Source organism: Nyctereutes procyonoides, unplaced genomic scaffold (genome assembly GCF_905146905.1).
Source record: "Nyctereutes procyonoides isolate TBG_1078 unplaced genomic scaffold, NYPRO_anot_genome, whole genome shotgun sequence".
Classification (NCBI taxonomy): Eukaryota; Metazoa; Chordata; class Mammalia; order Carnivora; family Canidae; genus Nyctereutes; species Nyctereutes procyonoides.
Window position 1 is genome coordinate 12876412 of NW_026575121.1, and position 72089 is coordinate 12948500.

Here is a 72089-nt window from a genome sequence, read left to right on the forward strand (position 1 = left end):
AGATGTGACCCAAGCATTCTATTCTTCTTATGTGGGTAACCATGGGCAAGTTACAAGTTACTTAACATTTATGTGTCTCTGTTTCTCAGTCTATTTTTGTGAAGATTAAATAGAAAGTCTTTAGAATAGTGGCACATCCAAAATGTCTTTCATCTCCCAGCTATTGCTATTCTTATTAATAATCTCATTATAATTTAAAAGACTGTATCCTATAGTAGAAGTTCCAAACTGGGTCCTATAAGCCAGATATAGGTTAGATAGATTTTGTGTAGTCTATCAGCCCCACATAATGCTATAAAATCCATATTCACCTTTTTAAAAATATTTTATTTATTTATTCATGAGAGACAGAGAGGCAGAGACATAGGCAGAGGGAGAAGCAGGCTCCATGCAGGGAGCCTGACATGGGACTTGATCCTGGGTCTCCAGAATCACACCCTGGGCCAAAGTCAGTGCTAAACCACTGAGCCCGCTAAACTAGGCTGCCCTAAAATCCATACTTAGTGCCACTGTTGAAATTGAGATATTTCACATAAAACCCATAGGTATATTGTTGAAAATTTGGATTATGTATCAATTCTATGTTTATATTTTTGTTGGGTGATGTAGCAGTCTAGTTTAAAGTAAAAGCTGCTCCCTGTCTATATAGATCTAATCATTCATTATTACCAATCTACTTAGAGACTGATTACTATCACTTCTACAGACTACTCTGTTATCAAGATTATATTAACTTTCTGGTTCCTGCTGAATTGCAAAATTGAGGCCTGCTGCCCTGGAGCAAACATTTCATTTATAAGACCCATCCTTAAGAAATTACATATTATTTATGATGCTCCTTCCCATTTTTTAGACTTTTGCTCTCTATTGTTTACAGTTTTGCATGTTGAGAACTGTTTTGTTTGAATATTTGTTCCACAGTAGGGGCTACTAGGAAACAAGTTCACAATTCTATTTCTGAGCAGCTCACAATATGTTTTTTTTTTTCCTACCATTTTAGGGGGAAATCTACTTGTTGATTAGCTTTCCTATATATTTCTTGGAAGAGAAATATTTTTGTTTTTGTCATTGCGGCCTCTGCACTCTGGATTTATGTACAGATAATTGGTGTAGTCAATTACATCAAACTTCTTCTGGTACTATCTGCCTGTTAATCATATGGCATGCGATGAGTAATCAAGACCATATTCTAAATTCAATCTTGTCTATCATTCATTGAGTGGAAAATTTCTCCAGGTTATAGCAAACATTCGGTGCTGTTGCCAGACTTTGATTTTTCTGTATTCTCAAGGATATTTTAAAGGGAAATGGAAAAAGTTTTGTTTGGAACAGAAAAAATTGCCATGATGTTATTATCAGCAGAAATTATTTACTTTTCCATCTATGCTACTCTTCCCTGAACCCTTTGAGATCTTGCCTTTTAATCCCTAAAGTCTAGAATGGTTACTGACATACAACAGCCATTCAGTAAATATTAACTGAATGGACCTTCCCTCTGAGGACTGCATCTTCTCCGAATTGACTTTATGTCTATTTCCACAAGGCTTGTGTTAGTCTATGAAAGTGGTATACATCTCAGATTTTTCCAGATCAGTATCCCTAGGGTAGTGCTTGATTTTACTTTATAAACATAAGTAGAAGTTAACGGGTATATAAGAAAATAAGAAAACTTAGAAAGGAAGGAATAATCAATGATTCCTTTCACATAGAGGAGTTGGTGTTTCCTTGTCAACGTGTTAACTGGGTTGAAGCTACCAAGTTCCTTTACTGTGGAACATTCCACTGATGTAACTGTCATTGTTTTAATAAAGCAATATGGTCCCTGAATCATATTGAAATATTACATTTAACACATTTCGGACAACTAGAAATGAAATTATTTCTGAAAGAAATTAAACTAACATAGATCTCTTGGTACTTTCCAAGACTAAAGAAATATGTTAATAAAAAATGTGTTTAATACTTCCTGAAGAATTGAGGATAACTTGGATATTTAACTAGAAGATGAAAGTGGGAAATTCAAAATCTGGAAAGGATGCTGAATATACATAACATACTGCATTTATAACACAATTTAGCCTGCTGCTTAAAAAAATAAAAACTACCATGAAATAGTAATGATGCACTTTTAACAGAATGTTTTTGAAAACTCTCCAGCAACAATTATTATTTTGGGAATGCCATTATGAAAATCTCTGAGTAGTTAGGCTTAATGTTTGAGAAACAATTTCCTGGGGAAAATGTCAGATTAAATCAAATAAGTGTTTTGATCCAAACCTTGTCACTATATAGCTTATTAAAATGGAACAGTTTTCTTCTTTGCTAATGTTTTATTTATTTATTTTTTATGGCCAACATTATTTAACACCAATAAACTTAAGGGAAAATAAACACATATAATAGCATTCAGACATTTCCTTTAAGTTATCTCCCAGTAGTGATAAATGTTGGCCTGAAAAAAAAAAAGTGCATGCTACCCATGATAATGATACTGCAAAATGACAATGTTATAAATATTGATGCCATAAAACACTGTTCTACACACTTCTGCGTGTGTGTATACAAACACATCAACATCAGCAACATGTAGTAGTGTAGTACTAAATATTAAAATCCTGCAATCTTAATTAAAACTTAGGACTGTTGGAAACTTATTATGAGACCAATTAAACTGCTTGGAATCAGTTTCATTTGCTATAAAATGAACAACTGTATATAACATGTTTTATTTACAAATTTGATGTCAAGATCAGACTTGCTGGTATATTTAAAAATTACTTTGAAATGTCCTAAAACTCGTTAGAGACGTTATTTTACCAATCTCTCAATATGCTGTTCTCTACACACATTACAAGCTGGTAAGGACAATTTTCTTTATCTTTTTGAGACTTGTTTCTATTTCAAAGACCTTTCCAAAATGTCTGATATTTCATTATACCTGTACATCACTGCTCTATTAAGAACAATGAAACTTCATCTTCAGAAAATATTAGTTTATTGATGAAACGTTCTCTTCTTATCTGCATTCTTATTTCATCGGATGTGTCTGTGTAGAACCTTTATCTAACAATTTAGTAATCTAAACATAAGCATGTATATCTTTAAATGATTTGTCAAAAGTTGATGTTTTATCTTCTTGAGTACTGTGCCATTATGTTGCATTTTACAATATATTGGTCTTATACTCTGACAAGCAGAGGTTCCACTGCCTGTGAAGAATCTTAATAAATATAACATATATATGTACAGATTACAAATAAACTATTTGAAGACTGGATGGTTAGGTTGCATCCATCTGGGCTATTGTAAGTAATGCTGCAGTGAACATGGGGGTACACATATCTATTGAGTTAGTGTTTTCATTTTCTTGGGATAAATACCCAGAAATGGAATTGTTGGATTATATGGTAGTTCTTGGTTTTAATCTTTTGAGGCATCTCCACACTGTTTTTTACAGTGGCTGTGCCAATTTATATTCTGACCAACATTGCACAAGTATTCCCTTTTCTCCACATATTTGCCAACTTATTTTTTGTCTTTTTGATAATAGCCATTTTAACAAGTGTGATGTGACATGTCATTGGGGTTTTGATTTGTATTTTTCTGGTGATTACTGATGTTGAGCATCTTTTCAGCTTCCTGATAGCCATCTGTATGTTATTTTTGAAAAATAGGTATATTAAAATTCTCTGCCTATTTTGATCACTTTTTTTTGCATTTGATCTGTAGGAGTTATTTAATATTTTGGATATTAACCCTTTATCATATATATGGTTTAAAAATATTTGGTAGGTTGCCTTTTCATTTTGATATCGGTTTCCTTTACTGTGCAGAAGCATTTTAGTGTGACGTTCCACCTGTTTATTTTTTGCTTTTGTTGCCTTTGCTTTCGGTGTCAGGACAAGCAGACATCACCAAAATTGATGTCAAGAAGCATACCTCCTATGTTTTCTCCTAGGAGTTTTTACTTTCAGGTACTATGTATGTTTAAGTCTTTAACCCATTTTAGGTTAATTTTTGTGTATAGTATCAGGGATTCAGTTTCCTTCTTTTGCAAATGGCTGTTCAGTTTTCCTAGCACCATTTCTGGAAGAGACTGTACTTTCCCTGCTGATATTCTTGTTTCTTTTGTTATAAATTAATTGACCATGTATGTGTGGGCTTATTTCTGGACTTCCTATTCTGTTCCATTGATCTTTACAATAACATGGGTCGACCTTGAGGGCATTATTCTAAATAAATAAATAAATAAATAAATAAATAAATAAATAAATAAAGTCAGAAAAAGGATACCATATGATCTTACATATATGTAGGATCTTAAAAATTAGTCATAGATACAAATAACAGATTGGGGGTTAACTGGCAGGCAGGAGGAAGGTGAGCAAATAAGTGAAGGTTCTCAAAAAGCACAAACTTTCAATTGTAAAATAAATCATAGGAATGTGAAGTACAACGTAGTGACTATAGTTAATAATACTGTATTATATACTTGAAAGTTGTTAAGAGAGTACATCTTAAAAATCAAAAATAGATCTCATCACAGGAAAAAAAGTTGCAACTGTGTGGTGATGATAACTGGGTTTATCACGGTGGTGATTTCATAATGTACACAAATATCAAATTAGCATGTCATATACCTGAAACTAACAGAATATTATATGTTCATTATATCTCAATAAAAAATGAAGAAGTAGAGACTCTCTTCCAAAAGACTATTGTGACTGGATGAGAAGGATTATTGGAATAGGGCCCCCACAGTCAGATATGCAGGTGTCTCAAATGTCTGGCAGAGAGCCTTTCCTTTCGTAGGAATAGAGGAAGGATTAAACAAGGCTACACAGAACAGTGAATGGAGGAGAGGGAAGAACAGGTGATGTGATTAGACAGTTGATTTGGAAATTTTCTTTTCCCCCTGAGGTCAGTCCATTCTCTCTGAAAAGAATAGTAGGAACGGTTGTTTGTATTCCAGTGCCTGCTGAGGTTGGTCTAAGTCTGGAGGTCTGTAATGAGGGGAAAAGGCTTACTAAAGTTTGCCCAAGTCAGTTTAGTGGCTATTTCTGCTAGATTAGCAAATATTATTTGAATAATTTGTTCATTTAACCTACTGAACAAATTTTTTTCAGTAAGCATACCAGGTATGCTCACTTTACCCTAGGGAAGGTAACAGAGACTGGTATTTCTCATATCATCCTCGATTGACTACCACAAAATAACTAAACAAGACAAAACCCTAAAAATGAGGAATTTGCATTTTCAGTAACCAGTCTGGGTGACTCTAGCTTGTGAGAAACTCTGCATGAGTAATTTTAAGCACACAGGAAATCAGAATCTTGAATGGATTGCCAAGTAGGGTTACCTGGTGTGTATAATTTTAAAAATTAATTCAGAGAAAGAATATTTATTCCACTCATCTGCTTAATGTGTGATAAAATATCTTACAATCTGCTTTGAATTCTATATATTTTACAAAATGCGTAACATACACATGTATGTATGTACGTAATAAGTACATATCAGTGAAAATAACAAATGACATCAAATATGCTGATATTCATCCACCTTCTTCTATTTGTCTAGTATGTATTAAATGATAGTTTCAATAAAGTCTTTAAACATTTTTATTAATATTTTAATTTCTTTATATTGTATAGCTTCTTCATTTTTTTTTTAATGGTATTCAACATTCCAAACTTAGATGACAAAATAGTCCATTGTTTCTTTTTTTTTTATAAATTAATTTTTATTGGTGTTCAATTTACCAACATACAGAATAACACCCAGTGCTCATCCCGTCAAGTGTCCCCCTCCGTGCCCGTCACCCATTCACCCCCACCCCCCGCCCTCCTCCCCTTCCACCACCCCTAGTTCATTTCCCAGAGTTAGGAGTCTTTATGTTCTGTGTCCCTTTCTGATATCTCCCACACATTTCTTCTCCCTTCCCTTACATTCGCCTTCACTATTATTCATATTCCCCAAATGAGTGAGAACATACACTGTTTGTCCTTCTCCGATTGACTTACTTCACTCAGCATAATACCCTCCAGTTCCATCCACGTTGAAGCAAATGGTGGGTATTTGTCGTATCTAATGGCTGAGGAATATTCCATCGTATACATAGACCACATCTTCTTTATCCATTCATCTTTCGATGGACACCGAGGCTCCTTCCACAGTTTGGCTATTGTGGACATGGCTGCTAGAAACATCGGGGTGCAGGTGCCCCGGCGTTTCATTGCATCTGAATCTTCGGGGTAAATCCCTAACAGTGCAATTGCTGGGTCGTAGGGCAGGTCTATTTTTAATTCTTTGAGGAACCTCCACACAGTTTTCCAGAGTGGCTGCACCAGTTCACATTCCTACCAACAGTGTAAGAGGGTTCCCTTTTCTCCGCATCCTCTCCAACATTTGTTGTTTCCTGCCTTATTAATTTTCCCCATTCTCACTGGTGTGAGGTGGGATCTCATTGTGGTTTTGATTTGTATTTCCCTGATGGCAAGTGATGCAGAGCATTTTCTCAAGTGCATGTTGGCCATGTCTATGTCTTCCTCTGTGAGATTTCTCTTCATGTCTTTTGCCCATTTCATGATTGGATTGTTTGTTTCTTTGCTGTTGAGTTTAATAAGTTCTTTATAGATTTTGGAAACTAGCCCTTTATCTGATATGTTATTTGCAAATATCTTCTCCCATTCTGTAGGTTGTCTTTGAGTTTTGTTGACTGTATCCTTTGCTGTGCAAAAGCTTCTTATCTTGATGAAGTCCCAATAGTTCATTTTTGCTTTTGTTTCTTTTGTTTTCGTGGATGTATCTTGCAAGAAGTTACTGTGGCCAAGTTCAAAAAGGGTGTTGCCTGTGTTCTCCTCTAGGATTTTGATGGAGTCTTGTCTCACATTTAAATCTTTCATCCATTTTGAGTTTATCTTTGTGTATGGTGCAAGAGAGTGGTCTAGTTTCATTCTTCTGCATGTGGATGTCCAATTTTCCCAGCACCATTTATTGAAGAGACTGTCTTTCTTCCAGTGGATCGTCTTTCCTCCTTTGTCGAATATTAGTTGACCATAAAGTTCAGGGTCCATTTCTGGATTCTCTATTCTGTTCCATTGGTCTATGTGTCTGTTTTTGTGCCAGTACCACACTGTCTTGATGACCACAGCTTTGTAGTACAACCTGAAATCTGGCATTGTGATGCCCCCAGCTATGGTTTTCTTTTTTAAAATTCCCCTGGCTATTCGGGGTCTTTTCTGATTCCACACAAATCTTAAAATAATTTGTTCTAAGTCTCTGAAAAAAGTCCATGGTATTTTGATAGGGATTGCATTGAACGTGTAAATTGCCCTGGGTAGCATTGACATTTTCACAATATTAATTCTGCCAATCCATGAGCATGGAATATTTTTCCATCTCTTTGTGTCTTCCTCAATTTCTTTCAGAAGTGTTCTATAGTTTTTAGGGTATAGATCCTTTACCTCTTTGGTTAGGTTTATTCCTAGGTATCTTATGCTTTTGGGTGCAATTGTAATTGGGATTGACTCCTTAATTTCTCTTTCTTCAGTCTCATTGTTAGTGTATAGGAATGCCTTTGATTTCTGGGCATTGATTTTGTATCCTGCCACGCTACCAAATTGCTGTATGAGTTCTAGCAATCTTGGGGTGGAGGCTTTTGGGTTTTCTATGTAGAGTATCATGTCATCGGCGAAGAGGGAGAGTTTGACTTCTTCTTTGCCAATTTGAATGCCTTTAATGTCTTTTTGTTGTCTGATTGCTGAGGCTAGGACTTCCAATACTATGTTGAATAGCAGTGGTGAGAGTGGACATCCCTGTCTGGTTCCTGATCTTAGGGGAAAGGCTCCCAGTGCTTCCCCATTGAGAATGATATTTGCTGTGGGCTTTTCGTAGATGGCTTTTAAGATATCAAGGAAAGTTCCCTCTATCCCTACACTCTGAAGAGTTTTGATCAGGAATGGATGCTGTATTTTGTCAAATGCTTTCTCTGCATCTAATGAGAGGATCATATGGTTCTTGGTTTTTCTCTTGCTGATATGATGAATCACATTGATTGTTTTACGAGTGTTGAACCAGCCTTGCATCCCGGGGATAAATCCTACCTGGTCATGGTGAATAATTTTCTTAATGTGTTGTTGGATCCTATTGGCTAGTATCTTGTTGAGAATTTTTGCATCCATGTTCATCAGGGATATTGGTCTGTAATTCTCCTTTTTGGTAGGGTCTTTGTCTGGTTTTGGAATTAAGGTGATGCTGGCCTCATAGAATGAATTTGGAAGTACTCCATCTCTTTCTATCTTTCCAAACAGCTTTAGTAGAATAGGTATGATTTCTTCTTTAAACGTTTGATAGAATTCCCCTGGGAAGCCATCTGGCCCTGGACTCTTGTGTCTTGGGAGGTTTTTGATGACTGCTTCAATTTCCTCCCTGGTTATTGGCCTGTTCAGGTTTTCTATTTCTTCCTGCTCCAGTTTTGGTAGTTTGTGGCTTTCCAGGAATGCGTCCATTTCTTCTAGATTGCCTAATTTATTGGCGTAGAGCTGTTCATAATATGTTTTTAAAATTGTTTGTATTTCCTTGGTGTTGGTAGTGATCTCTCCTTTCTCATTCATGATTTTATGAATTTGAGTCTTCTCTCTCTTCTTTTTAATAAGGTTGGCTAATGGTTTATCTATCTTATTAATTCTTTCAAAGAACGAACTCCTGGTTCTATTGATCTGTTCCACAGTTCTTCTGGTCTCAATTTCGTTGAGTTCTGCTCGAATTTTAATTAACTCTCTTCTTCTGCTGGGCGTCGGGTCGATTTGCTGCTTCTTCTCTAGCTCCTTTATGTGTAAGGTTAGCTTTTGTATCTGAGTTCTTTCCAGTTTTTGAATGGATGCTTGTATTGCAATGTATTTCCCCCTCAGGACTGCTTTTGCTGCATCCCAAAGATTTTGAATGGTTGTATCTTCATTCTCATTAGTTTCCATGAATCTTTTTAATTCTTCCTTAATTTCCTGGTTGACCCTTTTATCTTTTAGCAGGATGGTCCTTAACCTCCACGTGTTTGATGTCCTTCCAAACTTCTTCTTGTGATTGAGTTCTAATTTCAAGGCGTTATGGTCTGAGAATATGCAGGGGACGATCCCAATCTTTTGGTATCGGTTCAGACCCGATTTGTGACCCAGTATGTGGTCTATTCTGGAGAAAGTTCCATGTGCACTTGAGAAGAATGTGTATTCAGTTGAGTTTGGATGTAAAGTTCTGTAGATATCTGTGAAATCTATCTGGTCCAGTGTATCATTTAAAGCTCTCGTTTCTTTGGAGATGTTGTGCTTAGAAGACCTATCGAGGGTAGAAAGAGCTAGATTGAAGTCACCAAGTACAAGTGTATTATTATCTAAGTGTTTCTTCCCTTTGGTTAATAATTCGTTTAAGTATTTGGCAGCTCCCACATTCGGGGCATATATATTGAGGATTGTTAAGTCCTCTTGCTGGATAGATCCTTTAAGTATGTTATAGTGTCCCTCTTCATCTCTCACTACTGTCTTCGGGGTAAATTTTAGTTTATCTGATATAAGGATGGCTACCCCTGCTTTCTTTTGAGAACCATTTGAATGGTAAATGGTTCTCCAACCTTTTATTTTCAGGTTGTAGGTGTCCTTCTGTCTAAAATGAGTCTCTTGTAGACAGCAAATAGATGGGTCCTGCTTTTTTATCCAGTCTGAAACCCTGCGCCTTTTGATGGGGTCATTAAGCCCGTTCACGTTCAGAGTTACTATTGACAGATATGAGTTTAGTGTCATCATGATATCTATTTAGTCCTTGTTTTTGTGGATTGTTCCACTGAACTTCTTCTTAAAGGGGAATTTTAAGAGTCCCCCTTAAAATTTCTTGCAGAGCTGGTTTGGAGGTCACATATTCTTTCAGTTCCTGCCTGTCTCGGAAGCTCTTTATCTCTCCTTCCATTTTGAATGAGAGCCTTGCTGGATAAAGTATTCTTGGTTGCATGTTCTTCTCATTTAGGACCCTGAATATATCCTGCCAGCCCTTTCTGGCCTGCCACGTCTCTGTGGAGAGGTCTGCTGTTACCCTAATATTCCTCCCCATGAAAGTCAGGGACTTCTTGTCTCTTGCTGCTTTAAGGATCTTCTCTTTATCTTTGGAATTTGCAAGCTTCACTATTAGATGTTGAGGTGTTGAACGGTTTTTATTGATTTTAGGGGGGGATCTCTCTATTTCCTGGATCTGAATGCCTGTTTCCCTTCCCAGATTGGGAAAGTTTTCAGCTAGGATTTGTTCAAATACATATTCTGGCCCTCTGTCCCTTTCGGCGCCCTCGGGAACCCCAATTAAACGTAGGTTTTTCTTCCTTAGAGTGTCGTTCATTTCCCTTAATCTGTCTTCATGGTTCTTTAATTGTTTGTCTCTTTTTTCCTCAGTTTCCCTCTTTGCCATTAACTTGTCTTCTATGTCACTCACTCGTTCTTCCACCTCGTTAACCCTCGTCGTTAGGACTTCTAGTTTGGATTGCATCTCATTCAATTGATTTTTCATTTCTGCCTGATTGGATCTAAATTCTGCAGTCATGAAGTCTCGTGAGTCCTTAATGCTTTTTTCTAGAGCCACCAGTAGCTGTATAATGGTGCTTCTGAATTGGCTTTGTGACATTGAAGTGTAATCCAGATTTTGTAACTCTGTGGGAGAGAGGACTGTTTCTGATTCTTTCTTTTGAGGTGAGGTTTTCCTTCTAGTCATTTTGCTCAGTGCAGAGTGGCCAAAAACAAGTTGTATTGGAACACGGGGGAGTATCACTGGTCTGTCCGGCTGGTCTTCTGGGGGAGGGGCCTGCTGCGCTGATTCTCAGGTGTTAGCACTTGGGGGAGCTGCTCTGCCCCTGCCTGCTGCAGGGCTCAGCGGGGGTTGTTTACCCCGTGGGGCCCCAGGAGGAACAGCCGCAGTTGCTATGGCAACTCTGGAAGCCTGGATTCAGCCTCCGCAGGAACTACGGGCTCGGGGTTCTCCGTCTGCAGGGCCTGGAGGCTCCGGGGCGGGGCCGCTGATCTGCTCAGCTCGGGGCAGGAGCGTCCTCGCTGTCCTGGGCCCTCCCGGCCTCTGCCTGTCCCGGGGGAGGCCGGATCCTGGGCTGTGTCCCGGCGCCCTGTGCTCCGGGGCCTGCGCTGTGGGATTCGCGCTCCCGCCCCGCAGCCCCCTCCGCGGAGCCGCCGCCCGAGCCCCTCCGAGCTGCTCCGGTCGGTCCCTCCGTGCGCGCTGCAGCCCTTAGGGAGCTCGGAGCACTCTCCTGCGCTCGCAGGTGTCTGTTAGTGTCCCCGGGAGCCCGAGGGCATCCCCGCTCTCCTGGGTCCTGCTCCAACTCCCTGTGAGCCCCTTTCCACCCGCCCGGGAAGGTTGGTGCAGCTCCTGCTCCTCCGGGACGGGGCTCTCCTGTCCTGGGGACCCTCGCCCCGACCTCAGCCCGGCTCCTCGCGGGGCCCCTCCCCCTCGGAGGCCTTTTGTGTCTTTATTTCTTTTCCCCGTCTTCCTACCTTGATAGAAGCGCGAACTCCTCTCACTGTAGCGTTCCAGCTGGTCTCTCTTTACATCTCAGGCCGAATTCTTAGATTTTCAGGATGGTTTGAAGGTTATCTAGGTAATTTGGTGGGGACAGGTGATTTGGGGACCCTGCTCTTCCGCCGTCTTGCCCCTCCTCTAGTCCATTGTTTCTATCAAAGCTGATAAACTGATTGGACAGACTGTGAGTCCATAGTTGTTTAACATCCATATGTAAAATTATGTCTTTCTCAGAAATATTGTATGCCAAATAATGAGAGAGATAGAGAAGGTAAATCTCTCAACCTGTGTAACTTTCTCAAGCTGTTTGTGGGGTATTTTGGCTTTTTCTATGTTTGTAAACATAGGTAGATTAGAGGCTAGAAGCAAGTTTGACCACAATGACTTTTGATTTCAAGCAAGATTTTCCAAAGTGTGAAGATATGGCATAATATTTAAAATATGGAATTTGAAGTCAGATATGAATATATATTCTTCCTCTTTCATCTGCTTTTATGACACTCAGCAGGTGGCATAATTTCACGGAGATTCACTTTCCTTCTCAGTAAAGTGGATATACAATGAAATAATATATAGTAATATATGCACTGTTTTTTTCACATATTAGTTGCTCAATAAGTAGTAGATATTTTTTTTTAATCTCAGCTCGCAAAAGTACTGCATAAACATTCTCCTTGGTTATGTGCATTGTCATTATACTTATTCCAGACTCAATTAAATCTAGGCTGCACTCAATGCAATGTACATGAAATGAATAAAATATAAACCCTACTATCAAAGAATAACATTCCAGTAGGGGATACAAGGATATAAATATATGATTAAAGAATGACTCTATATCAAATGGGTTTAGAAAAGTAAAATTTATTTGGAATTTTTTTTCAAAGAAATAAAAAAGCTATTACAATGTTAGAACCAATTTTGTAGCTAATTAATTCAGTTATCTAATTGTCATTAATATATATATCTTTGTTTAATACTCTTTGCTGTATAATTCAAAAGATAATGTTGTTCCACTATATCATGGGTATGTTTTTTTAAAGATTGTATTTATTTACTCATGAGAGACAGAGAGAGAGAGGCTGAGACATAGGCAGCGGGAGAAGCAAGCTCCCTGTGGGTAGATCAATGTAGGACTTGATTCAGGACCCCAGGATCATGCCCTGAGCTGAAGGCAGATGCTCAACCACTAAGCCACCCAAGCGTCCTTATATCATGGGTTCTAATTATGTACGACGCTTTAGTTATCATTTTATGAGTTAGGATTATACATAAGATGACAGATACATGATAAAAATAGCAATAATTATAAAACTATTCACTGTTTGATTACTGTTAATAGTTTTTACATACTTTTTTAGAGATTAATAATATTTCTATGGTTTATTTTTATTTTATATTCTCTGCCTTAAATATTTAGATCATTTTATACATGATTCTGTTTTGATTGATTCCACCAAAGATTTATCTTTTTAAAATATTTATTTATTCATGAGAGGCACAGAGAGAGAGGCAGAGACATAGGCAGAGGGAGAAGCAGGCTCCCTGTGGGTAGCCTAATGCAGGACTCAATCCCAGGACCCCAGGATCACACCCTGAGCCAAAGGCAGATGCTCAACCACTGAGCATCCATTTCTCTTTTTAAAAAGAGAACTACCTTTGGGATTCAGCAAGTCTACTTTTTGGTATACATAAAAAGAATTGAAATTAAGATCTGGATGAGATATCTGTATTCCCATGCTCATTACAGCATTTTTCTTAATAGCTAAGCTATGGAAGCAATGCAAATGTCTATTGACAGATAATGGACAAAGAAAATATGCCATACATATATATATGCATGTATATGTGTGTATATATATATATATATATATATATATATATATATATATAATGAAAATTTTTTACCCTTAAAAAAGAAGGAAATTGGACAGCCCCCATAGGGCAGCAGTTTAGCACTGCCTTTGGGCAGGGGTATGATCCTGGAGACCCAGGACCAAGTCCCGTGCGGGCTCCCTGCATAGAGCCTGCTTCTCCCTCTGCCTGTGTCTCTGCCTCTCTCTGCCATGAATAAATAAATTTTAAAAGTCTTTTAAAAAAAGGAAATCCTATCTATGCCACAATTTGAAAAAAAATTATGCAATAAGCCAGTCACAGAAGGAGAAAAACTACATGATTCCACTTACATGAAGGATCTAAAATGGTCAACCTCAAAGAAGCAGAGAGTATGGTAGTGGTTGCCTAGGGCTCTGGCTCAGATATTCCTGAATCATCTTGTCCTTATCCTGTACCAGTCCTGGAATCCAATAAGCCTTGGTACCTTTTTGTAGAAAATGGTTTTAAGAACCCAACTTATGAACAATAGATACCCTCATTTGTATTTGGACATTGACATTTTTTTCTAAACCCTCTTTGTAGTTCGAAATTACATATACACATATGTGCACATGCAAACATTTACTTCTATCTACCTACCTATCTTAACTGAGTTCAAACTTCAAATTACTGTTTAATGTCATATGGCTTATTCTAACCTTACCTCTTTTTTATTTATAATTACTTTCTGCAATATTGAGGAATCTGGCTGCTATTTTACCCAAGTATGTACTTATTTTTTTCTATCTTCTGTAGAAGCCAGTCAGCCAACAGATTGATAATACTCTCAAAATGACACTACCAACTTAGGACAGCACCAGCCAGGAATCTACTGCATCCTTACCAACAGTACAAGTTAAATTATTTCATGGAGATCAAATGATACAGGGAGAAACAGAATATTCATATCTATCTGGAGTGGTATCAGTTTAACCCTTTGCTAGAGTGGCTATAATGTTTTATTGATGAATCTAAATAACTTTTTGTTAAGAGTATTTATCTTGTTATTAGATCTGGTTGACAAAATGGTATGCTTAAATGTATCAAAATAATTTCAGTTATTTTTTTTGACTTCTTTGAATACTTTATATTTTGAGTACACTGCCAATATTTATATCAAATGATTTTGAGGGGTGCCTAAGTGTTCAGTTGGTCAAGCATCGGACTCTTGATTCAGGCTGAGATCCTGATCTCAGGGTCATGAGACTGAGCCCCCACCTCAGGCTCTGCACTCAGTGCAGAGTCTATTTCTTTCTGTCTCTTCACACACACACACACACACACACACACACACACACACACACGTGTTCTCATTCCTGCCAAAATTTAAAAAAAAAAGATTTTGAAAAATGTATAATGTAAACATTAAGCAAGGAAAAAGTCAAACTCCATTTTAGTGGAATCTGATTATATACACTCAAATTTCTATTCATACTTAACCATGGACATAAAAGAAATATTTAATGTAAATACATTATTTAGCCTACATAATATACACTTTAATATCAATAAAGCTTACTGTTTTAGATGTGATTATTATTCACTAAGGTAAACATAAATAATAAATGTTATGCAAATTCAAAGGTGGCTTCATTCTAAAAAATATCATGATCCAGTTAGTATATTTTATCAGATGAATAAAAATCCCATTTTTTTAGAGAGTGCATATCTGCTAAAATGTAACACTGCTAATTTGATTAATTAGGTACAGATTTGCTAGAATTAAATAACTAACAGATAAACACACAATGAAGTATTGATTACAGGTTTCTCCCCTTTCTAAGTCCTATGTCCTTCTGAGTTGGGAATTAATCGCTAAATTTGCCAAGATAACAAAGAAATACTAGCAATAAGAACGTAGTTTTCTTAGATGCCTGGGTGGCTCAGCAGTTGAGCATCTGCTTTAGGCTCAGGGCTTGATCCAGTCCCACATTGGGCTCCTTGCAAGGAGCCTCTTTCTCTCTGCCTATGTCTCAGCCTCTCTCTCTGTATCTTTCATGGATAAATAAAATCTTAAAAAGAAAAAAAGCACATAATTTTCTCTTGGTTGTTTTCACCTAATGTATTAGGCAGTACAAGTTAAGTTAAAAATGGTAGAAATAAAAGCTCAAAATAAGTATACAATTTATGATATAAATAATTCAATGGAAATCTAATTCCCTAACACATTAATTTTAAACAGGAAGACAATAAAGAAAATAATTCCTTATCTATAACATATATCCCTTATGAACTACAAAGCAGTAAATTTGAATTGCATTCTAATAATAACTCTGTTTTTCCAATAAAGCAAATAACCAAACAACAGCATTAAAAATATCTTATGAACACAAATGATAATAAGTGGATTAAACTATATCTCTGTTAGCTTGCCTACTATCCCTTTGTCTTTCAGAACCATTCTTAGTTGAAAATAAGGGATTGCTACTTTAATGGTATTTTGTACTCAGTGTCCTAAAACACTTCTATCACACTCTATTTTTGGACATTCTAACAATTTATTAATAACTGTTTAAGTAGAATAATTAAAGTATTAGATATGATCTCTTTTTATTTTTATGTGATATTATTTTTTAAAAGGAAGGATGTCTGGAAAAAATACATAAGTGTTTCAAAAAGGATGTAAAAGACAAATTATTACAGAGACAGTACAATGAAATATTAATCATGAACCATTATTTTATAGTAAACACTGAAACCTTTTCGTATGTATGCTCTATGCTCATACCCAAAATAAACACAAACAAAAACCCTAAGTTTAGGAAAATATTTAAATCCATTTTTCTTTTTTAGAGATTTGTTTATTTATTCATGAGAGACAGAGAGACAGGCAGAGACCTAGGCGAGGGAGAAGTAGGCTCCTTGCAGGGAGCCTGATGTGGGACTCGATCAGAGATCCCAGGATCACCACCTGAGTGGAAGGCAGGTGCCCAACTGCTGAGCCACCCAGGCATCCCTAAATCAATTTTTCTTTTGTTCTTTTTTTTTTAAGATTTTATTTATTTGTTTATGAGAGACAGAGAGAGAGAGAGAGAGAGGCAGAGACACAGGCAGAGGGAGAAGCAGGCCCCATGTAGGGAGCCCGATGTGGGACTCAATTCCAGGACTTCAGGGTCACACCCTGGGCCGAAGGCAGGCGCTAAACCACTGAGCCACCCAGGGATCCTCTTTTTGTTCTTTTTTAGCTCTTCTTTTCTTTTGTTGGCATATTTTAAGATATACACTATTAAGTTTAAAAATGCTCAGGAAGTTGAGAAGTTTTCCTTTCAATTCCAATGTAATAGGTTTAAATGCATCTATTAAAATAGAAATGCTGTCTGTAGAATTGTATTGTAAACACTGTATCAATAAAGCTGTTTTTATCATAGTTATTATATGGAACAGATGCTTTAATGTTACAGAAAAGAATTAAAATCTAATGGGTGGTTTGGGGAATTGTGCGTCTGTTTTGATTAGGCAGATATTTTCGATTTCATTTTGTTATCTTAAAAATATTCCAGAGGAATGCATTTATTAGTTTACTCAAATCTAAAATGCATTTCTATTATATACTTTTGAATTGTGGCAATAAAAATTGAAATGTGGCAAGAGTGTTTCAACATTGAACCTTAAGTTGTCTCAGCATTTAGAGAAGACTGAGATGTCGATGACACAGGAGCAAAGAACTTATGTTAAAAAGTAGGGAATGGTCATGATGTATATCAGTTGACCATTGATAGCATGTTTTTCTTTCATCCAAAGCCTTGGCAAAACATTGGGGAAAAAAAATACTCTTGTCAGGCATGACGTTGTCTTTGCCACAATTTATCAATATGCTAATATGTAGGAAGCACCTGAATTTAAACCATCCGCCAGTTGATCTTCTTTGCTGGCTTCAACTTTATACAATTTTTCAAACCTTTCTAAATAGTCTTAGAGAAAATTTCCAGATTGTGAATGTGGAGATTTAATGGGATTCTGGTATGAATATTTATACCAGCGTTTGTAAAGTAGAAATGTTAATATTAATGTTAATTCTTTTAATAAGAAAAGCATAATTGGCCAAAGAATTTAACCTATTCCAAGAGTGCACTGGTATTTTTATATCCAAATCAAAGCCTTAGCCTGACTTGATTTGGTGTTATTTTTACAGACTTCATTCTTATACTAACAATAAAAAAATTCATTAATCATGTATTCATTCACTCTTGCAAGCATTTACTTACCCAACAAAATAGTTCCTGGGGTCAACTCTGTTCTAATCTCAGTGCTAGACATTACAAATACAACTGTGAATAAGACATCTATTCTTTCCACTTGTGATATTTACATTCTAATTAGTTAGAAGACAGAGGATTATACTATTACCTTAGGTTGGGGCATCAGGGAATATACCTATAAGCAATTCAACTAGTCTTTAGGAAAAATAGTCTTTGAAATATCGAAATAATGATTATAAGGTAAAAAAAGCTATTAAGAGTTTGAGAGAAAATGCACATTATTGGTGTGGCAAGAGCACATACCTTAGTAGAGCTAAGAAATGTAGTTTGGGATGATATTATAACATGCCATCAACAATGGATGTTTTATTTGTTCTTTATGTTAGCATTTAAAACTGAATTCTAATTTAAAACAATTCTAAAAAAAAACTGAATTCTAGATGGGATAAGTCTAACATTTTAGTAGATGAAATTAGAGCCAGATAGAGAGCTAATTTAATAGTCAAGGTAAAAATTTTTTGAGGAATGAAAAAAACCTAAGAAACTCGGATGACTCTTAGTTTGGCTACTGCTACCAAATGAAATCCTCTTTTTGCTGAATGAAAAAAGTCTTAGCATATCTATTTTTCTTGCTTATGTGCTCTCTGAGACACCTGACATCTATAATAATTACTACTTTCTGCAAACCCTCAGATTTGGAACAGTAGGATATCAATAAAAAAATCTGTTACAAGAATTCTAGTTGATATTTTTGGTGCCCCTGCGCTTTTCAGAAATCAGGGAACCAAACTGTGGAAATCAACTATGAAAAAGAAGAAATGAGAGACAGTGCATCTACTTAGCTAACAAGGAGCTGAATTACAATTTTACTACTCATTTTGCTGTTTTGGTTAGCTTTAAAAATAATCAGTAGCATTTCACAGGATTGTTAAGGTTAAGGATTTGCCTTAATTTCAGAAAGAGTCATGGTCCTGGAACATTAATTATACATTGGGATTGTCTAGTTCATTGAAGGTTAATATGCTCAAGGAGTAATATTATTACTTCAGGCACTTTATTTTAAATTTTAGTCATATACTTAAGTTAGAAAATCAGAATTATCTCTGAAATTCTGAATTGGTTTATGTTCAATACATTGAACCTAAAAGCAGAGCTCTGACCCTGATATGATTTAGTTCTGCTTTCAACTATTAATTGGGTGCCTGTGTGTGCCAGGTGTTGAGGATATAACAGTTAAATTACAGGGAAGGTAAATGTGCTTTTATGGAACTTTCAGTTTAGTAGTACAGTTAGTAGTTACAAATAAATATAATGTTAACTGACTTATTTGTGCTATTGTAAAGAAACTTAAGATGCTCCAAAAACATATTCATTCAAATTAGTCTAAGTTTTCAAGAAGGGTTTTCCTATGGAAGTGATATTTAAAAAGAAAGATGAGAACAGCTAGGGACTGTCTAGGAGAAGGTGGAAGGGAGAAAAAACCAAGTAGATAACATGTGCTAAGATCCTGAGGTGAAAGGGTGAGGCATGTTGGAATAGGAGAAAGGCAAATGTGAATTAGAAAGAGCAAGAGTAACAGAGGCAGAGGTTAAGCCTACAGACATAGGTAGGGCTGTGATTATGCAGGGCATTATTTAAGTATTTTTATTTAAAGTAAAGAAAAGAGCTTTGAATGTTGAAGAAAGATGAAAAAAATAATTTAGGAGTCCAAGTGTGGTGCTAGGTTCTCATATGATGATCCAGTGACTCACCTACCATTATTAGAATTCTGTGATTCTCTCAAAAGAGTTCTCTTTTCTGGAATGGCTGAGTGGCTCAATCAGGTGAGCATCTGCCTTAGGTTCAGGTCATGATCTTGGGGTCCTGGGATTGAGACACACGTCAGGCTCCCCGAACAGCAGGGAGTCTATTTCATTCCCTCCCTCTGCCCTTCCATCCTCCTACTTGTGCACACGTGCATGCTCTCTCTCTAATAAATAAAATAAAATATTTAAAAAAAGAGTCATCTTTTCTTAGATGGCATAATATCCATTTGATATGGTATGCTAAAAAATGTCTCCCCATAAACTGCTATTCCCCACCTTTTCCTGTATGAAGGAAAACATTAATTTATATGGTAAACTGGACTTTGTAGATGTAATTAAGTTAAGGATCCTGAGATGGAGAGGTTATTGTGGTTTTTTGGGATAAGCCAGATATAATCACAAGGGCACTACTAAGAGGGAGACTGGAGGAACAGAGTCAGAGATGGAAATGTGATAATAGAAACAAAAAGGTGGAGGGGCCAGGAGGGAAGGAATGCAGGTGACCCTGAGCAGCTGAAAGGGCAAGGAAAAAGAGTCCTCCTTGAAATCTCCGTAAGGAACACAGCCTTGTTGATTTTAGATTTCTAAACTCCAAAACTGTGGGATAACAAATTTGTGTTGTTTTAAGCGTAGTCACCCTAGTTAAAGGTCGGTCTTTTTCTATAGGTTTGGCAGAATTTCCTAGAACATACTGTAATCCAACTTGAAGCATGGGGATATCCTCAACACAAATGCTACAGTCAGAGGGATGGAGTATTCTTATTGACCTACTTGTGTCATGTTCTTACTTCTTCGAAAGGAAAAATTGTGAAAGAATTTATTCTTTATTTCTGATTCACATGGGTAGTCCCCCATGATGAATATTGATTTGTTATTAAAAAAAATAAAGTGGACAAAAGGATATTGCATGAAAAGCATCAGAGGGAAGAGGAGAGAAAGGGAGAAGAAAGAGAATGAATGAATGAATGAATGAATGAATGAATGAATATAAGGATAAAGACAGTCTGACAGCCAAAAGCAGAATCATATTTTATAATAGCACCAAACAGGCGTGCCTGGATGGTTCAGTCAGGTAAGTATCTGACTCTTAATTTCTGCTCAGGTCGTGATCTCAGGGTCATGGGATTGAATCTTGTGTCATGCTCTGTGCATGCGGGGAGACTGCTTGAGATTCTCCCTCTCCCTCTCCCCTCTCCCCCTCTCCCCTACATCCCTCCCGAAATAAATAAATCAATGAGATCTTAAAATAGCACCAAACATCATTTTGACACTCAGAAATTGTATTAGTAAAAAGAAAAAAAAATTGTATAAGTGTATTCACATGAAAAGTGAACTGATTTAATAGTAAATCTGTGTATGCCTTATGAACCCACTTAAAAGAGAAATATGTTAAATATAAAACATTATTACTTTTCCAATATTCAGTTTGAAACCTATCAGTTGCTCTAATATTTAGCTAAAACCAATAACAAGAATGTTCATATCTGTAGATACCTCTTATAGTACATATAATATGTTTCTCTGTTTTCATTTGTCAAATACAAAGGCAGAATGGAAAAGTAATATGAACAAAAAAGAGTATATGGAGTACATGCTAATGTATGCTTATAATGTGTACATGCATGCATACGTCTATCGATGAATCAATAGGTAATTGCTTGAAATTTTGCTCACCATTGATGTATTTTAGTTGGTCTTACAAGTTTTAAATTGACCCTATGATAGGGTCTATATGTAAAATAGACTCTGTAAGTTGAGTCATTGTTTTATCAAATGTTCTATCAAGTGTCCACCTTAATCATAAATCAGAGGCAATAGGCAAGATTGTAGATGAGATTACAAGCCCTTTATCTGATAAGACATTTGCAAATATCTTCCCCCGATTCTATAGGTTGTCTTTTGGTTTTGTCAGCTGTTTTCCTTTGCTGTGCAAAAGCTTTTTAACTTGAAGTCCCAATAGTTCATTTTTGCTTTTGTTTCTCTTACCTTTGGAGATCTGGGTGATGGGCATTGAGGAGGGCATGTGTTGTAATGAACACTGTGTATTATGTAACTGATGAATCACTGAACCTTACCTTTGAAACTAATACACTGTATGTTAATTAATTGAATTTAAATAAGATTAAAGAAAATAATAAGAAAAAAAAAGATTGTGGATGAGGGAAGTCCAAAGAATACAAGCCAAAGTCTATGAAAGAATAGGGACATAAAATATACCATAGAATATTCCAACATATTTACATGTGTTTAGAAGGTTACTTAATAATCAGTTTTTGAGCAGTGATGTAGTAAAGAAATGAGATAGATGATGATCCACATTAATTTGGTAAGTGTCTTCAGCCTTCTTATTCAGGAGCCATTACAACCTGACAGCCATGAAGGCAAATAAAATTTTATTAATTAAGAGATTGTGATCAGTCAATATTATCTTTTCTATAAGTAACTGCATATTTTACACCCAAAAATTATTGAGCAATAATCAGATATCTATTGTCAGCCCATCTTGCATACCTTTTTCTGACAGAATTTTTTTTAAATTGATTGGCACTTCATCCCCAATTTTTGACATTCAATTATTCCTTTAATGTGTACCAGAGTATACAGTAAACATATAATCTTAAACTAAGATACAATATTGTTTTACAAATAAATTAGTATGTATCTGTATTACAGTGTAAAGACTTGAAGGCCATAAACTGCATAGTTAACTTTGTTGATGAGGTGTCTAGGAAGCAATTGTTGGTATCAGCATGTGCAATTCTATACTGAACATGCAGGGACTCTTAGTATTCACAAAGCTCTTGTGATGACCTGATTTCACAGAGTCAATACGAAAAGTAGCCAAATGGCATTATTTATATCTAAAACAGTCTTCTTATCAGAAACCATTTCAACTCAGTAACAAGGAAATGCAAGTATTGTATCTAGGTTTATGGAGTTTGAGGCAAATTCTGTATACATTTACTACCTGTAACAAAATATGGACCAAAACTAATATTCAAGCTTGTCAATAATTTAATATTAAAATAATATTTGATATAAAGTATCATCAAAGGAAGTCTGGGAAAAATTAACCTCAGATATTAAATGTTTCTAATGATTTCCTGCAAAAAATCTTAGTAATTATCTAAGAACACCTGCATAATTAAGAATAGACCTAATTATTAGATTGGTTGACACTTCCATGATATTCCTTCATAAGATCACGGCTCTGTTAAAGCATGTGACATTTTATTTTTAATTATGTAACTCAATTATATTTATTGTTCTCTCTTATTTTAAAACATCTGTACAGCTCATAAAGTGTGTTAAAGATGCCTAAATAAAACTTCTGTTATGATGATATGCACTATTTTTCTGGCTTGTTGTTGTGAAATGCAATTTTTGGTGACATTTTAACTTGAGTTAGTACATAGAAATTGCTGTTTCCATCCTTTGGAAACAATGACAACTGAAACTATTACATTGTGCAATATCCCAAGACTTGGCTTATTTTCTTTCTTTTATTTTATTTATACCCAAATTCACACATCCATGAAATAAAATATTTTGTTATGCCTCTTTCCATCCAAATATATTGCCTATTAATTCTAATCTCAACAGTGTATAAGTAGCTATTGTGAAAGAATGTTTTTAAGTAAGGACGATTCTCTTTAAAAAAAAAAAAATGGGTTTCGATTGTTCTTGAACCCAACGCATTCAGGATTTATCAAAATCTCCAGACTAATTAAACAATGTACCTACCATAGGAATTCTGATTTTCTATCTCATGCACTCATACACACGGTTTTAAGTTGAAAGCTGACTTGCTTTGGCAGGAGATTCAATTTACATTGCAGAAGACAGTTGAGACTGCAAATGAACAGCGGTTTTGCAAAAGTTACATGATTAAAATGGGAAATAGCTTTGGTCCAAAACAAATACAGCCGCCACTGTATATCATTGTTTATTCACTAGAAGTTAAAAGATCCATTGTAATAGACTAAAGTTTCTTTCCCTCTTGTCTTTATTTCAACTGAAATGAATTGGGAAAAACAGGTAAACTAATGTATTTGAATTGTTCAATATTTATCACTACTTTTCAACAGTAAATTGAAATTGTTAATAAAACATCTGATTGTTTTCATAACAATATTTAGGAGAAATCAACAGTATTCTTAAATGAACAGTTAAATGCATAGAATAAATGAATAGCTGAAATGTCAACATTATTCTTGTAAAAATGGATAGAAGTCTGAAGCTTTATCCTTTTTGATTTTTTACAAATATTATTTGTTCTTTTAGTTTCCACATTTACTTACAGCTATCCAAATGTATTATTTTTAAGTCTTTTAAATTATATTTTTATTTGTGGTAGGAAGATATAGCGAAGGTGAATGCTTTGGGGGACATGGACAGGAAAGGAGGAATTTGAGACATTTTTGCATATTTTAGATTAGTTTATGCTTAGAACAGTATTCTCTTATGAATTTTAGCTATGTAGATACTATTTCACATTAATGCCACTAATACATTTTTCATAAATATTATACTTTTAAAATTTGTTTTGTCTCTCAGGCGAGTCTAAATAGATAAGTGGGGTTCTATAGATAGACCAGTAGGTTGATTAGTAGGTAAACAGATGGATAGATTGATTTTAAATTAAAATATGAATTGAATATAAACTGATTTTAGAGAGTATATGAATGTTTTATGTCTTAGTATGTTGCTTTATAAATTACATGTATAAAGAAATGGATACATAGAGCATAGAAGTTAAATTATGAAATTAATATTATAGGGATAGTAATATTATAGGGATTATAGTTCCCTATAATATATAAATATAGTTCCTTTGGAAAGTGAAATTTCACAATATAATTATATCGTGAATATAATATATAACTATATATTACTGCATGTCTTGGCTTAAGCAATAAAAATATTATGAAACTAATTACTTTGATAATGGAATCTTTTTGCCCATCCTTTTCTATTTTTGGTGAAAATGTAGCTCATTGAATATCAGGATAATACCAGAATATTATGTATTTCTAAAGTTTAAAATTTTTTCCTGATTAGTTATATTTACTTTTAGGCCAGTAATATGTGTCCAAAGTAAATAAACAGTGTTATATGTATTTTTTAAGAACTGATTTCAGAGAAAACTCTGTATTAAGTCAAAATTTTACTTTTTTCATAAATTGCATATGATAATTTTAGTCATAATCTTTATATTACCATTAACCTTATTTAATTGCTTAAAGGATAATTTGATATAAATTTAATATCATTTCATTGAAATAATAAAATTATTCTATATGTAAAATGCCCCTGATAACATCCAGAATTTTCATCTGTAAAAGTTGTTTTCATGCAGGCATAAATGCATTTCTGGAGGCTTCATACAATTACAGATCTTGAATCTATCAGTAACCGTCACATCAATCTTTAAAAGAAATCTCATAAAATAAACATTTCAGTAGATTCCCTTGGTTGAAACTGAATAGAATGAACTTCAAGTAAACAATTTCCCCATCCTTAGTAAAATTCAAACCAGTAAAATACAATTTACCTTTTAGAATAAAAATGTTCTTATTTTTGGTTCTTGTGGCTGAGTAAACTACTGTCTTTTTAATTTGATAAACATGATTTTAAAATAACTCCTATAATACCTTTGATTTCTTCCATTCTCACATGCAAATTTTTCTATAAAATGAAAGCAAGAAAGCAAAATTGCTTGACTTGCATGCAATGTGGCACAGAATTTGGCAACTCTTACAAATTTATCCCTCAATTAAAAAAAGAAAAAAAATAAAAGTATGAAAAGAATTTATATTTATGTTAAAATAATTTGCATTTAGACAGGCTGACATAATAAGTAGAGGTAGAATGTTTGAGTTGGAAATACCAAAGCAGTAATTGTGTTCTGGGTAAGGATTCTTTCCACTTTTCTTGGATCATGTGAGCAAACAGTGACACTGCCCTGCCTTTCTTCATTCAGTTGCCAAACTCCCTGTATTATACTGTGGAGTCTACTTTATAGCACAAAGAATTTTAATTTTTTTTGTTGCATTCCTATTTTTCATTAAATGTGATGGATTAGGGAAGATTTGGCCCAGCTATTACAAAATTCTAGTTTTTAAAACAGAACTGTGCTCTACAATATGTAAGATTGAGATAAAAACTAATCTAGTCTTTTAAATATGAAGGATAATTATTATTTTATATTCACATAAACTATTGTTTTTGCTATATTCAAAAAATGTGAAAATTTTGGTATGTATATGTAAATGACCCCTCAAACCAGTAGCTACATACTCTACAAATGGATATCTGGAGATCAGAGAAGTTATATTTTTTCCCAAGAATTCATCTTAAAAACTCATAAGAATTGACAATAAGTTAGACTGACAAAAATTAGGTCCCCAAATGAAAGTAGTCTGTTAAGACTTTCCTCACAAAATGGAAATTGCTTTAAGATAGAAGAAATGAGTTTAGACAGATAAATTTCCAAACATGAATTTTTTGAAAATGGGAATCATGATAGTGCCTACATCATAAATTTGTCCACATGTAAAGCACCTAGAATTAGGTCAGGCTTCTATTAATATTTTATAATTATTCAATATATTTTTAATGCTAAATACTTTGGAAATAAAATAAATGATGGCACATAGACCAGGGAATTATTTATAATTTTTGTCAAAATAAACTGTAACTGTAGAATGTTAATGTTGTCAAGTCTGGAATATTTCCCATCGCATTCAGAGCTGGCTTAGGTCCTCTATCATGGCTAACATCATTGATTACTCATTAACTTACTCAATAATTCTTGTGCCATTGATTTCTTAGTAACCCACATCAATCTATATAGGAACTGACCTTATCAAATCTAGTCATTTTACATTTGAGCTAAGACACAGCTCAAGTGACTTGATTATTCGTATATTACATAATCAAAGAGTGTCTTTATTCACCTGCCTTTTTTTTTTTTAAGACTCAATAAGGTCTAGCAATTTGTCTTAGCATTACAGTCAAGATCTGTCATTATATGTGTGGTGGCACATTAAATGAACATCACTAAAACAGCTATTTGGAAATCATTCACCTAATAAGCTTTGTTTCTCACATTGCAGAACACAGTTTTCATCCTTTACTGGTCAGGGAACTCACCGAAAAAAATATGGTGAAAATTGAGAAAGTACTCAATCCTCAAAATGCACATACACGTTTAAGTTTGTGTAAAATGAACTACAAATCTTAAAAATCCTGAGATGGATATTTGATTTTGCAGTAATTTTTATTGCAGTTTGAACACACCTCTTTCATGAAATAGGGGATTTTTGTATGACTGCTTTTTTTTTTTTAAAGATTTTATTTATTCATGAGAGACACAGAGAGAGAGGCAGACATAGGCAGAGGGAAAAGCAGGCTTTCTGCAGGGAACCTGATGTGAGACTCTATCCCAGGACCCCAGAATTGCTCCCTGATCCAAAGGCAGATATCCAAACCCTGAGCCACCCTGGTGCCCTGTATGACTGCTTTTTTACAGCTAACTAAACAATAATATAAGTCTCATCTATATAATGAGTAAGGATGACTAAAGAAACAAATCTGCAAAAAAAAAAAAAGAAACAAATCTGCAAATTCTGTATTAAAGCTGAGTACTTACCACCATTTCATCATATATCCTGACATTTTCTTCCGTATCTATATAGATGTATGCATTTATATTTTGTATAAATTATTCCCTCCTAAAAGAATAAATAATTGTGTTGGGCACATTTTTTAAAGTAAAATCTTTCTAACATGTAGTTGTTTTTTTATGTTCAATTTACATATGTAGTGGGAATTTAATCAGATCTCTGTATTCTATAATGAAATGGGCAGTGTAGTGACTAAACATAGGTGCTCTGGAGGCAGAGGTCTACATTAACAACATTACATACTGATTGTCCAAACTGGGAAACAATCTTTTCCTTAATTCACTTTTCATTTATAATTTATTAAGTAACTTGAATTTTCCATGTAAGCTGGAAATAGTAGGAAGAAGAACAAGGAGGAAAAGAAGAGGAGTGGAAGGAAGAGGAAGTATATCACTGAGTTGTTTTAAGAAATAATTAAAACATGTAAAATTCTTAGAATAATACTTGATATGGGGAAATAAATCATTCAGTGTGAGTTATTATCATTTTTCATTTCATTGTGGAAATTAAAGTTATTGTCAGAATTTGGCAACAACAAAATTAACTCTACTTCCAGATTACCATGTCACACTAGACTAATTTTTGGTGTTTGTTTTAACAATCTATCCAAGACTCTGATTTTATGTTTTTAATATGGGAGTTAAGATAATGAGTTTTATCAAAGTGTTGCCATCACAAAATAAAACCCCTCAGATAGGTTCTGTAAACATCACATTTTATAACTAGAAAAAGAAATTTATAGGGAAGATGTTAAATAATTTGTATTCTTTTAAAGTATCTACATTTTACTTTGTAAGTCATTTGGGAAAAATTTGTCTCAACTAAATTCAATTTCCTATTTCTTCACTAAGGACAATTCATAATTAATGATTGAGCAATTTTTATTCCTTAATTGCTATACTTTATCAGTTTAAAATATATCATTTCCATATAATGGTATCAGTGATTTTTAGGCTTTGAGCATCTTAAATATCCCTTAACTGATATTTCAAAAAGCTATAATATAACTATCTAATTCTGCCATATATGAAAATTAAGATATAAAGACATTAACATTTGAAAATTACACGAATAAACTTGTTCTGGGAATTAAAGTAACTATTTAAGTTTCCTCGTATCTTCTAAGGTAATTGGTTTGGTTCATTTCAGATCTTCTGAAAAATGTCAATCCAGAAAGATATATGAACTTATTTTTAGGAATCGCTAATCATCATTGTACTTATAGCTATTTTGTTTAATATGACAATGTGAAATAATTTTATTATTTTATGTGCAGAGGACTGAGGTAGTAATACCTCTTAGTTCTCAGCACATAAATATCATTAGCTTCTTTTGAGTTATGTGCTTGTGTACATATGTATGTTCCTTTTTATTCTTATTTAGCAATTGCAATTAATTATTTATGTAACATATTTTATTTAAATATATTCTCTTTTTTGCTGTTACATTTTTTTATATGTATTTTCAAATGCTAGTTTTATTCAAGAGTATAAGACATTGTTGCAGTCAACAGTGGAAAGGGTAGTACATTGATTACATTTGCTTTTATATTATTTATTTTCACATTTTAATTCTAATTAAATGCTATGTATATTAATGTGGCATCATAGAAACGAAGAGAGGTCAAGGTTTCAGAGAAGAGCGATTGGCCAACTGCAGTAAAGCTTTCTGAAAAATGAAATAAATGGAAGATCAAATTTTATTCATTGGACTTAATAACATATAAAAGACTCTTACAATTGCATATAAATCAGAATTGTAAGGCTATTTCATAGTCATATGACTAATGATAGGAGATGAAGAGAAAGAGTGAACTACTATTTCTGGATATGTGGAAGACCAGAAGTTTTTGTAAAGCTTTTGTTGGCTAGTTCAGTTTGAATGGAAAATGGGGCACTGATATGAAAATTAATGGCCAAAAACCAAGTTGAGAGGTGGGAAAAACAAGGAAACAAAAGGAAGGTAAAATGATGTTAAGAAGATAATTCAAAATATACTGTCTGAGAGACCTGGTGGGAACGAGATTCAGAAAACAAGTGGAGGACTCAGCTACTATAATATGATTTAAGTTGAAGCTGGTGGGTCTAAAGCAGGTAGTTTTAAGTTGATGGGAATTTGAGAGTTCATATCACATGACTACTTTTTTTTTTCTTCCCTGAAGGGCCTTGCATTGGTCAGATATGAGGGAGGAGGAAATGTTTAAATGTTTTTTGATGATAATGAGAGGCTGATCTCATTCAGTAGATAAGGGATACTTCCTGGGAGTTTTGAGGACTCACTTGCAGAAAATAAATTTATAATGGTTATGCTTACAGCTTGTATTATTTTCACTAACACAATGGCTTATAGGTGTGTTCATATATGGATGACAATATATACATCCATCAGTTCTAGGTTTTTGCCAATTAGGTAAAACTTGAGGGACTGGTGTTGAGGGATCTTGGTATTTCTTAAGTTAGAGTAAATGACATAGCATGTAATGGAATCTAACGCATAAAGTGAAGGGGGAGAAAAAAGAGGATAGATGAATAGGGGGAAAAATAAAAAATGTATAATTGAAACATTTGAATACAGATATTTAAATAAATGTTTAAATAATTTATAGGGGGAAACCATTTCTTGTGATAGCAAGTTAAAACGTGTGACCATAGAAGCTGCTAGTGAGATCAGATGAAGAATGAAATTTATGAGGAAGTCAAGAAACAGTGAAAAGAGGATTGGATATATTCTCCATGGAATAATAAAGTCACTCAGCATCTTGACAGCATTTGAATTGGGTAGGAAAATCTTATGTAAGAGACAAAGTAGTCAGTGAATAAGGGTGAGTTCCATAGAGGGCAGTGACTTTATATACTAATCATAAGAAGTAAATGGGGAGCTGGATGGAATGAGGTTTAAATAATCATCTAACAAGAATCTAGAAGAAGAATAAAGAACAAGTATTGGAAAGAAGGTAAAATATATAACTCCGTTTCCTGACATGGAGGTAGATGCCATGTGAAATAAAATGGCTGCAGTGAAAGCAGTATTCTTAGTTGATACACAAATTTTAGTTAAGGATAAGAATAATATAAAAGAAATATTCAAAGAAACATTCTTTGGGGAGGGGGACTATTTGTTAAAAAGAAAGTTTTTCAAGTTTCAGACATTTTGGGGAAAGTTTATGACACAGGAGATGAGTGACAATTTGGATCAGGAGATAGTAAACAGCACTTTGGGAGGCAGAGGGATCATCCAAGTCGTTTGTATTTTATTGACTGTCAAAAAGAGCTTGAATTTAAAAGAAAACAGACTTAGATTTGAAGGGCATTTGTAGAAGATTGAAAAAATGTGCTAACAGACAAGAAACTGACCCAGACATTTTATTTTACATTGGTAGAGAGTTGTTTTTTTTATATACAATTTGAAGAGACATAATTCATATTGCTCATGGAATAAAGGAAAAATGAAAATTGAGATAATTTATCTTAGAAAGCTTCACTAAACTTTTTAACAGAAGCTGACATATATATATAGAGAACTGTAGAACAATTTCAGGCGTAAGTACATTAGATGCTCAAATCCAAAATAGAAAACTAACAAATAGAATTTAACAATATTTTGAATGTATAAGGTGTGACTATGAAGCAGATATTTCCCAGGACTCTGAAGATTGATTAACATTAGGAAATGTATTTATACAGTATATTTTATCAGCAGTTAAATAAAGGAAACATCCTGATAGTCCCAGTAGATATGAAAAAGATCTTTGATTATATTCAATGTGCATTAATCATAAGCCCTGAGTCAACTAGGGATAGAAGAATAGTTTCTCAAACAGATAAAAAATATTAGTTATAAAATGAGTCAACGTAAAGTATTATGTTTTCATGTATCTTTTCTCTCTAAACATTTCAATTGCTTTCCATTATACCATTGTATATATGATAAAATCCATATTGCAGACTCCAGCGCCTTAGATTGGGTTTTACCTATGTCCTCTGTATCACCCCAGACACCCTTTCCATTGCATTCTTTCATCTGCCCCAGGGTACCACTTGTGTTTTGATCTCTCTTCCCATAATGTTGGGCTTTCCTGTTGATAAAATCTAATACCTTCAGGTCCCAGAGAAATTGGCTGTAGCCACACACATTAGTAAGATCTTCTAATTATTTGTATGTCACCAACCCATCTCCTTCTAACACTATTGCACTTCTAGTCATAACTTCTCTACTTCCTTTTTAACTAATATGTCTATGGGGAGATAAAAGTTGTTAGGGTCTATTCCATTACATAGGTTTTGGGGCCAGTATCTACACGTTAATTGGGAATTCTCCAAAGTATGAGTATTCAAGGGAGACAAGGCCTGCCTTCCACCTTAGAACATATGAATAGATTTGGATTATACTAGGAACCAAAGGAACTATAGTATAGACAGACATGTGATATAGGCAGAAGCATTTAGGCATTCCTACCAAGATTCTGAATCTGGAGAGAGTGACAAAACATAGACAGTGACAGCAAGACAAACCATGGACTCCCTTCCCCAGAAATCTTGGTAGTGACCATGACAATGCCAACAGCCATTTCTGTGGCAGCATTGTCATGAGTTGGCTTTCTGTGACATGATATGGGCTGAGATTTTTGCTACTCGGATTTCAGGTTTTCATCGCACGGGGTCATTGGCTTTACTATAGATTATGTGAGCTATGTGCTCTACTTCCTTGAATGCTACTGGTCAAAAGCCTTTTTTTTTTTTTAATGTAAAATGTCTCATAGAAAAAGCTTCACATGTGGTTAGCTTCATGAATGTTTACAAGTTGAATAAGTAACCACCACTTATATCAATAAAGAGTCTTTCTAGTCATTAGAGAGCCCTCCAAATAGCGTTTCTCAAAGCTCCCAAACTCTGATGTGACCACTATCTATGTTTAATGGTAATTATGACCTTGTTTCACTTTATAGTTTTATAAACTCAATGGACATTTTAAAATGCTATAATTTGTTTTTATCTTTTTTGGAGGGTGGTTATATCATTTAGATCCTCTTTATTAAAAGATCCCTCAATGAATTATTTTTCCTGCAATTTTATTTTGTGGGAAATAATTGAGTCATTTTTCTTTTTTTCACTTAACAATTGAAAATGGAACTACAGCATAAGTTATGAGATGCAGCAATAGCAATTCTAAGAGGGGAGTTTATAGCTACAGGCACCTACAAAGGTGTAACACTTCCAAATTCATTTCAGGAGACCCCATTTCCCCAAGAAAAAAAAAAAAAAAAACAAAGCATTACAGGAAAAGAAAGTTACAGGAAAATATTTCTGATGAACATAGATGCAAAAATCCTTAACAAAATATAATAAAGGAAATTGAAATTCAACAATACATTAAAAGGATCATACATATGATCAAAGATACAGGGTGTTTCAGTGTCTGTAAATCAGTAAATGTGATATACCATTTTAACAAAAAGAAAGATAAAAATCTTATCGAATAGATAAAGCATTTGACAAAATTCAACATCCATTCATAATAAAAACTCTCAACATATTGGATATAGAGAGAACACCTTCCTCTGTCCTTTCAGTTTCCTGTGAATACTTAATGTCAGCTTCAATAGAAATATACATAGATATTGTAAATCATTCTTTATTATATAAAAATATATTTATATAGAAAGATATATAATGTAAAATATATATCTATATACGTATATATACACATACATATCCAAATACACATAGGGGTGTGTGTGTGTGTGTGTGTGTGTGTGTGTGTATTTTTAATTTCCTTTTGGTAAGTCTGCTTTGTATCTGAAATTGTGTTCTTCCAGCAGGAAAAACACCATGTCTGTTTTTCTTTTTTCTTTTTTCTTTTTTTTCTCCTGGTGATGTTATCAGTCAATTGTGCTTATATCCTAGATATATTAATCCATTAATTATGTTTTATTGTATGCCTTCTTCATTTATTGGCTGAAAAATGTATATGAATAAAAATATTTCATTTTCTGATATTTTATATCTCAAAGCTTTTATTGGATTGTAGGCTAAATGATTGAATCTTTGCCTTAATTTATGTATTTTAAAACTCTGATATACTTCTTTATGACCCTCTAAATTTGGCTACCTTGGGATGCCCGAGTGGCTCAGCAGTTGAGCATCTGCCTTTGGCTCAGGCCATGATCCTGGGGTCCCAGGATCGAGTCCCTCATCGGGCTCCGTGCAAGGAGCCTGCTTTTCCCTCTGCCTGTGTCTCTACCTATCTCTCTGTGTCTCTCGTGAATAAATAAATAAATAAAAATCTTTAAATTTGGCTACCTTGTTAAATCTTTTTGGTTTATCTTTAGTATATGAATTCACAATTATATGCCTTAAGTTCTAGTGTATGAACTCACAATTATATATCTTAATATACTTGAAGGTTTAGATTTTACAAATAAGACAGTTAGGCATTTTGAATTAAGTTTTATAAACGATACAAGGTAAGGATAAAGGTTCAATTTTTCTTTGTATCCAAGTATCCAGTTGTCCAGCATCATTGGTTAAAAAGGCTATTATTTCTGTCCTGAATTTCTTTGAACTTTTACATTAGTGAGTCTATTCTTATACTTTTTATTATGTTCTAGAAATATATTTTTTCTATCTGTATATGTATACCATGTTATCTTGATAAATGTATCTTTTACAATAAGTCTTCAAATCCGTTAGAATAAGTCCTTGAACATGATTTCATTTATGTAAAATTGTTTTGCTATTCTTCTTATCTTGTATTTCCTTAGGAAATGGGAGAAAAAAAAGGAGAACACTGTCTAATCTCACCACCATTTATTTTATAATTCATATTTTGATAAGAGAACTTTAGACTGATAGAAATGTTGAAAAGGATGATTGTCCTTATACACTCTCACAAAGATTCTCCTACCACTATCACCTTAGATACAATAGTGCATTAAAAAATTTAAGTAACATTGCTTAATTACTATTAACTATCAAATTTATTCATATTTCATGAGGTTTTCATTAATAACATTTTTACTTTATTTATGAATATTGATAGTAAACTTTATTGGTTGATTCTTAAACTCCAGGCACAGTGATAGGTTCTAGGCAAATGGATGTGATCAAGACATTCCTACCTTTAGGATCACAGTCTATTCAAAATATAACTTAATAATGCAATAAGCAATACCACTTCAGTTCAGCATCTAGGAAGACATTAAAAATTAAAATTGTATTTATCATTAAATGAAGCAAATAAAGGCCTAATAAATGTTGTCTTTAAAAAGAATCTTCTATTTGAAAAATGTAAACTTCAACTTTTCCTGAGAGTTTATTTTCTCATGAATTCATCTTTACTTTTCATTTCTAAAGCAATGGGAGGCCATTAATATGTGGCAAGCATCTATTTGAGTCATATTATTTTTTTAACAACCAGATGTCATCTTAATGACAATTCCAAAGTTACTATTTTTTCTCTTTAGTTTAATATTGACTTATCATTTAAAAATGCTATTGTAATAAGCAATTTCCAAATAATTTATTTTGGATAAAGGGATACATACAGAGATTAAATATTTTGTATGTAACTAAGAATGAATCTACATATATTTCACAGGTATCCAAAAAAGTATTGGTGTGAGAAATAATGTTTTAAAATGGCATTTTAGTAGTAATTTAGTAATTACAATAAAGAAATCTTGTTTCTAATTTTTTTTGCTAAAAACTTAACTATATTTGCTGAGATCATAACATTAACTCACATTGGAATTTAGCCAGTTAATATTTATTTATTTATTTATTTATTTATTTATTTATTTATTTATTATGATTTTATTTATTTATTCATGAGATAGAGAGAGGCAGAGAGAGAGAGAGAGAGAGAGAGAGAGGCAGAGACACAAGCAGAGGGAGAAGCAGGCTCCATGCACGGAGCCTGATGTGGGACTCGATCCAGGGACTCCAGGATCACACCCTAAGCCAAAGGTAGATGCTCAACCGCTGAGCCACCCAGGCGTCCTGCTAGTCAACTTTTATACACTATTTAACAAATATTAAATGTAATCAATTCAGCTTTGATTCACCATTTGAGAAATTCCATAAGTACTTAGGTAGGTTGTCAATTTGCAAACCTAGCAAAATATTTTCAAAGAAATAACATTCTGTGACTGGGATATAAAGCTCTTTTCTAGGAATCTGTATTATTTGGATGATGGAGAATATATTATAAGGCGAAAATTCACTTCTCAAATGATATAAGGCAAGATTGGGTCAACAGAATGTGTGAGTGGGTAAGATATTTCTAATGTCCCTCTTCAGTGTTTTACCTGGTCTACCCTGCCCCTTTCTTGTTAGCACATACCCTTCCCATTTAAATTACCTAAGTGTTTGAAATAATTCAAATTCTGGAGGCACCAATTAATAATTTTAGCACTCTTCAGTAAAGGGAGATATGGAAAACTTTATATTTTCAAGTTTATTCTGAAGTTTATGTCATATTATTATTTAGCATAAGCTAAGTCTTCTCTCATTAGGTAGAAACAGTAATAGAATATTAAGAAGTTATATAACCCATTATGCCTTTTCAATTTTATTAAACCTACAATAAAAAGCATATAAATTCTACATTTTCTCCAAAATAGGATGTACAGAATAACTAGAGTTAAGTCAATTACATGCCAGAATTTTATGACATTTCCAATAAATCAAAAAGTATCAGTGCCTCAATAATATGGTCAAGAAATGCACAGAATGGATCAGTGAGACAAAATGGCCACTAAAAATATAAAAGCAACTGTAAAAACTGTGTAAGATCATATAAGCAAATAACCAAAATTATCTGTTCCATTTTCAGCCATTATCTTACTATAATATAAATTTCTGTTGTGAATGATGTCCACGTTCTATTTTTCTAAATATGCTGTTTTAAAAGTTATTTTGACTAAGTGCAGATATGCAAAAGCAAGATTGAGAAACTAGTGGTATAAAAAAATGGTCCTATTTTAAACATGTGAAAGAATAGTACAGGTTGTCAGTCTATGGCTAACTTTTTCAAGTACAGAAAACTTGTCTGGATTGTTCTGGATTGTTCTGCTATTATCTGTGGCGTTCATTCTCAAGGTTATTTCAAAGAAAATTATGGTTTTTCTCATTCCAGCCATTGCGTTTGCATGCCAGGCAGGAAGCATGGAACAAGGCAGAAAGAGCATTGCTGTCAATTTAAAGTATCTTCCTGAAATCACCCACTAATCTTCTATTCATAGTTCATTAGTTAGAAATTTGCCAAATGACCAGAACTAACTACAAATAGCGTTTTAAAATATATCTTAAAACAGAGTGGCAAGTTGCTACAATAAAATTAGGGGTTATCACAAAAAGTAAAATAAATAAAATAAAATAAAATAAAATAAAATAAAATAATAAAATAAATAAGGCGTCATATGCTTTAAGAAGGGGGGAAACTATTAGGAAATTCGAAGTTTCTGTACAATCAGTATTTTAAAAAGTACTATTTTTTCATTGTTCTTGCATCTAATCACTTTTCACAAAATTCTGATTAATTCAAATAGCTTATCAATTTTTTGAGATTATCAGGTAGGCAATAACTATATGTGTAAATACTAAATGTTTTATCCTTTCCTTGTAATCTTTTTACATTTATAATTTTCCTTAATTGACTGCTGCTGCCAATAAAATGTTAAACAGTAACATTAATCTTTGATTCTAGACTTTAATAGTAATGCTTAGAATAGTTTACTATTTGGTATATGACTTAAAGGATAATTCTTCAAATTTTTTCATGTGGTCTCAAATAGTATATGCAAAATGGAAATAATTTTTGAAGCTCTCCTGAAACAAAAAACTGTGTAAATCATGAGATTTTAGAAAAAGCTCTTCCACAGCAGAATGTTTGTGAAACTTTGTTAGTAGTATCAATAGAGAATAGGATGAAAATACAAAATAACAGGCTCAGACAGTGCATTTTAGATACATTGCTGTAAAATCAAAGAAATGGCGCAGAAGTTGTAGCGGGATTTTTGATAATGTCTAATAAATACTGAGGAAAACACTACCCAAGGCAGGTTATCTGAGGATTTATCTGTGAGCAACCTCCTGTCCTGCAAGATAAGATAAAACTCCTGTAAGTACTGACTTTTTAATTGTTTCTCTTATTAAGTATGAATGCACAGTCAAAGCTCACCAGGTATTTGGGGTAAACTGTAAGTAGACCATGATCAAAATTATTAAATGGATAAGAAGGTCTTTTCATAAGTTTTATAATACATTAAGAAAAGTATTTTTAAAATACACTATTTTAGATATAAGATATTATATTCATACAATAGGTATATCAAGATTTTTCAGATTATCTGAGTTCCTGTGTAAATGCATTGTGGAGTGATGCTTGCTGGCTGGAAGGCTTGAGGTTAAAAAACAAATCTCAAGAAAAAAAATGGTCATATAATCTGAGAAAAGAAAATCCTTTTATAGGATCAGTCCATCTAGAATAATCAAATTCATAAGAAAATAGCAAATCTGTAATGATAAAGAGAAGAAATTGAGATGAAGAAATGAACAAAGGAATAATGCAAATCTATTTCATGTGAATAAAAAACATGTTTCCTTAGTAAAAGATTCTTCGAGTGACAAACACAATGACTAAAGAAAGAGCCAACGAAAGTCATGTAGTTAACACTAAAGATAAAGGTTGTTTGCTTGTTTGTTGGCATTCAAAGATGCAAACAGAGGAAGAGTATGTTAAAGATGACATTTTAAAAATTTGGAGTAAGAAAGACGTCAGTTTTTCAAGACTAGGAGTGATCCTCAAAAGCAAGTAGAGTAAAATATCTTTAGATTCTTAACTTGGAATACCATTAAATTGCAATTAGTTAAAGACATTTTAAGTGTCTGAAGTCTCAAAAATATTTATAATCTACACACTAATTTATAGGATGCAATTGGGGAACGTGACATTCTTTAAAAAGGGAAAGCACAAATATAGAAGAAGTTATGGAATCCAGGAAAAATTCAACACAGGAAAAAAACAAAAGAGAAAGTCAGCATAACAGTGAAGGGAGTCCCAGAACAGTTGTGCAGCAGATGTATGGGGAAATCTATCCAGCAGCAGTGTAGAGCACACCTGCAGGGATGCCTCCAAAGGAGAAAATGTTGTCCAAAGAGGCAATAAACCTGAGACAGAAAGATAAATTCTAAGTTTTTGGGTGAAGTGATTACTAAAAAGTGAGCGTACCTGTATAATCACCACCCTGGTTAAGAAATAACGAGTAGTAACCCAAAATTGTCCCCATTGTACACCAATACAATGAACATCGCGACCATCCTATCTTACTTTTTTTTTCTTTTTTGTTCCTTTAACTGGCTAATTTCAAATGACTCCTCTCCAAGTTTGCGGATTCTTTCTTCTGCATAATTGTGTCTACTCTTCCAAGTTCTCTATTGAATCTGTCAGTTTGTCATTGAATTCTTCAGCCTCTGGATTTCTGTTTGGTTTATTTTTGTGGTTTCTGTTTCTGTATTACACTTTTCATTTTGTTCAGGCATGGTTTTCCTGATTTTGGGGTTAACTATGTTCGCTTGCATTTCACTGAGTTTCTTTAAGGTGATTATTTTGAAACTTTTGTCAAGCAATTCATAGATCTCCGTTTCTTTGGGTTAATTATTGGGGCTTTATTCATTTCCTTTGGTGGTGTCGTTTGCTGGATTCTTCATGATCCATGTGGTTTGCATTGATGTTTGGGCATTTGTAGGAACACATCCTCTTCCAGTATTGACAGACTGGTTTCAACAGATAAAGAAAGACCTTCTCCTGTCAGATAACTTTATCTTCAGAATCATAGTTATATTGAATTGGAGTTGGGTCACTGGAACCAAGTCACAGCAATATTGGAGGCTGTTATTCTGTCCACAGTGGGATCTGTGGATGATAGGCTTGTTACCAGGAACTTAGGTAGGTGTGGATTCGATCTGGTCCCTGGACAGAAGAGACTGCCCCCAGAACCTTATTCCATGGAATATCTCTGAGACAAAGGTCTGTTTTAGAGTCTGCATTTAGGTGCACAGATGTGTTTGGCTTCTGTTAGATCCCTGGAAGGGCTTTTGCCAGTTCACTGCATATGTCCCTGGGAGGGCAGGACTGGCCTCACATCAAGTTCCAGGACTGCTTCAGGGTCCACAGCCAGGATATAGGTCTATACATCTTGTTCTAGAGGTACCAATGGGTGTGTCTCATGCCAGATCCCAGGGTATGTAAGACTGATCCTTGACTTAGCTGGGAAGAGCTGGAGCCAAGTTATAGGACATTTGAGGATCTTTGATGTGACTGAGGTTGGTGGGTTTACCTCTAGGAGCACAGATGGATGTGTCTTCTGGTATCTGTGGGCAGACAGAATAGCTCTTGGACTGGGAGTGGTAGGGACCAACTTAGGATCTTTTATCAGATCAAGGTTGGCTGCCTTACCTCTGAGGCAGTAACGGGCATATCTCCTGGTGGGACCTTAGAACAGCAGGACAGTTCATGGACGAAAGCCATATTGACTGAAACCCAGATAGAGGACCATTTCAGAATCTCTAGTCAGACTGAGTTCTGTATACTTGGCTCTAGGAACTCCCAGACTGCACCTCAGCGGGGTGAGAGACTATGGACCCTTCAGGGTCCATAGCCAGGATTATGAGCCTGTTTCCCTAAGCATGGCAGCATGACTTCTACCAACTGTCTTGGCAAATGGTGCTGGTGGTGGGACCAAGGACAAGGGGGGCTGTAGCCAAGTCCACAGATATGTGGAGCTATTTCCAGATCTAGGGCTGGCACCATGGTTGGTGAGTCAGCTTCATTGGTGCAGCTTCTCAAAATAGCCCTCCTTGATTTTGAACTCCACCAGCATTTCACAATCTACTGCCTGGATCCCAAAGCTCCCCAAAGGTCCTTTTTTTTTTTTTTTTTTAGGCTTATTTTTTAATAAGTCTTTTTTTTTAATTTTATTTATTTATGATAGTCACACACACAGAGAGAGAGGCAGAGACACAGGCAGAGGGAGAAGCAGGCTCCGTGCACCGGGAGCCCGATGTGGGACTCGATCCCGGGTCTCCAGGATCGCGCCCTGGGCCAAAGGCAGGCGCTAAACCAGTGTGCCACCCAGGGATCCCCCAAAGGTCCTTTTTTGACCAAGAATCGTTGTCAAAATATTGCTGCTAAGGGGAAACATGAACAAGGGGTGTCTTATTCCACTATATTGCTGACATTCTCACATTTATTTTTTAAGTCTATATCTAGGCCATAAGTCTCTTAAATGGATCCCTGTGTATCTGCTTATAGTATCTGTTTAAGTTTTGTTCTTTTGGTTATTTCATGCCTCGTTATTTTTTGTGGACTAATAGCTATTATTTGTGAAAGGTATAAAGATAACTTGAGATTCTAGATGAATGATTCTATCAAGATGATTTACTTTTCTTCTACTACTATTTCTTCCTATTATGACAGGAAGCCATTCCTTAATACAGTTAGGCTTAGTGGTTTAGACCTGAGCTTTGGTCTGTATGTTGGTTGATCTATTTTAATCTATTTTGATTTACTTGTAGGATAGAACCCTTGAGGACCTCTCTGAAAGTCTTAGATATTTATTAGAGTCCCTCCTCCTTGATAGGCCTAAGCTTGTCTTGTCAGCTTTATCTTCTTATCTGCCACTCTCTTTTGCTTATTTCCTTCTTTTTTTCTTAAGAATTTATTTATTTATTTGAGAGAGCAAGTGAGCACATGCATGAGCAGAGGGAGAAGGAAAGAGAAAGAATCTCAAGCAGACTCCCTGCTGAGTGTGAAGCCTGATGCAGGCTGGATCCCACGAACCTGAGACCATGACCTGAGCCAAAATCAAGAGTTGGATGCTCAACCAACTGAGCCACCCAGATGCCCTGCTCTACTGCCTCTTTCTAATTGCAAAATTTCTAAATGAAAGAAAGGATCTTATATGTCATACTTGATTCTCCAGGCTCCTCTTCACTTAGTAATTTAGACTTGCAAATATTTCTGTTGTGGTAGTTTTGTGATGCTTTCAAATGTATTATTTTTTCTTGTTATTCTCTGCTGAATGTTAATTTTAAGGAAGCTAATTTGACATTGTTGGAAGCAGCATCCCTTGTAACAATGCTATATGTCATTTGAGGATTACCCGATTTTCACACTTTACCTCAGTCTTCTAGAATGTACCACTTTATTTTGATTCTTAAGTGAATACACATATCTACACAATTCAGTCGGACTTAATCGTTCAGCATAGATTCAACAAATGTTCAAATTTCTCAAGTTAGGCAGTAATTTTAATATGTTTTAAAAGCTATTTTAAAGCAATGTCAATATATATCTATACATAAATTTATACCTTTTATTATTATTTTATATTGTGACTTGTGGCAGCTATTGTAAACTATTGAAATGGCCTTGCTGTATATAGAAGATAAAAATATATAACTACTCTTACCTCTCTACCACCATTGATCCTCTCTCCTGCTTAAGAAAAGCTAAAGGCAATTATAGAAGATTTTGAGGTTGTATAAGAGTGTATTTCACAAGGCATCACAAAACTACCATGATAGAAATATTTGTAGCTCTAAATTACTGAGGTGAGAGAGAGCCTGGAGAATTGAATGTGACATATGACATCTCTTCTCTTATTCAAAAATTGGGTGATTAGAAAGAATTTGGAGAGAGTGGGGCCAGAATAAGTGTCATTTGTCATTTGTCTGGGTCCTGTGACATTATAGAGGGAGGAAAGGCAATATATTTTTTTTTCTACTTTCTTTGATTTCTTCATTTTCTAGTAATCTTATCTGTAATAAGGCATAGAGAATGCAATGTAATGCTATAATATTATCAAGAATAAATGGAAGCATGACTCAGAGGAAAGGCAGCATACATAAAAATGCTGAGGCCTAATTTTAGCAACTCTTAAAACCAATTGTGTAGTGGTGACCCCAAATGTTGTATAGCTAAAAGAACACCATCAAAATCTAAAGAAGTAGAGAATAACTACTAATTGATGGAAGTATTTCCCTTAAGAAAATAAATATTAGCCCACCCCAAAGGATTCCTTGCTATGAAAATGCAACATTTGAAAGTAATGGGTTTTCATGTAATCTTGGTCCATAATTGGAAGGTGGAAAGGCTGGAGATGAAGGATATAGTCACAGTTTTGAAGACCAAACTTGGGATGCCTGGGTGGCTCAGCGGTTTAGCGCCTGCCTTTGGTCCAGGATATGATCCTAGAGTCCCGGGATCGAGTCCCACATCAGGCTACCTGTGTGAAGCCTGCTTCTTCCTCTGCCTTTGTCTCTTCCTCTGTCTCTGTCTCTCTCTCTCTCATGAATAAGTAAATCAAATCTTAAAGAAAAAAAAAAGAAGACTAAACTCTACTCAACTGAAACCTTTCTTACTGCTAGTGTAAATCTGCAAAGTGCATGTTAAAGTGAAAGCAGCCTTTTTGTATTAGCAGACATAAGTTGTAAAAAAAGTTTAATAAAGACTGCAATTCAGTTGTCAATGAAATTCACCTGACTGCTCACCATAACAGGAAGTGTCACTTCAGGTCACTGTTAAAATAAATTTTAAGAGTGGGAGAAAAAAATATTGCTAATATTATCAAGGAGCAAAGTGCAGGGATCCCTGGGTGGCTGAGCAGTTTGGCACCTGCCTTTGGTCCAGGGCGTGATCCTGGAGTCCCAGGATCAAGTCCCACGTTGGGCTCCTTGCATGGGGCCTGTTTCTCCCTCTGCCGGTGTCTGTGCTTCTCCCTCCCTCCGTCCCTCCCTCCCTCCCTCCCTCCCTCCCTCCCTCCCTCCCTCCCTCTCTGTCTCTCTCTCTGTGTCTCTCATGAATAAATGAATATTTTTTTTAAAAGAGCAAAATGCAATGAAATTGCATCAATGTGAAGATTATGTAGATAACATTAATCAAAGTTATTATATCTATTGTTGAAATCACGACAGCAAATATATAGATGTGTTACCACATCTGTGCTGAGACTCAACTGTAATAAATATGTCCAACATAGAATTTTATAACTGAAGGGATATGCAGAAGTGATCTTTTAGCACTGACAAGTTTACCAACTTAGAATCTCGTTTTATTTCAAATTTGGGGAATATAGGTGAGGTGATTAGTTAAAGATTTGATTTTTAAATGAAACTTGAATATAATAGATTTCTAATAATTGGTTCTATGCAAAGATTTGGAGAGCAAACTTATCTGCCTATAAGAAAGTAGTGCTATGTTAATTAATTTGATAATATATAAGTACACCTAAACATTTAAAAAATAAATTTGGTTCCTAATATATAATTTATAGTTAATATGTAATTCAGTATCTATAAATTAGGTTGCTTCTTATGTTAGAATTGTGGAACATTTCTTGAAAGGCCTAAATAAAAATGTCAAAAGATCTGTTTAGGTACTGACAATCTGTTTAGGTTGCTTTGCCCTGGAAAAATAAGGATATCTATCAGTAAGATCTGCATTGATCAAGTGGAATAATCCTCTGTTGCTTGTCAAATTGTTTTAATAAATTATCAAGCCTTATGTTAAGCAGAGCCTTAAGTTAGAAAATTTGGCCCAAACAACTGTGAATAATTGTTATGATACAATCATTGTCCATATGTTCTTTAAATATTTGCATGAGGATAAATCAATCTTTATCAGAAGTTTATAAAACTGATTTTTTCCCACGAATCTCAGATAACTTTTTTATTTTGAGAGTCAAAATTTTGTCAAATTAGTACCTCGGCCACCAAAAAAAAAAAAAAAAAAAAAAAAAAAGGAATTTTCAACTTGTCTGGGTTATCTCCTCTTTTTAGACATTACTCACTTTTCATTTATTTCTTTATTATACAGAGTAATGCTTTCTCTTATATGCTTCTCTTGTGTGGTGATACTTTTCATGTTTCTTAAAGACTTTGCTGTTCTAGGTTTATAACAAAATCTAGAGGAAAGTATAGAGATGTCCCATATACCCCCTGTCCCCAAGCATGTATAGCCTTCCCTATTATTTTTATTTTTTTATTATAATTTTTTTTTATTATTTATTTATGATAGTCATCACAGAGAGAGAGAGAGAGAGGCAGAGACACAGGCAGAGGGAGAAGCAGGCTCCATGCACTGGGAGCCCGACGTGGGATCCGATCCTGGGTCTCCAGGATCGCGCCCCGGGCCAAATGCAGGCGCCAAACCTGGGGATCCAGGGATCCCAGCCTTCCCTATTATTAACATCAATTACCAGAATGGTACTTTTTTTTGTTGTTGTTGTTACCAAGAATGAACCTACACTGATACATCAGAATCACCCAAAGCCCTTAGATTACATTAGAGTTCACTCTTGGTATTGTATACTCAATGGGTCTGGACCAACGTATAATGGCATGTATTCATCATTATGGTACCTTTAAAGAATATTCTCCCTTCAACACCACAACTACTGAAACTTTTACTTACTGTTTCCATAGTTTTGCCTTTTCCAGAATGTCACATAATTGGAGTCATACAGTCTGTAGTCTTCTAAGGATTTTGTACCCAAATTCTAACATGTGTGGGGAGTTTTTCCCCACACCACCAAACAAATCTCTGACACCTGTCTTATAATTCAACTCAATTCTGGCAATGTCTACCCAGAAATAGTATCAGATTCCACAGGTTAAGGGCTAAGTCCCATTTCATGTATTAATCAAAAGTCCAGGTTGTCATCTGTGCTGCTGACTGACCAGATACAGATTGGAAGTTCCAGTCATCCCTTCCTTAGGTTTCATTAATTTGCTGGAGTGGCTCATAGAACTCAGGAAACTCATTCATTCACTGGATTAAAACAAGACATTAAGATATGGATGAATAACCAGATGAAAAGATACATAAGGTGAGGCCCCAAACAAAGGAGCTTCTGTTGGACTTGGCATCATGGCACCTAGAAGCAGGTTTCACCAACCCGGAAGCTCTCTGAACTACTCTCCCTTCTTGGAGTTTTTATGGAAGCTTTATTACATAGGGATGATTGATTAAGTCATTTCCATTGGTGATTAATTCAAACTCCAGCCCCTCTCATCTTGGAAAGCGGGGGGGGGGGGGGGACTGAAAGTTTCAACATTCTATTCACACTACATTCACCCAGACTGGTCCACCTCCTTACATGCAATCCAAGTGACATCTCATTAATGTGACAAAAGATACCTCTCTTGTTCTTGTCACTTAGGAAATTATAAGAATCTTAGGAGCTCTGGGTCAGAAATGGAGACCTAGACCAAATAATCGATTTCTTATTATAAATCACAATAGCACATTTTCAGATTGGCTTCTTTGACTTAATAGCATGCATTTAAGGATTCTCCTTTTCTTTTCATGGCTTGAGTTCACTTCTTTTTAGTGCTGAATTACATTCCATTGTCTACGTGCACCATAGTTTATCCATTCATCTACTGAAGGACATCTTGGTGTCTTCCAAGTTTGGGCAACTATGAATAAAGCTGTTATAAATATCCATGTGTGAATTTTTGTGTAGATAAAAGTTTTCAGTTCCTTTGTTAAATTCCAATGAGTGTGATTGCTGGACCATGTGTTAAGAGTATGTTTAATTTTGTTATAAGCCACCAAGCTATCTCCCAACGTCCTGCACCATTTAGCATTCTCACCAGCCATGTATGAGAGTTCCTGTGCTCCATATCCTTGCCAGTATTTGGTGTATTTCAGATTTTGACAATCCCAATAAAGTCTGAGGGGGTATGTCATAGTTATTTTAATTTGCACTTCTATGATGATGTATGATGTTGAAGCATGTTGTCATGTGCTTATTTGCCACCAGTTCAGTGAGGGAACTCTTAAGATCTTTGGCCTTTTTTAAATTGGGTTGTTTTCTTATTGTTGAGTTTTAAGTCTTCTTTGTTTTAGATTATAGTCCTTTATCAGATGTATCTTTAGCAAACTTTTTCTTTTATTCTGTGGCTTCTCTTCTTTGTTTCTTCCAGACAGATGTTTTTAATTTCAATGAAGTCCAGCTTATCAATTATTTCGTCTATGGTGTTATGTCTAAGAGGGAATTACCATACCCAAAGTCATATATACTTTCTTCTCTTATCTTCTCTGTAGTCTTACAGTTTTGCATTTTATAGGTTTGTGATCTGTTTTGAGTTAAATTTTATGAAGTGTGCAAGGTCTGTGTCTAGATTCTTTTTTTTTACATGTGAATGTCCAATTTTTTCAGCACCACTTGGAGATCATCTGTGCTCCATTCTATTGCCTTTATTCCAAAGATCAGTTGACTATAGTTATGGGCGTCTATCTGTGGGCCTTTTATTCTGTTCCATTGATCTATTTATCTATTCTTTCACTAGTTTTACAGCATCTTAATTACTGTATCTTTAATACGGCATTTCAGATAAGACTTAAGTGTTAAAGTCGGGTAATATCAACCCTCTAATTTTATTTTTGTTTTTGTTTTCTAGAGGAGATTTTATAGTTTTTATTTATTTATATTTAATTAGCCAAAATATAGTGCATCATTAGTTTCAGATGTAGAGTTCAATAATTCATCAGTTGCATATAATACCAGTGCTTCTCACATGCCCTCCTTATGCCCATCACCCAATTACCCCATCCGCCTTTCCCTCCAGCAACCCTTAGTTTGTTCCCCATAGTTGAGTCTCTCATGGGTTGTTTCTGTCTCTGATTACTGTTTTTCTTCTTCAGTGTTGTGTTGGCTATTCTGGATCATTTGCCTCTCCATTTAAACTTTAAAATCATTTCATCAATAGCCACAGAAAAGCTTGAGATTTTGATTTGTATTACATTGAATTTATAGATAAAGTTGGGAAGAACTGACATCTTGACATTATTGAGTCTTCCTATCCATGAGCATGATTATTTAATTGATCAGTTTTATAGGTTTCCTTATACAGATCTTACACATATATTTGTGAGATTTATATCTAAGTATTTCAGTTTGAGAGGTGTTTATGTTAATGGTATTGTGAATTCCGTTTCAAGTGCTACTTGTTCATTGTTAACATATAGGAAAACAATTGACCTTTTATGTAGTTTTATATCATTTTTCCCTTTCCAATTTTATGTGACGGGTCAACATGAACCAAAATTAAAGGACCCTATATGACTATCATTTAAGTTTTAGTATTTTCCATGGGATAAATTATTGCTTTACCACTAACCCTTCAAAGTGGTTTAAATCAATAAAGAATTATAATCTGTGAATCTGCAGTTGGACTCTGTTAGGTGGATCTTCTGCTCATCTCAGCTAAATTCACTTACATAAACATTTATATGCAATATGCTGGCAGGCAGTGGCAGACAATTTAAGTGTCTGATAGTTGGTCCTTGGTTGGTGAATTTGGATAATGGGGGCAACATCTTTAAGCAGGATGGATGTAGTTTATTCTCTTGTTAATAGTTACAGGACTCCTAGGAAATGAGAAGAAACAACTCTTTTCATCACAATTGTTAACATATTAACCAAAGCAAGTCACATAACTAATCCCCCACAAAAAAAAAAAAAAAGTTGGAGGTTATTGCAATGTATACAGAAGTATTTCTGGAGAAGTTGTAGTCATATTTGCTGTTTACCATCATCATATCCTGTTTTTCTGTATCTATGTTTTCTTATATACAAAACAAAGATATTAATAATAACTTCTGTATAAGGTTCTTATGAGATTTAGTCAGTATATTAAAGTACTTAGAATAAAGCCTAGCAAATATTAAGCCCTGTATATTTGTTGTTATTGTTGACATTTTTGCTAAATAAATATTGTCAATGGAAGAATTATATCTCATGACAATAAATACTATTGGACCTGCACAAATTTGAACAAAATTAGTGTCTGCTAGCACTTACAAGGAACATAATGAGTAATCTGTAATAAAATTCTGTGAATAAATGAATTTCTTAAAGTGACATCACTTCATTCTGCTGTTTCTTCAAATGCTTCTTGAAGAGTCTGGCTTTGGGTTAAAAACTTTTGTGTGATTTTTCAGGCCTGTCCAAAGTAATTATGAAAGCTTTATCTGGCAGTCTTCACAGAAGAAGATGCATTCTCCATACCAGATTTAGTGCATAGCCATTGCATTGCAATCTCTTAAGGGGGTGGCTGTCAAGGACTCAGGCCCCCCTGGCAATCATGTTCTTAAGCTTTATTTGTATTCCTAGTCCCAGTGCATGGCATTTGGAGGTCTCTTGATTGGTGCCTACGGCAGAGGAATTACTCTGGTTTTAGCTGACATCACGTTCTTGGAGGGAAGGGGCAAACAAAGATGCTCTACTCTGACTCAGTACTCAGCACTTTTCCCATTCTTAGCTTTCATCTCCTTACTTTTCCCCTAGTTAAGGGTCCATAAAACTGCAACTGTTGGAGCCTTTTAAACAGGGCTCCTTGGCAGCTCAACCACCTGACCCAGGATTTGGAGGTGGGGGTGGAGTTGGGTAATGGGTACTTTATCCAGTCTAGCCTCTTTATATTATCACTGTAAGTGATTAAGGGCTTGATTGTTACTGTCATTTTTGGCCGGTTGCTTTTACAACTCATGAGAGAAACCCAAGCTGCCAGGTATCAGATTGGCCAATGAAAGCCATGAATTGATATATATAACTGGAGAAAGATATAATTAAAAAACGATATAAGGTAATTGTCAATTATGAGGCTACTCCTTTTGTGAGCTTGATCAGTAAAGGCTCCTCAAGGAGGTAGTGATAGAAATTTATTCTATATTATAAACAAATTTATTTGTTTACTTTCTGTGTCCCCATTTTGATTTAAGCAGCATGTGGACAGAAAATTTATCTTTTTTTGTTGTTGTTGTACACTCAGTGTCTCTGAGTGTCAGGCAGCACATATGTCCTCCATAAATGTTTACTCACTATATCAATGAATGATGTTTTGTATAGTCAGTAACTGAATTATATTTGTATCAGAATTACTATGAAGAAGGAGAACATATGCAGCTCAGTATGATGGTATTATTTGGGTGTTGCGCCGTAACGTCTTATGTATTTGTGCCATGTTATCTCTTCTTTGGAAAAATGTCTGTTTAGATCTTCTCACTTTTTAATTGTATTTTTTTTTTTGCTATTGAGTTATAGGAGTTCTTTATACATTTTGGATATTAGCCCCTTATGAGATATATGATTTACAAATACTTTCTCCCACTTAGTAAGTTGCCTTTTCATTCTGTTGACAATTTTCTTTGCTGTGAACAATCTTTTTAGTAAGATGCAGTTCCACCTGTTTATTTTTCCTTTTGTTGCTTTTAGTGTGAGATTCAAAAAAATCGGTAAGACCTATCTATGCTGGGACACCTGGGTGGCTCAGCGGTTGAACTTCTGCCTTTGGCTCAGGGCATGATCTTAGGGTCCGGAGATGGAGTCCTGCATCGGGCTTCCTGTAAGGATCCTGCTTCTCCCTCTGTCTATGTCTCTGCCTCTCTCTCGAGGTGTCTCTCATGAATAAATAAATAAAATCTTTTAAAAAATGAAATGTAAAAAAAAAAAAAAAAAAAAAAAGACCTATCCATGCTAAGGAACTTACTGCCTAGGTTTTCTTCCAGGACTTTTATGGTTTCAAGTTTTTTGTTCAAGTCTTTTAAGAAAATTTTAAATTAAAAAAAACAACTTTACTAGTGGTGCTATTTGCCATTGGAATACTGGAGCAAAAAAATCCATCTGTCCCAAGCAAACAAATATAAGCAGTCATTTTTCTGGCAGTGTATGTGTGTTTGTGTGTGCATGTGTGTATACGCACACACATGCATGTGTTTCTGTGTATATATGTGAATCTGTGTCTGAGGGGAGGTCAGAAGATTTGGGACAGAGAAGACATCAGAAGAAATACTTCAATGTTAGCATTCTTTGTGAAAGTCTGTTTTAATACAACTCATGTATTCATGAAGTGTGTTGATCTCAAGGGTTTAAAAGGATCATTAAGCTTAATTCCTTTTTGCTGTTTCTTACTTAATCATAAATTCTGACACTATTGGTCATATATATATATATTCACATACATATATAAATATAAAATATAGTAAGTAAATATATTTGTAATATATATATATACTATATTCTCTATCCATACACATTCCACATTCATTGTTTGTTCATATATTTTTTCCTATCCATTTAATCTCTATCTTCTGATACATCAACAGCAGGGAGCTTTCATTTGTTATTTGTTTAAATCTCAAATCTTCTGAAACATCATGTTTAATGGCATTAATTTCAGCTTCAGTTAGCAAGTTTCCTTTCGTGATGGCTTGTCTCCAACCTGTTATATTTTGTTCATTTATTTAATCTGGTTGTCAAGTCAGGATATTTGTTGATAAATTGCTAGAATATTTTCTGTCTCTATACGATTGTAATATTTTCTGATTGAATACCTCCTCTAAAACAGAACTTACTGTAATCTTATGCTTAAAAATTCCAATCACTGGGACTTTTTATGTATAAAATTCTGATGATTGGGCTTCTTACATGTGCCAGAATAATTTAACCACTTATATTAAAATGTCCTCAGTGCTTAAATTGTTTGCAATATATTGTATTTTTGAAACTTCCGGTAATTGGGTAAATAATGACTCCCATTCTTAGATTTATTTGACTCTTCTGAAAGCTACATCAACCTAGCCTATGGCTCTCTCTATTGTTTATTGTTGTTTGAGTTGCTGTTATATAGAATTCTCAGATCATCTGAGAATCTGCCCCTATGTGGACAGGATAGGATGTAGTAATGTATAGTTTGGGAAAGTTTATTAGCATGTAGTACCTAAGTATTATATATACTTAAAATACACTAATCAATTTTATGTAGTCACAGGCATCTAGGTAATTTTGATATGTATGTTATTAAAAATATTTAAAAATATACACTACCTAATATTTAAGTCATATTCCTAGTACATATATTTCATAAGGTACATATCTGCGTATACCTATAAATAAACAAATGCATAAATCAGCATATGTTTATGGTAAATAAAAGATGGTAGACACAAAACTGTGTCATTCTAATTATATTTCTATAAAACAAACTAAATTATATTGACAATAGTAGATGTGAGATCAGAGATAGAAGGAGGTATGGATTGCCAATGAGTGCAAAGAACTTTTAAAAGGGATGAACATGATCTTTAACTTCATTATAGCAGTAAATTACATGAAAGTGAATAACCATTAAAATTCAAGTTATACATTTTAAATTGCTATCGCACTTTCTTCTCATTGTAGGTAAGCTATTCCTCTATATATTTCATAATGATACAGCTTGATGAATACAACTTGATTTATTTTAGAAGAAATTTTTTTTTCTATACTGAACATGTAACTTTTTTTTTAAGATTTTATTTATTTACTCAGAAGAGACAGAGAGAGAAAGAGAGAGAGAATGGCAGGGAGAGAAGCAGGCTCCATGCAGGGAGCCTGATGTGGGACTCAATCCAGGATCTCCATGATCAGGCCCTGGGCTGAAAGCAGCGCTAAACCACTGAGCCACCCGGCTGCCCACACTAACTTCTATTATAAGCATCAATCATGTCTTTGATAATAGTCTCCTTACTCTTCCCACTCTTTCTCATTATTAAATATTTTTCAGACAAAGCCAGGATAACCTTACAAATTGATGGTGCTGCTTCTGTTTTTAAAATATAGAATGTCTCTTTTGTGCATTCAGGGCAAATTCTAAAATCCTTACTGTGGCCTAAAGGACTCAAAATTTTCTGGCAAGCATAGACCTTTCCAGATATACCAGTGTAATCCACTCCAAGCCACAAAGTCATTATTTAATGTTATTCAAACATACCAAATTCCTCTCCATGTGGGAACTATGTGTAAATGTCATAGTTTGAACTGTGATTATTACAATTCTACTCAGAAATTATTTTAATGGTTCATTGGATATCACCCCAGATTGGTTTGAACCACATTCTTTAGTTATATAGTTTCATGACTCAGTGGACTTTTTGGCTATGTAATATTTACCATACTGGAACTAGTTGAACCTTTGAGGTGTCATCTGCTTTCTTAATTGCATAGATCTTTATTTTTGATTTCGAAAGATATGATTGACACATACTATTGTATAAGTTTAAGATGTATAATATGACGATTTGATACATATATATATATATATATATTGCAGAATTATTACCACAGTATTAGTTAACATTTCCATCACCTCATGTAATTGCCATTTTTTTTGTGTGTGGTGAATATATTTAAGATATACTCTCTTAGAAACTTGAGTATTGTTGACTAAGGCACCATGTTGTACATTTAAATTCCTAGAACTCACTCATTTCATAACTGGTAAAATCTACCCTTTGACTAAAATCTCTCATTTCTCCCACCCCTTAGTCTCTGACAACCAACATTCTGTGAGTTAAGCTTCTTCGCATTCCACAAGTGAGATCATACAATATTTGTCTTTGACTTATTTCACTTGTCATAATGTCTTCATGGTCCATCTGTGTTGGTGCAAATGGCAAGAGACTTTTTTTATTGGCTGAATAATATTTTTATGTGTGTCTATGTGTGACATTTTTGCTATCTATTATCCATCAAGGCACACTGAGGTCATTTCCATGTCTTTGTTATTGTTAGTAATGGAACAATAAACAAGGAAGTAAAGATATCACTTTGATAGAGTGATTTTGTTTCTGTCAGATAAATACTCAGAAGTGGGATTGCTGGGTAATATAGTAATTCTATTTTTAATTTTTTGAGGAACCTTAATACTTGTTCCCACAGTAGTTGTATCTATTTACACTCCCGTCAGAATTACGTAAGGGTTTCCTTTGTCCACATTCTTACCAATACTTTTTATGTCTTGTCTTTTTGATAATAGCCATTCTAATAAATATGAGGTGGTGTCTCATTGTTTTGGTTTGCATTTTCCGTCATTTATAAAGTTATTTATACAATGAAAATATACAGTGACTTGGACAAAGAAATTCACATTTGGAGATCATTTGGAGGTCTTGCTCAGCCTTATTCTAAGTGGCTATTTAAATGATGAGAAAAATAATAGTTGAAACAGGATATATCTTTGGACATTTCTTTTTTTTCCCCCTTAGTAAGCTGGAATAAAATGAGGGCTGGGAGTGGAAAGAACAAGCTAATATAGAACACAATTATTAACATCACAGTTTTACTCTATCTATTGCTCATTTTCATTCTTGGGGAAACAAACCTGACTGTAAGAAGCCCTGTTCACGAGGGAGATAGAAGATCACATTAATAGATCAGCATTCGTTTCACTGTAGTAAATAAAAAACTATGAGTTTGAAATCAAGACTACCTGAGAGATGATTACTTCTTCATAAAAGTTTATTTTACATGAGTCGATAATTTGTGTTATAAAAAATTTCTGCCAGTCTGAATTTTCGCATATTAAATCATAGCTCACTATAAAATTTTATTACAAGTGTTTTTCTCAATAACAAGTTTGGTGGTTTTTATAACTTCCAAGTTTTATAAAATGTTCATTTGTTGAGGGAAATTTGACCAATTACCTTCCCATTGGTGCATTTTTGATATATCACTTTATCATATAATACTCTAGATTTTTTTTTAATTTTTATTTATTTATTCATGACAGAGAGAGAAAGAGAGAGAGAGGAGAGAGAGAGAGAGAGAGAGAGAGATAGGCAGAGGGAGAAGCAGGCTCCATGCAGGGAGCCTGATCCTGGGACTCCAGGATCACTCCCTGACCTGAAGGCAGATGCTCAACCGCTTAGCCACCCAGGCATCTCAATATTCCAGACTTTTAAAGCAAAGTCAGTGCTATTCAACATATATGTATGTTTCTGTAAAGCAGGAAAAATTGTGTGCTTCTTCAATAATTATTTAAATTATTGTACTACATAGAAACATTTAATGTTATAATTGAACATAGTTTACATTGGATGATATTTTTTCAGGTATAATGATGTTAATTACAAAAAAAAAAAACACCAATGTTAATTACCAAATACACACTTTTGAAAAAAAATATTTACACTTTCTTTAATTAATTCATAATGTGAATGCATCTGAACTCAATATTCTCTTTGTTCCAGTATATCAGACTTTATTAGGAATATCTTATTAATAAAACTTCATGGTAAGTGTTTTAGAGATGAAACAGTAATCAAATAAATATAATTAGAAGACATTGATGGAGAATACAGAGAACAAAAACAACATAATAGGAAATAGGTAAGATTTCAAAAAGAAAGTGACAGTTGAGCTGAGTTTTTAAATATTCAAGATTTAGCAGACAGAAATGAATAGAGAATATTTTAAGTGAAGTGATGAAGAAAAAGTAATTTGAAAAATCTGGAGCACAGAAAAAAATTATCAATAGATGATTTAGTTTGCAAAATTCATTAATTGCAAAACTATATATTATAAGGTTTAATGATTTAACATTTATATATATGTATATTTTGTGGCATAATTATATCTTATATCACTGTAGATACTTTACACATAAACATTTGACATATCTAACATGGTATATAACATTTTTGGACACATTTATATTTAAATTAATTTTTAACTGTTTCTTCTTATATTAACTTATTTGCAAACTACAATCTATCAATATCACAGTAGATGGGGTGTGGGCAGACCTAAGTATAAGTGATACGGCCAGCACTTTCCCTGCCCTAATTAGATTGAACCCAACGTAACCTAGACTCAGGAGCACTAATACTCTGAACTTTTGTTTCTTCCAATTTTTTTGAAAAATGTTGAATATTTATTTTCACCTAAGCTAATAGATGTAAGTCCTCATGTTCTTGCGTTTTCCTTATCTGCAATTAAAAAAAAATATCTGAAGTACAGTTACTTTTTTTTTTTCACACATGGCAAGTACATAATTATAAAGCTCCTAGTAAGAGAAATGATTGTCAGGATAACAAGAGAAGTTTGAATGATATTCGGCAAATCCATCACTTCTACTTAACAAAAGTGAGGGGGACAGTCATTACTGGATGAATTGACAGGTTATTATGTAAAAGATAGCAGCACTCTACCTAACTAGTCAGCCGGTAGGTAGCTAAATATTTAATGCTGAATTCATGCAAAAATATACCTAGGAAAAAGAACAATTCCTATTCATGATTACTTTTGTAGTTACATGCTGAATATAAAATGGCAGTTAATTTTTTTGTACATTAGAACATGGAAATACGTATGTATCTGGTCCATTCCTAAAAATCCTCTGATTATAATGTTACTCAAATTTTTAAAAAGGGCCCATATTATATTCAGTATAAAAATATATGTGCAATAAAAAGAAATTTACTGCTTTAGTTAGATAATTTCTGTAGGCAGAGTGGCCTTTTTCATTAGTTTCTTAAATTTGAATAGGAATCTACAAGAGTCTAGATTTAATTTGCAATTAAAATAAAACCAAACCTCAATTTTGGTTATTTCAGAAATAAGGAAAAGATCTAATAACATCAACCAATGAGCTGTTAATATGACACTGAAAAGAATGTTTTACCCTGTGTTTTTTTTAATCGTAGTACTTATTTCAAATAGTTACTATAGAAAAAATGAAATGTGTTTTTTGAAGTTTTTATTTAAAAAAAAATTCAAGCAAGAGTCAGAGTTTAGGGATCCCTGGGTGGCGCAGCAGTTTGGCGCTTGCCTTTGGCCCAGGGCGCGATCCTGGAGACCTGGGATCGAATCCCACGTCAGGCTCCCGGTGCATGGAGCCTGCTTCTCCCTCTGCCTATGTCTCTGCCTCTCTCTCTCTATCTCTCTGTGACTATCATAAATAAAAAAAAAAATTAAAAAAAAGAGTCAGAGTTTAGATGAACATAATTGCATAGCATGTTCTTTCCTTGAATTTCTTAAATTATGAAAGGCTAAAGTAGCCCTTTAATATGAGATCTAAACATGGCTATTTGGGGGAGCTGTTTATTAGTATCCTATTGCTGCTGCAGAGAAATCTGGAGCTTCAAACAATGCAAATTTATTATCTTACAGATCTGAGACAAATCTGAAATGGGGTTTGATGGATTAATAAGATACTGGCAGAACTATGTTCGTTCTGGAGACTAAAAGGGAGAATGTGTTTTCTTGCCTTTTCCAGCTTCTGGAAGTTGTCCATATCCTTTGATTCGTAGCCTGGCTGTCTCCAACACCTTATATGGGCAAACTAGTCTTAATATGCATCACTCTGACACTAACTCTCCTTCCTCCTTGTCTCAGGAGAGTCCTTGTGATTACCTTGCGCCCATCCAGACAACCCTGGATATTCTTACCAGTCCCAATCCTTAATTTAATCAGAGCTGCAGAACTGCTTTTCTTATGTCGTGTAACTTACTCACAGGTTCTATAAAGACTAAGATGTGGACATTTGATAGTGCTAAGGGAGGTATAATGATCAGGAGCATCTGAATACCTAGTGTATAGTTTAAGAAAGAGAACAGTAAACATCCTTAGAATCTTCCCAGGTAAACCCATCTGACATTCCTAGACCATATTCTCAATGTTTGCATTTTTATCAGTTCCATGATTTTTCTTTATAATTTACCACATGTGTACATACCTCCAAATATCATTTAATTTTGAATATTATTACAAAACAGCATCGATATGCATCTGTTAGTTTACTAAAGTTATTATTTTCATTTATCTAATATCTAAAACAGATCCCTAATATTTAATGTTTTCCTTTTTTTAATATTTTATTTACTTATTCATGAGAGAGACAGGCGGAGGGAGAAGCAGGCTCCCTGCAGTGAGCCCAATGCGGGACTCGATCCCAGCACCCTGGATCACGATCTGAACCAAAGGCAGATGGTCATCCACTGAGTCACACAGGTGCTCCTGTTTTCCTTTTTCTTAATGAAAATGATACAATATACTGAAATGATTTTAATGTACATACGAATGGATTTCTGTTTTGAAATGTCATAGGAACAGATTGTTCTTAGTGGAGAAAAAATATCTTTTAGCTGTTCTTCTTTCTAAGATTTCAAATCAAAATTTTTCCTACATGTCTATATCATAGGAGTCTAGATCACCCTTCCATACACGAGTTCATTCCCAATTCTGTGTATTTATATGGACAAAATGAGAAAATGAAACAATAGTTATGGCGAACAGGTTAACATTTATGACAATATTTTATGTATTATGCAGGTATTAAATATTATATAACATGGAAAAATATCATCAAAGTGGTATTTTTGAGTAGTTCATATTGCCTATAACATGAGTATACACGTATATGCACATCTTTGTCCTTGAAAGAAATGAAGAGTGTAGAGTAGCTAGGCTGATTTTCCTGGGCATTTCTCAAAATTACTTTGTAAGAACTGGTCATAACAGAAGGGAGATTTTTCAAATGGGCTCTTCTCTTCAGAATATGAATCACTTTGAAATAAAATATTGAGAACTTGCTAAGATTAACAGAAATGTCTCCAGAATTATTTATATTTATATTTATTTAACTTTTGTTCCAGTATAGTTAATATACAGGGTTACATTAAGATTCAGTGCTCTCAGGATTATTTTTATTAAGGCCATCATTATTAAACAGAGCCGGCTTTCTATAGAAACTTGAAAATATTTCCTGTTATTCATAATAGATAAATTCAGAAATGGCATTGTTTCTTCTGTTGTCTAGTTGGCTTTTGAAATTTTTCAAAGTTTAACATTTTACAGAATTTTCAAAACGCATGGCTAATTTGTATACACTCTCAAAATTAGTAGTGTTTTTGAAATGTCTTATTTTTTTCTTTTTTATGGTGCTGAGTATGTTGCATATTGTTTAAATTAAAGTGACGCTGCATAGATTAATTGTTGGGGAATTGTCTCCTAACCGGGATCTTGTACAGATTGCTTTTGTTCTTTCATGGCCTATTTTTATTCTGAGAGTGGAAGTTGCTGCTCTGATGCAGCAGGGTGAGCAGCTCCCTTTGGTCAATTATCAGACATCTGCTTTTTAATTATGTACCACATAAATTGTTAACAGTGAAATCTAAGAAACTTATTCATGATCTGGTTTAATAATATGTGCTGAGAAGTGCCCAGTGATTTTAAAATGCATGTAAAGGATTATATTTCTTGAAAATGGAGATTCTGAAATATCATTGTCGTGAATATGCAAACAATAGATACTTCACTGACAAATACTGAGCACGAATTAATAAACAGTTAAGTGCAAAAAAAAACAGTTAAACCATATTGTGTTACTTCTCATTGTAAGTAAAATTTTAAGAAGCCTTTTAATTATCTAATATATGCATATTTTTATGTATGTTATATTACTTAATTAGGGTATATCATGGCTATGCACATTACTTCCTTTAATTTTAACACAAATGACATCACAGATTCATGATAAAATAAGATAAAATCCTTAGTATTATTCCAAAAATTTATTTCAGTTGAAAAACCAAATGGAAAAAAAAAAAAACAAATGGAAATGATTAAAAAAGAGATATTACCTTATTGGGTTTCTGAAGCAGTGTATAAGGATTATTACTATCATTATTATTATTCCCCATTTCCCTACTGTCTTCTCTTAAATCATTGCTGTATTATCACTTACACCATTTATAAAGAGACAGAAAATTTGTAAGTAGCCATATTGAACACTGGTAATATATGTCTCTGGTCACAGTCTGGACTCTGTAGGCCTACTATATAAACTGTAATTTTTTATTTAAAGGTTTGATTTATTTATTCATGAGAGAGAGACAGAGACATAGGCAGAGGGAGAAGCAGGCCCCTTGTGGGCAGCCTGTTGTGGGACTTGATCCCAAGACCCCAATCACGCCCTGACCCAAAGGCAGATGCTCAACCACGGAGCCACCCAGGTGCCCCAGAACAACTTTTAATGTGCAAATGGGATGGTTTCTATATGAATCTATTATCTCTCCCAAGATTTGCCATGCCTTTCTATATTCACTAAAATTTAGATATTCAAATAACAGCATTTCAGAGGCATTCATAAAAATGTCATAATGTGAAATAATCACCTTCCTTCCACTTCCCTACAGATGAAAAACTTAAATGCCTTTGACTGGATAAGATACTCTCTGAATCCATCATCTGTTTCATACTTCATACTTGTATTTATTGTAGTCCTCCATTGTTTTGCATCCTCCCCTCATAAACTAGAAAGTTTAGCCTATCCTGTGGTTTGGCTTCACCCTGGTATCTTCATTTTCAGTGTACACCATAGATTCTCCCTCCATCATAATTTTTTATAGTGTTCCAAATATATTCTTCTCTTCTCACCATCCTATCTCTACAACTTATTCTTTAAATCCTATCTTGTTTCATCTCTTATTGAAAATGTCCCTTCAAGTAAATGAAGGTTTAATCGCTCCCTTCTTTATTCTTCAGCATTTATATTTATGAGTTTATATAACTTATTTCAATGTGTTACTACTAATTTATAATTATTATTTCTAGTTATATTGGCCAGAAATAGTCACATGGTCTTGCCTAATTGTAAAGGGATAAGTACATTCTTTCACTTTTACCAGATGTAGAAGGTAACTAGATATTGGTAAAGTCTCTGCTGTAACTATAATATCATATGCTGGGTTGAAACATGTCAGAACATTCAATAGGTTGGGATTTTTATACCAAATAAAAATGACTGTGTGGAATTTGTAACTTGAGATGATGAGCTTCTTCTTTATGTAAAGGTTTCAGGCCTAGGCAGGATTTCTGTCAATGATACTATAGGTAAGAAACCTGAATAAGAGATGTTAAATATTTCTTTCAAATAATGATAATTACTAATTCAATACAAAGAAGAATATAAAGGGCATTCCTACCAAATCAATTATATTTAGCAGTTAATACTGAATACATAAAAATTGCTAGGTATTTTATTATGTGAAAAAAAATCCTTTAGATGTAGTACAGAGTCTAAGTCATTTTTTTATTCTGATGAGAATTTTAAACTTGCTAACAATGTGGGATATGAGGAAAGGTTTTGTTACAGTAGTAAAAACGCATGTAGAGTAGAAGAAAGTAGTGAGGTTGAGTGAATACTTACCAATGAACAAGTTTTATGTTGGAGAATATTCATTATAAGATTATTTGGTGATGATACTATTGATGCTGCTGGAAATCTAGAGGGCAGGGGATTAGGTCACATGGACAGATCACATTTGACTCTAATCAGGGTATTGGATATGGTGAAAGGGCTGCCTGGAACCAGTTTTAGGAGACATGGGCCATAAGAAGGTCAGCTCCTAGATTTCTATTAGGCATCCTATCCTAACTTCAAACTGAAGGGAAATAATGCATGCTTGATAGATGTGATTTGGGAGTGTAGGAACTTGAAAACCTATGAAGTAAAAGTTAGGAACTCAATAGTCATATTTGCTCAGTTGCTAATGCAATTCAGCAAACATGCAAGTGCAATTTTCAGTAACTGAATATAGTGGTTTACACATTTTGGTTATAATATTTATAAGTGCATTTTTCTTTCATGGGTGAATTCTATTTTAATAGAAATAGACCCATTTTACTTAAAAGTATGCATCTCTGTAAGGAAACTAAAGATGTAGAAAACATTTTCTTGTTCTCTTGCAAAATCAATGAAGAAAAGAATTTCTAATTGGTATATTTATTACTAGTCTTTTTTCCAAGATAGAAATCCTGGATGAATTAAGGTTTCCTTAAATTAGACATTACCAGCTACAATTTTACCGTAAATATATGTAAACTGTTGTAAATTTCAATATATATATATATATATATATATATTAGATAAGGCTATACATTAAAGTGCTTTCTTATATTGCCAAGCTTTCTTGAGCTGTAACATAGCAATATATTCTAGATATCAATATATCAATATGTCTGTGTCAGCATAGATAAATAAGTACACACTGATCTTCTCTTTTCTATCCCATCTCCATGTTAAATCTCTCCTTCCTGCTTACACTATTCATAATCTGCATCCATGTTCATTGATCTACACCTCCTGTTTGCTGTCAACAAACAGGCCAAGAAAAAGATTAAAATATTGCATCTCTCTTTTCCCTATAAACCCCACACAGCAAAAAGCAAAGGATTAAAAATATTTATTAAAAATTTAAGGTTAAGGATATTGTGTAATTTGTTAAAGCTTGCATAGTAAGTTACATTGTCTCTCCAACTACATTTTGAAAAATGAGCTATATTTTATGTTATGATACTTCTTATGGCTAAATATAAATGATTCTCAAATATTGGTTATATCTGGTCATACTTCTTGATTATGTTTGATTGTGCTGCTAGATTGAAATAAGAGGCAATTTTAATACAGAATATTTTAATGAATTTAATGTGTGTTTATGCTTTTTAGAATATTTTTCCTTCCATATATTTTGACTTTCAAAATTACCATCAAACTAAATAATCATCATATAGGTTGCATTGCATATAAGGAGATTGGCGAACATAAATATAAATAAATTACTCAAAATTAATCTGCTACATGTAACTTATGACTGCTGATTCCTCATCACCATTTATTCTACTAGACAATACTGGCTTCTCCATTACGTGGATATTTTAAATAAAAAAGCCCTTTCAATGCCAAGAGAAAAAAATGCTGAATATGTTGAAAGGGTTTTAACTCTTTCCTACATGCTCAGAAGTGTACAATATATTGTTAAATTCATTGTTTTGATCTGAGAAATTACCTCACATATTATGCTGCTTTACACGTTTTATAAATTAGGAAACTGATTTTCCTAATACAGGAATATTAGGAATATAATTCCTAATAATAGTTTTTCCTAAGAAAAAATAACCGTTCCATAATACACAGAAAATTAGGAATCTGGAATTTCAATCCAGAGACCGCTAAATACCACATGATGCCTTTCTTTTTCTTTTTCTTTTTCTTTTTCTTTTTCTTTTTCTTTTTCTTTTTCTTTTTCTTTTTCTTTTTCTTTTTCTTTTTCTTTTTCTTTTTTTTTCTTTTTCTTTTTCTTTTTCTTTTTCTTTTTCTTCTTTTTCTTTTTCTTTTTCTTTTTTTTCTTTTTCTTTTTCTTTTTCTTTCTTTCTTTCTTTCTTTCTTTCTTTCTTTCTTTTTTTTTTTTTGTACTGCACTACGTATAGATCAGGAATAACTAGATTGTATTGTCAAAGAGTAAGAGTAAATTTCTCAAAACAAATATACTGGATATTTAGGAGTCCATGTTTATACAATTATGGTTAATAATTTTCAGTGAGAACAAATTGCCATGAACTGATGGCAGTCTTCTTCCGGCTACTACTATTCTACTCTCATCACCCTAGTCTATTTCTTATTCATAAAAGAACCTTTTTTTAGCTTTTTTGAGATCTAATTGATACTTTATTGAGATATAATGTAACACTGTATAAGTTAAAAGTTTACAATGTTATAATTTTATACAGGTATAAGTTGCAAAATGTTTCCCACAATAAAATGAGTTAACAGTCCTCCTCATCACACAATTGCCATTGCATTGTCCTTGCTGTTTTGGTAAGAACTTTTAAGATCTACTCTCATAGCAACTTTCAAGTGTGCAATACAGTTAATTTTGTTGTACTTGCTGTACATTAGACCCCCAGAATTTACTCATAACTGGAAGTTTGTGTACTTTGACCAACATTTCTCCATTTTCCCCACTCCCAGCCCCTGTTAGCCACCATCTACTTTCTCTTACTGTGAGTTTGCTGTTCGTAAAAAGGACTTGACATGTGATACCATAAAATGGGCTCAGACCATAGTGAGAAGTCCCTTATGTTGAAAAGCTCATTCAATACAAGCCTTTTTTATGAATGGGAAACTGTCGGCTTGCATTTTTCTATTTTCAGAACATATTTAGTGCATATCTTCCACCAGATGAAAACTCATTCTTTCACTGCCTTATACATCAGAATTCTTTGTTGACTATTTCCTTTGCTGTGCAGAAGATTTTTATCTTGACAAAGTCCCAATAGTTCATTTTGCCTTTGTTTCCCTTGCCTTTAGAGATGTGTCTACCAAGAAGTTGCTATGGCCGAGGTCACAGAGGTGGCTGCCTATATTCTCCTTTAGGATTTTGGTGGATTTTTGTCTCACATTTAGGTCTTTTATCCATTTTGAGCTTATCTTTGTGTGTGGTGTAAGAAAATGGTCCAGTTTAATTCCTCTACATGTGGCTATCCAGTTTTCCAAAACCATTTGTTGAAGATACTGTCTTTTTCTATTGGATATTTTTTCCTGCTTTGTTGAAGATTAGTTGACCACAAAGTTGAGGGTCCATTTCTGGCTTCTCTATTCTGTTCCCTTGATCAGTATGTGTTTGTGCCCATACCATCCTGTCTTGATGATTACTGCTTTGTAATATAGCGTAAAATCTGGCATTGTGATGCTACCAGCTTTGATTTTCTTTTTCCACAGTCTTCTGCTATTTGTGGTCTTTCTGGTGCCATACAAATTTTAGGATCATTTGTTCATGGATGGAACTGGAGGTTATTATGCTGAGAGAAATAAGTCAGAGAAAGACAATTATCATATGAGTTCACTCTTGTGGAATATAAGAAATAGTGCAGAGGATCAAAGGGGAAGGGAGGGAAAACTTAATGGGAATTTATCAGAGAGGGAGAAAAACCATGAGAGACTCTTAACTATAGGAAACAACCCAAGGGTTCCTGGGGCGGGGGAGGTGGGGGAGATGGGGTAATTGGGTGATGGGCATTAAGGAGGACACATGATGTGATCAGCACTGGATGTTATACACAACTGATGAATATTCAACACTATATTTGAAACTAATGTTGTACTATATGTTGGATAATTGGGTTTAAATAAAAAGAAGTAATTCTTTGGAAAAGGACTGTCAAGGAGAAGTATCCAATACACTTTAGCGTAACTTCAGTCTGTGACCGTCAATTTTCTTTAGCCTTCCCAGAGTTTTGATGGGCTCTGACAATGTAGTGGCAGAAGGAAAATGTCTTTCAGGATTAGTCTATTAGTGGCAATTAAGCCATATGTTCAGAGAGCATATACAGTAAGCAATAAAATCATAGGAGGACAACATGTAGATGTTATATTAGATAACTTGCAGTCACAGTTATCTTACCTTTCATTTACCTTCTTCCGTTGATGGATTTCCAAATATTCATCTTCTATCAACAATATCTTATCTGTGTCTCTCGCCTATGTGCAAGTTTCTGTAATGCGCATAAGGTCAAAAAGGTCAAAGAAGTATCACTGTGTATATGTTTGTATATAGAATTCTGTTGTATATTCTATAATTTTCTAGAGGAAAATTAACATAATACAAGGGGAAGTGACACGTAGGAGTCTATCTGGAGTGATGGAGCCCAATTTTTCCTGAGGTGCTACTGATGCTTTTAAGTCATATTTCCTCTTCATTACATAGGACTCACTTACAGTTGACGGCATTTCATTCATTGCTGTTCACAGCTGTCAATTAGCTGTCAATTGTGAAAGAAACTTGGGCTTGACCATCAGTCTTCAGCATTGTACAGATAGGGATATGATATGATAGGTCAATAAATAAATCATGCAAGATAACAAGTGACAGTACAGGACTTTGGATTTTTTATTTGTAAAATAACTTGATTATAGAATTCATTGTTAGATTAAATATGGCCACAGAACGTTTAGTGCTACTCTCTTTAAGAAGTGAAGCTTATTTCTCTGTACTTTCTCTGTACTTGTAGCTTGGTGGGTGGCAGCAATGATAATGTAGTGAGGCTTCTGAGACTCATTCCTAGGAGACTTTGCAGCTTTGTTTTCACATCCTTGGAACCTGTGACTGCCAGGTGTTGGAGAAAACTGGGCTGGAAGACCTTGTGGAGAAGTTCAGCCCAGCCCAGTCACCAGACAGGTTCTCAGGTTCATCAGAAAGCTCAGGCAAGACCAGCCAAAGAACTGTTGAGGCAACCCACAGAATTAGAAGAAAGAATAAATCATTATTTGAGGCCACTAAATTGTGCGGTGATTTGCTACATAGCCATAGTGAACTAAAATTCTTCCCTGTGGTATCATAGAAATCAAAGACAATGTTTATCTGGTAATTCCATACTTAATTTTCCACTCTCTTTACTGTCAACCAACTATATATCTGGTTTTTTTTTTTCCCTCCATAACCCAGCCTCCTTTCCATGGCTTCCTTCTCACAATTAATGGCCATTTTGCAAAGAATTTTATTACTTGTATTACTAGTAAGCATTAATGGCCATTATTATGTAAATGATATTTATGAAGAATAGTAACTTCATTCATTTTAACTTTAAACTATAAATTATAAAGCTTATTTTGAAAAATTATGAATATGTATTACTTAATATATATTCAGATTAAATAATCCACATGTCTTATTTTGTTTGCTTTTTACATCGCAATCTAGTTCCACTTTGGAGCGATTAAACCACATGCAGCTGTCACACTGAAACATTGTTGTCACTACAACATTCCCTGTCTTTGTCCTGCTCTTAGATATGATTTGCCCTATGCGATGCTTTTCTAACAGACATCAAAATACCATTGGGGCTACTACATATTTAAGTCCCTTTGATGTAGCCACACTGTTAAACTTGGTATATTCAGCAAATGGCATCCACAGCAGTTGACATTTAAGCATACTGTAATATGCATAAGTGAACAGGGCCCTCCTGGGTTGATGATAGCAGAAGTTCCACTTGTGGCTCAGTTTCGGAAATCAGAATTATAAAGTAATTATAACCCAGCTTAGGCATTTTCACATAGTCTCTTCAGAACAGAACTCAGTCTATTCAAGAGGCACTATACCAAAGGTCTATCACTTCTATGCTAATGAAATGGGAAGAATGTTCCTTTTTTTGATCCAATGAGTAAAAATCCATTGTTCCTGGAAAAGTTGTTTGGTTATTAAAAGTTTCTTGTTTTTGTAATTCATCCAATTGGTTTAAAGGCTTGCAGCAGTGGAAAGGCTTTGTGGCTTGAAACAAGAACAATCCCCACTTGGTATTCTCAGGCTAAACAAAAGTCCAGATTTGGCACAGTGATTTGCAGCCATAGGATTAGAAATGTCGCCTAAGCCTGCCATTGGCCGCTGCTTAAGTGAGGTTTCAGAAACCTCCTTCCAGAAACTGGAGTTCATCATGATTATAACAATTATAATAATGGCATTTGAATTACTCTTTCCCATTTAATAGGGAAATTAATGTTTAAATATCAAATGTTACATTGCTTAAAAAGACAGAATTATAAAATTTATTTCTGTCCCCTGGCTCCAAAAATATTGTTTCCCAGTATATTTTGATACCTTTGTTACAACTTCCTTAAAATCTGACACATTTATCTGAGCTATTTTGGGGGAAAATATATATTATAATCATATTTGTGCATATTTATAGGCATCCTTACATTAGTCCTGAAATACCAGGAAGTTAAAATTTTAAAATTTCTCAAAGGATTTATCTTTATAAATATGCCCTATACACAAATACACCGTATGTGAGATGCCGCTTCCATACTCAGTAACCATCCATTTTGATGCTAGAAATGTGGACAAATTCTTATTCTGCACATTAGCTAATAGCTGTGCAAAGTAAATCACTCTGGCAGACAGAACCCTGGGGCAAGGGGAGTGGAAAAGTTTTTCCTTATTTGTAAACCTCCCTTGCAGTCCCCAGAGAGGATTGGAAAATAGGACCCAGCATTTCAAGTACTTATAATTCCTTGAATCAAAGTGGATACATAATCCTTATTATTATAATTCAATGCTCATGGGTCCTTAATGAAACATTTAATTGAAAATAGATTTTAAATTAGATGTGAAGTTTACAAACTTGTTAAAAAGTGGTTTAACATTTAATAACTTCAAAAGTATTTTTCTGTGAAACTTACAATTGATTTGTTTCAAAATGCATCGCTCATCCTGGTAATAATTCAGTTGTGTAAAGAAGGCTAGAGTGCAAGTTTCTCTGCTAAATCCTATATCCTGTGGAAGGAGTTATATTTGCAAAGAACACCACATTACCCTAGAATAAAGGGACATTTAAAGCTATTCTATGGATATTTGGTATAAACTTTAAGTAAATTTTGATACCAATGGCAGGATTGAATTTAATGACATTGACCCGCCATTTAATATGGAAGAGATTGTTGTATGTTGCATTTATAGTTCAAAAAATCCTCATGGAAAAAAAATAAGTTTTGAAAGAATTTTCTTCTTTTGGACCAAGTTAGCTTGCCACATGACCTCCTCAGTTCCTTGGCCAGAGTGAGAGTGATGTTTGCTCCTAGAGGCAGAGTCTCAAGATGCTTACCTAATGTTCATTCCCACATTACCTCTACTAATATGATTCTTACCACTCAAGGAATTCACTCTCTCTTGTTTTACTGACCTAAATAAACTTGTAGCCTTCTGTTTTAATCCCAAATTACATTAAGTATACTCAAATAGTGGAGGTTCAGGTTAGTTCCTAACACATTTTTTTCACTTTTTTTTTTCTATACTAAATTCATGACTTGACAACCTCCCTGGTAATCCATTTACCTTTGGACTATGCCTTGCCTTGGCTATCCTACTTCCAGCCAGGAATTGGACTTCTATTCTTGGACCACATTCACATAGAAACGTTCAGCAAGCATTCTATTTTATTTTATTTTATTTTTTTATTATTTTATTTTACTTTATCTTATTTTATATTTTATTTTATTTTATCTTATCTTATTTATTCATGACAGACACACAGAGAGAGGCAGAGACATAGGCAGAGGGAGAAACAGGCTCTCCACAGGAAGCTTGATGCAGGACTCGATCTCAGGACCCCGGGATCATGACCTAAGCCAAAGGCAGATGCTTAACCACTGAGCCAACTAGGTGCCCAACTGATGGACATTCTTAAGCCCAAACACTGAAACTATTCTGTTCATTTTCTGGTACTATATTTTTCTACTGTACTCTGATAACTTCTATAAACATAGATTGTCCCAATGGGTTATAATAAACTGCCTTATATTCTCACAAACTGTTTATCTCATTTATTATCCAGTATTATCCTATATGTGTGTATATGTTTATATACAATGACAGTACATATACATACACACATATATGTATATTACTATATGTAACACACACAGGACGTGTTTATAGTAGTAAGTAACAATAATTTGAAGAATTTTTACTATATTTCATGAAATATTTTGGGCAATTTCATGTGTAGATTCTTAATGCAAGTATTTCATGTTTTTTCACACATTTTATATATGAGGAAACTAAAGTAAAAGAGCACATGGCATTTAAATCACCTTCTTAATTTTATGCAGCTAGTAAATGACAAAATATGAATCCAGCCCATACAAACTGAACTTTCCAAAGGGAAGATTTTATTACATATACATACATTCTAAGACAAACTTAGAATCCTTAAAACCATACATTTTGGAAGATGGTGCTCTATGGACTTGTCCTAGGAGATGAGATTTTGCCTTTGTTAGCAAGTTTCCCTGACAGTGCCTCAAGGGAATGCAGTTACTCTCTCTCATCACACCACATTTTCCTGCAGTTAGGCCATAGCCAGCAAGTTGGAAGAGAAGATTGCTATAGGCAGCACTGAGGATTGCCTGTAGCTTAGCTACCAGGCTTCTCTGAAATGGGAATACATTAAAACACTTCACATATCCTCTCCCTTCCAGGGAAGGCTTGGGACTTGGTGGTAATTCAGGGAAGTTTACTGCTTAACTCTGTATCAATTGAGATTATTCAGCCTCCATGGAATGTAGCGGTGTGATATTAAGAACAGAGTAATCATGGCTCCTGAAATAATTTTTCTCTAATGTGATTCTATTTTGAAAATAACCTAAGCAAAATTTATAGTTCTATATGTTTGAATGATTACTCTACTTTTAATTATCCTTCTATATTATTGTGATTTTTTAATAATATCAGCCCCAAACTCCTCTCAAAACCATATTCTCAGCTTCTACTATATCTTCCACTTTGAGAAGTATTTCTCTTTTTTTCTCATACAAGACAAAAGAATATGTTTCTAATTCTGAGACAGTTGTGCTATTACTTCCTTCTTTTTTCATGTTTCCCTTTGGTGAAATGCTGAATAACTGTTAACTAATACTGAATACTGATAACTATTCAGTGTTTTTCCACTGAAAGTAAACCTTATACCTACTGTGTTGACATGCTCCCATTGGATACTCTCATAAAATTTGATTTTATAGTTCTTGTTTTTATGCAAATTAATTTTATGGATGTGGCTAAAACTTCTGAAGCAGTTGTAACAAACCCTAGTTTACATGTGCCTATAAATACTATATATTTAGAATATTATAGTCAAATTATCACTTACTTCTGAATTTCTCAAAAACCTTTTATTAAATATTTGTTGAAATAGTCTATATAGCATTTTGGGCAGCAAATTCTGTCTATGAACAAATACCCAAAAGGGTTTGAATTTTGTCCTCCAAATCACTCCAAGATAATTTACTTTTTCATTATGTAATATGATGCAAATTTGAACTCTAAGTGTTATACAGTAAAATATTAATATTATGAAAAGCACAAGGAATAATAGTTTGATTAGCCAGACATATCCCAACCTTTGGAATGAATACCTACACACACACACACACAGAAACAAACATATACAAACATACACACATTTTAAGGAGCCAGGATAGTACACAAGAGAGGCATAAATGCCATTAGACCAACATGCAATAATGTGATATAAGGAGAGGTGTACAGGACACGTAATAAAAAATGTTATGAGGCATATATAAGATTTCACTTTATAATCAAGATGAAGCTAGGAAAAGAAGGATTCCTACTAGGAAGCTGGAGAGCATAGAAAGACAATTTGTATTTGGGAAAATATAAAGAATATATATGTGTTGGTAAAGGTGGAAGGAGGGTGAATTCTCAGGAGGTGATCTAAAGCAGGTATCAAAAAAGCCCATGATTATACCTCATTCTGGTGCTAACTGGATGCCTAATTAGAAATTTCTTTCAGGAGTTAACATAATTCATCTATCAGATTTACATTTTAAAAGAATATAGTGCCACACATATGAAGGGGTGAGTAAGGTTAAGTAGGGCAGTACTATAAGAAATTATAGTAGGAAATACCATTATTATTACTGTCATAATTTTTATACATAATGGAAAAGGATATAAGAAATATTTAGTAGTTGATATCAATAGATGCTAAAGTTTTAATAAGGAAGGAAAGGCTCCAAAGAAGATTTGAATCCTGGCACCCAAGGGTTAGAAGCCTGTGAGCCTGAAATACATATTTGGGTTACAGAAAACCTAGACAAAACCTATACCCAATCTTGTTCTTGCCCCAGCAAATCTCTTAAAGTTTCTGGGAAGAAGGTGCGATCAGTAATTACAGTTAAGACTCAGTGCAATTTTCTAAGTTTGTTTTGTATTCTTTTGAGTTATTGATTTTAATCGATGTTGTAAAGGAAGCACTTAAACCAGCTTAGTTTTTTTTTTTTTTTTTTTCACTTTCGGCACAATATTGTTCAAGTATTTCCTCAGGCTTAGTGTCTAGTTTCATACTGATAAATCAGTTCCAATGGATTTTTTTAAAAAATGGTTGTATTTATTTACTCAAGACAGACACAGAGAGAGGCAGACATATAGGCAGAGGGAGAAGCAGGCTTCCCAGCAGGGAGCCTGATGTGGGACTCGATCCCAGGACCCCGGGATCATGCCCTGAGCCAAAGGCAGATGCTCAACCACGGAGCTACCCAGGTCTCCCCTTTCCTATGGATTCTTATGGTAATTAATACAAATAATTTAACGTTATAACATACATCATAATTTAACATGAAATACATTATTGTTGCTTAATGAGGGTCATCTTATCCCCTGTGTTTTATCAATAAGCATATGATATAATTTTTAAAATCTATTGGTTTTACCACAAAATAGATTAAATTATTTTGGAAATTTTACCTAAAATTTCAGGAACTTAATGTGGAATTCTGGGAGTAACAAAGATCAGTTTCAATCTTTGATTTGATAATTTTACATATAAAAAGAGATTGTCAGGACCACATGCCATTTGTTACTTAATTTTAGTTATCATTCTTTAGTAATCTGATGAGTTTTTTTTATTATCCACATTTGTTCATTCAATCTATGTTGAATTATTGAATTACTCTACATCATTACATTCTGAAACAATATGCTGTATCTTTGAAGAATTTTGTTCTTGAAAAAGAAAATTGATTAAAAAATCAAATAATCTCTTTGATAGGTACAAGTCTGGTTCCCAACTCAGTCTCTTAGAATGTACCTTTAAAATAGCACTCTCTAAAAATCTTTCAGGCACTATGTGATCCATTGTACATCCTCTTGATATTTTCTGCAACTGCTCTTTTTATTCATAGCATATATCTCAAATATAGTAATATACTTCTTTTTTTTTTCAAATTAGTTGTTTGTCTGCCTCTGATAAGCTCTATTGAGGTCAAGACCATGTCTGTTTTCCTCCATGTTATATTCTCAGCATCCAACACACACAAAAAAAAAAAACACAGAAACTTGTTGAATAAGGGCTAAGCAAGGCACCTTCCAAGTGACTTATTCAAATACCTTGAAACTATTTTATATCCTGATTTGTTTTTCCTTTTCCAGGCTAGTCATCCCCTAACTTCCTTTTATGACGTATTTTTGTCAACTGTCTCCATCCTAATTGCTTCCTGAACATGTTCCAGGGTGTCTAAATGCCTTTTAAGTTGTGATTCCCAGAAGTGAATGCAATTGATTTCATCAGTCTGTGTTTTTATGTTATATGTTTTATGTTTATGTTTATAATGTTAATACTTTGATATTATTAAACTAACACCTCAAGCTCATTTAAAATATTTTGAGGCTGTTAAGTCTTACCTTCCTATGTTTTTTTCTCTCTTACCTGATTATTGTAGAAACTGATACTCAAATACAGTATTCTGGGATGTTCTTTCAAGTTTTATGATGATTTTTAATTTTTT